Here is a 72,089-nt window from a genome sequence, read left to right as displayed (position 1 = left end):
AAAATGTAGTTTAATTCAACTACATATGCTAGTTTTGTGGCCGCTCAAGAAATAGTCAGGCACAGGAAGAGTTTTGTGGCTCCCAGTGTTTTCTTTTCTGTGGGAAATGGGTCAAAATGGCTCTTTGGGTGTTTAAGGTTGCAGACCCCTGATCTAGCTGAATGAACTTGGCTGATCTCAAACACAAACTACAGCCAAACCTGATCAAGATTTAGATGGGCGAATGACCTGGAAATCCTGGGGCTGTTGACAAAACAGGATAATTGAAAACATATCCTAGAAGTAGGCAATTGCAGACCCTTCTCTAATGTTGTCAAGGCACCTGCATGGATGTGTTCACTAGAAGCGAAGCTGAGCTCAAAGGTAACCTTCTATTTGCAATGTAACAAAAGCTGGCTGGGAACCATTTTTTTTCTTCCTCAGTGGCCAGTGCTTTTGAGAATTGAAGCTGTAGGAGCAAATGCTGCATTTACTAGGGCTGTACAGATCTTCAAATGCATTCATTCTCTGGCAGTCTTGAACAAAGCCTTTCCTTCCACTGTCTCACCAAACAGTGCAGCTCTTTTACTTCGAAGAGCAAAGTTAAGTGACCCGCTTATTGAAGATACTGGTGAGGATGTGAATCGATGTTGAAATAAATTGTCTCAATTCATAGCCCTAGTAAAGAGCACGGTTGCCTGCATGGTATGAAATCTATTGTCAAAGCACATCAAACTGCTACTCATGGGCCTAATATTTATTTGAAAGGAAAACTAGCTGTTCCTTCACCTTCACTCCCTTTAACTTTAAGTCAGGATTTCTGAAATGCTAATAAAGAGATTATAGGAGTTTCCTCTGTGAGACCTTACTGGAGTAAATGTTAATCTGAAATTCAGGATTGCCTTTTGTTTGTACAATGGTTCTATAGCAACTGAACAATGATACTTGCCAAACAAATCAATATTTATTTATTTTATTCATTAAATTTCTATGCCACCCATTTTACTGACATAGCAACTCTGGGTGGCTTACAATACAATAAAAAGTTAAAAAGTGTGTGTGTGGGGGAAATCAATTCAAATTAGAAAAAAAAACGAACAGAAAAGCTAAAAACCAAGATAATGAGTGGCCTCATTATGGGGTGAGAATCTTCTCTACCCCACAATCCAAAGTAGCAGGCCGCTATCGGGATTCCAGGCCAAGCTGCCAAGCCAAGTTTTTAGGTTCTTCCAGAAGACCAGGAGTCTAAGGTGGAAGTCACCTGTGGTGGGAGAATATGCCAGAGTGCACGAACCACAGCAGAAACAGCTTCCAGAATAATTTCAGAATAACAACTAGAATTTCAGAATAACAACTGAAATAGTTCCAAATAATTTGGGACTTCCTAGTTTCCCATCTCTGGGAATGGTTGAAATTGAGAATTATTCCCCTGGCTTTGGGAATTGAAGGATGCTGCCTTTGGTGGCAGGAGGACAGGCCAAAGTATTAAGGTAGTGATGGGCATGGAGAGATATGGTGGGAGACAGAGAGCAGGCTGTTCTCAGGGAACATGGGACGTGTCTTTCTTGGCTATTGGGGTCTGACATCAGACAGAACCTCACTCATAGTTATCTTTTGGACTGCAATAGGAACACCAAGTTCACAGAAAATGTTCCATGAGATTCATATTTTTATTGGTAACCTCTACACCCTCCCACCAAGTTGACTCCTGCATTTACTTCTCTTTTGTTCTCATGGAAGATGGCAGCTCTATTCTCCAGTAAACATAGAGGTAGGAGGGAATAACCATATAGTCAGAGAGCCATCCTTGTGGTGGGAAAACAGGGTGGAGGACAGAAGGGGAAGAAGCTCCCTCCCTGCTTCTCCATATCTGTTTTTGGAGAAGCAAGGTGCAGGGATGGGACTTTTTCTCTTCTTAATTACCTATCCATTTCTGCCCTAAGATAGGATCCACATTTAGGGAGGTGGAGGCAGGGGTGGGCTTCAAAAATTTTAGCAAGGGGTTCTCTGCCCGGTTGCTGGGTGGGCATGTCCATGGTGGGTGTGGGCTAGTCGGCCTCCTGCACCACAGTAGGCGGGTATTTTTGCCCTCCCCGGGCTCCAGAGGCTTTCACTGAGCCTCCGGGAGGGCAAAAATGGCCTCCCCAGGCCCTGAAGGCCCTCTGGAGGCCAGAAACAGGCCTGCTTCTTCCAGTAGGCCTGTTTTTCACCGTCCCTGAGCCTCCCCATGCCTTGCACATACCTGCATCCAAAACAAACCACGTGGGGATTCCTGGGAGGGGTGGGGTGGGCGGGGTGGGGCCAGCCAAGAGTGGGATTTGGAGGCTCTCCGAACTGCACAGAATCTTAGCTAGAGGTTCTCCCGAACCCCTGCGGATCCCCAACAGCCCACCCATGGGTGGAGGAGATGGGCAATGTGTAGAAAAGGGAAAGAACACATCTCCATGTTTCTTCTTCACCAGAGAAGTAGCCTTGAGTGAAGGCAACAAATTTTGACAGCTGGCCAAAGGCTCTTGGGAGAATATTTTCCAACTTTTTTCTTCATCCCTAGAATGTGGGAAAGACCCTCCACTAGGAGGAAAATACCTCTATCCCATTTCTTCTCTCAGACACAGATCAATTTTTTTCCCCTAGCACCTAAACCACTCTAAAGATCTCAATAATGCTCCAATGCCATTAAATTTTCTAGCAGCAATAGTTGAAGAAAATAGACACATTGCTAAATGGGAAGAAAAGAGGCTTCAAGTGATGAGATTCAGCCTTGAGTTTAAATCTCTACTATGTGTCTGTACAGAATATTTGTGTCCTTTTAAACAGGGGGCTTAAAAAGCTTTTGTGTAAGGACAAGGACTTTGCTCAGAATAATGTGAAGATTCTGAACCAATGAAAAGATGCAGAAAAAGGATGGATGGTAGAAGAGAAATTTATATAATGTTCATCCTCTTATAAAGCAGCTTATGCAACTTGTTAGAGAGGAATATAAGACCTGCTAGACATTTGCTATGTATATTTCAGCAAAAAAACAAACAAACCAAAACATACTTCCGTTCATAAGAAAATTGTGCTAATATTGGCCCAGTTAGATCTTCAACATCAAGAAATGCTACTTAGGTAAGAATCTATTGGCTGAAAAGCAGTGGCTTCTTCTTGCAATATTGATTTTCATTCTCCAATCTGGGATGTACAGATAGGTTAAGGTTAAATTAACTTGGCAGTTGATATATAGTTGACCAAAAGAAAATTGCATAGTGATGTTTGATACTCTTACAGTGTCATGGAAACACAGAAAGTTAGCATGCTAAAATATATATATATATAGTTCTTTCAGGTTGGTACTAACTCTTTAACAGCACCTCTCTGGGAATATTTTAACTACCTGATACAAGAACTGGAGAGTTTCTTCATGCCAATGATGGATATGTCCAATGCTTCCTTCTCGATTATTTAGCTACTCACATCTGTATCCATGCAAAGGCCTACATTCATACTGCATTTGAATGGGCAAGTCAAAGTCATCACACCAGAATGACAATAGATTATACCTAATGGTCTGTAAAGATTTTCAGTCATCCACATCATGGTTGTCCCAAAGGAGGCAACTGGACTTTCTTGTTTTTTTTCTTTTGAAGATGTTTCACTTCTCCTCCAAGAAGCTATCCTGTCAGAGCTGAAGAAGCTTCTTGGAGAAGAAGCAAAACATCTTCAAAAGAAAAAAAAACAAGAAAGTCCAGTTGCCTCCTGAAAAAGCACCTTTGGGACAACCATGACCTGGATAACAAAGAATCTCTACAGACTTTTAGCCATACAATTTGTGATGAACACCTTTGAATGGTGTGGGAGTAGGATTTCCAGAGGAAAAAAAAATGTAGACTACAAGAACCAGGAGCATTACTCAGGTGACCCTGAGGACACAGTTAAACCTCCAAGTGTTTCAACAACCTTCTAAAAGGATGCAAATTACCAGCTGTCTGCAAGGAATATAAATCCTTCCATTCAGGGGTGAAATCCAGCAGGTTCTGACAGGTTCTGGAGAACCGGTAGTGGAAATTTTGAGTAGTTTGGAGAACCGGCAAATACCACCTCTGGCTGGCCCCAGAGTGGGGTGGGAATCAGGGGTGGGTTCTACTTACCTTTACTACCGGTTCACAGCAGGGCTGCGTGCTCTTCTGCGCATGCGCAGAAGCGTTTTGGTGATGGTGGGGTCGGTGGGCAGGGCCTCCCACCGGTTTTACTACCAGTTCTATAGAACCAGTGCAAACCGGGGGCAACCTATGGTTGTTAACAAACACCGGGAACCACATAACCCTTTTGACATATCTCTCTCTCTCTCTCCCTCCCTCCCTCCCTCCCTCCCTCCCTCCCTCTCCTCCTCTCTCTCTGTATCTATATCTATATCTATATCTATATCTATATCTATATCTATATCTATATCTATATCTATATCTATATCTATCTATATATATATCGCCCTCCTCTCTGTATCTCTCTGTCTCTGCCCTGGCCGCTTCTCCATCCCCCACCATCACCCTTACCTTTTCAGGCCAGGCGAGAAGTGACTGGGAGGGGAGGGTGAGGGGTGGGGCCTGCCAGTGATGGGATCACCCAACAGGGAGCCACAGCTAAGGGCTCTGGAGCGCAGGTTGCTGACACCTGTTCTAGCCCAAGCTAAATCCTTGTTACTTTTCCTGCATATGTGAATAAGCTATTTCAGCTGGCTGATATTCTCTCCTGCAATATGTCATAATTTATGGCAGATCCCAGGAGGAGCTGGGCACAAAATGTTGGCATGCAAATACAGACAGCATTCTTGTGTCAGTGATAGAGGGCTAATTATACTGGGCCCTCTCCCAGACTTACACGTGCTAACTGTCAGCACTCATTCTATCTCAGCAGGGAGATGCTGGGCATTTGAGATTCAAAAAGCATGTAATGTTTAAATATTCTAATTGACACAAAATGTTTCCCCCCGCCCACTTTAAATGGAACAATAGAACAGGGACAATTAACAATTATCATGGTTTAAAGAGGTCACAACCAGAGATGCAATGCGGATTTGGCAGTTAGGGAATGCACCAACAGCATGCACAAGGGGAAAAATCAACAATGGAGCTATTTGAGATGTCAACCAAGCAAAGAATCCTTAAACAAAGCTGTTCACAGAGTGTTGTCCAAAAAGTCGAGATGGTGGCCATGATGCCACAACTGAAATTATTTTTTATGTGCTGTACCACCATCTGTCGACTGGCAGGAACTACAAGATGGAGTTTCTCTGCTGTAGCCCCTGCCTTATGAATATTCTTCCTCCAGAGATTAAAATGGCCCCCACCTTGTTGGCTTTTCACAAAACTTTAAAAACTTAGCTATGTACCTCGGGCTCAGAATGTATTAGGGCCCTATTACTTGACTTTATTATTATTTCACCAGACTCCAGGTTCACTCAGCCTTCCATCCTTCCAAGGTCGGTAAAACGAGAACCCAGATTGTTGGGGGTGATAGGTTGACTCTGTAAACCGCTTAGAGAGCACAGTGAAGGAGTATATAAATCTAAGTGCCGTTGCTAATGAATTAATCATCATGGCTGCTGTTTGTATTTATTTATTTTGTGTGTGTTTTTATTGTTTAATTTTTTAAAAATTGTTTTATAATTTTAGAATTGTAAGCTGCCCAGAGTCATTTGGTTGAGTTACGTGGCTATAAAAAAAATGAATGAATGAATGAATGAATGAATCAATCAATCAATCAATCAATCAGTTTTTATTTTTTGGGGGCAGGAGACTGCATCCTGTGGTCACCCTGGCAGATAAAATGTTTGGAATCATTGCCAATACTGTGACTCTTATCAGTAACCCAGACTGCCAATATCTTGTTAAACAGTCACAAATCCCAGTCAAACAGGTACAGCCTTTGCAAAAACACCTGGGAAACAGTAATTTCTTGCCACTTTTGCTTTTAACTTATAGAAATCATGCAAAAGGTTAACTGAAGTTGGCATCTCTGCGGACAAGAGTTGGGTGAAACTTGTCCATCCTTATAGTTGCAGGCAGAGAAGGAGAAGAGGGGAAAGGGGGAACATCTGTTTTTGCAGGGCTGCCGAAGTATTCAGCCTGTACCAGCAATGAAAAGAAAGAATCAAATCTGTTATTTTTTCTTGTCCCTATTTGAATGACAAGATTCCCTAGGGAAGGTCAGTTTAGTTCCAAGGAGTGTGAGCTATTTGATCAATATCTTTCCCCAGGATAATATAGCTGGTGCCTCACAAGTTGGGAATAAGCACAGCTGCCTTAAGAAGTTCCAGACAGATTCTACAAGCACTTCCTTGCATGTTCCAAAACATCTTTTCCCCTGATTCTGAATCATAGTGTGCACAGCTTCATTGTTCACAGATGAATGTATAAATGCATCCAGGGGGATGGCATTGTGCCTGTGTTTCTTGGGGCTTTGATTCATTCATCCATCCAAGGTCCCATCAAATGTTCAACCATCAAGTGATAAAGAAGCGTATGTGTGAATCCATCCATATTTCTTCCTAATTTACTGATCTATTGGACACAAAGCTGGAGGAATTCTAACATGCTGTTCTTATTTTAAGTGGCATGAAGTGTATAGACCTACAAAAGTCAGAACTGTGCAAATCATGATATTCCCTGAGACAGACTCCAGAAAATACTGTGAAGAGTCAAAAAAAAAAAATATGTGGATGGATCATCAAATAAATCAAACAGGAGTTTTTACTTGAGGAACAAATGGCCAGATTCAAATTATCCTACTTTGGGTATAGACCCAGATCTCTGGAGAAAATTCTAATCCTAGGAAAGGTGGAAGAAAAAAGGAGGATCCACAGCAAAGTAGATGGATTCTGATGGGATGGATGCAGGATCAAGATAGGAACAAATCATCCTGAAGAAAATCTATATGTCGTTAAGAGTTGACAATGACATGATGGCATGTAATTCATAATCGGGGTGTCAAACTCAAGGCCCACTGGCCGGATCTGACTGTGGGTTCCTTAGATCTGGCCCACAGGGTTGCCCTGGAAACAGCAAAGTACAGGCCCATGGTGCCTCTGCCAGCAAAACTAGAGCTTGGGGGGAGGCTGTGCGGAGCCCCTCCCAGGCCCCGTTTTTAGTCACAATGGCCTCCTGCAGCATTCTGCCAGCAAAAATGGAGCTCGAGGGGCATCACAGACAAAAATGGGATGTGTGGGGGTGTGGATGCCATCCCCCCAGGCTCCGGTTTTGCTGGCAGAGGGCTAGCAAACAAACTAAAAAGAAAACAAAAGGAGAAATGTTTCCCCTTTTGCATTTGAGCTTGCAAGACGGGACAGGAAAGGAGAAAGGGAAAGAGGAAAGGGAAAGAAAAAAGAAGAAAAGATGGGAAGAGACCAAGGAAGGAAAAATAAGGAAAGAGGGGAAGGAAGAAGATAGGAGAATGAAGAGGGAAGGAAAAAGAAGATGAAGGAAGGAAGGAAGGAAGGAAGGAAGGAAGGAAGGAAGGAAGGAAGGAAGGAAGGAAGGAAGGAAGGAAGATCATAATGAGAGTGAGGGAGGGTTTGAGGGAAGTCCTGCTTTAGCACTTGGCCACCACAGATGCCCCATGAGTGACGTCAAGGTGGCCATGCCCACCATGGCCATGTCTACCATGGCCATGGCCATGCCAGCCACACTCCCCTCCCCCCCGGCTCCCTGAGGTCAAACACAACCCTGATGCGGCCCTCAATGAAATCAAGTTTGACACCCCTGTTCTAGAACATGTTGTTCCAGTGGATATTAGCATAGTTCCAACTGTTCTGGTTCAGAGTTTAACCAAACCTGTCACCACCAGGCTTCCTAATGTTGGCATTTACGTACATCAACAAAATCAGTTAAAATTGGTTCCCTCTTTTCCATTTAATGAAGAAATAAATTAAATCCCAAACCAAATAAATAAAGCTAAAACTGAAATGTAAGGTTCAAAGTAAAAACAGGATATTGAAATACATCATGAGATGTACTTCAGTTCTTAGAAGAGCTAAGATGGGATCAATCCAAAAGCAGTAGAGTGTTGCTAATAGAAAAGTTGTTTCACAAGTACCAGAAAAAAAGTATGTGTGGTTGTAAATGAGATCTTTCAAAAAAGGAATTGAAGTGGGAGAAACAGCACAAATTGATGAAGAGAAACAATGATGATCATGAAATGTTATATATTTATTCAATTTATATCTAGCCATTAAGTCAGGAACTCCAGGCACCACAGAGAATGCCTTTCCTCACAACAACAACTATGTAGGTACTCAGAGACAGTGATTGGTTCAGAGTTACCAGAACAACTAGACACAAGAACATTTTTTCCCAAAACACCATCACTCTGCTAAACAAATAATTCCCTCAACGCTGTCAAACTATTTACTAAGTCTGCATTACTATTAATCTTCTCATCGTTCCCATCACCCATTTCCTTCCACTTATGACTGTATGACTGTAACTTTGTTGCTTGTATCCTTATGATTTATATTGATATTGTTTCCTGATTGCTTACATACTCTATTATTATCATTAAGTGTTGTACCTTATGATTCTTGATGAACGTATCTTTTCCTTTATGTATACTGAGAGCGTATGCACCAAGACAAATTCCTTGTGTGTCCAATCACACTTGGCCAATAAAAAATTCTATTCTATTCTATCTAGTGAAGATATATTTGAACCTGGCTCTCCTCATGCCTAGCCCAACATCTTAACTACTGCACTAGACTGGATCTCTTGTTGTTTTCCCATTAATATTTATAAACATAGATGAAAAAAAAAAACCCATTAAAACAATGATCAAGACAGAAGACAGAAAAATATGCCATCCTGAGCATGGAAATTCATAAATAACCTTGAAATTAACCCAAACCTACAATGAAACATATACATAAAATGAATCAAATTACATTTTAAACAACAAAAAGCAATATTCTGAAACCAAAGATACATGAGACACCTTGTAAGGGGGATGGATTGCATAGAAATTATGGTATTTTTCGGAGTATAAGTCACATTTCCCCCCCCCCCCAAAAAAGTGGGTGGAAATGTCTATGTTTCTTATACAGCGAATGTTGCTGAAGCCACGCCCACCCACTCACCCGCTGGCCCCCACCCTTCGGCCTCTGCCTCCCAGCAATTTGCTTCCTTGCAGCAAACAGCAAACAGCCTGGTCAGCTTCAGCACAGTCTGATTTAGCACAAGCAGCTGATTGGCAGTTGGAAACAGCCTCCTGGAATACTTCCAATCAGCTGTTCCTGGCTGTGGGGATCACCACTGTCCATCAGCATTATCACTGCTGATCACCGCTGCCACCTATTGCCACCTCCACATGCCCCATTTTCAGCCTCCACGCATCCCATTTTCAGCCTCCGCATGCCCCATTTTTGGCCTCCGTGCATCCCATTTTCAGCCCCTTCCAGGCAGCAAGAATACGCAGTGGTGATGGGCAGCGATGGTGCAGATGGGCGGCGGTGATCTGGAACAGTTGATAGGAGATATTCCGGGAGGCAGATCCAACTGCCAATCAGCTGCTCCATGAATAGGTTCCACTTACCTTTACTACCGGTTCAGAATGGGATTGCGCACGCACGCAAGCAAAGCTAGCATGCGCACCTTGCTTTTGCGCATGTGCAGATCGCCGATGACAACATCTGGGGCAGTGGGCGGGGCCTCCCACCAGTTTTACTACCAGTTCTTGCGAACCGGTCCAAACCAGGGGCAGCCCACCACTGAGCTGCTCATGCTAAATCAGGCTGTGCTGAAGCTGATCACGCTGTTTGCTGTTTGCTACAAGGAGGCAAATTGCTGGGAGGCAGAGGAAAAGGCAGATTTTTTTTTCCTCCCCAAAAGCTAGGTGTGTCTTATACTTTGGAGCATCTTATACTCTGAAAAATATGGTAAATAAATAAATAAATAAGTTTATGTAGTATATAGTAAATACAGGTAAGTTCAACAAACTTTGTGAGATCTTTTTTGCAGGTCTGACTTAACATGATTAAAAACATCTTGTTGGATAAATATTTGAAAGCAGACTGAGAAGGGAAATTAAATAAAAATGGGTGAGGAGTGAAACATACGGACATCAATTTTAAAATTACATCCACAGGATGTATCCTGTGGTTGACTATATTGCTAGTCGCACATTCAATTGCATTATTCATATTTCCTGCTTTACTTAAAATGTTAAACGTATCCCTTGCCACCCAAAGTCTGTTCAGTTTTGCTCTAGTCTTTCTTCTTTCAACTGATTAAAATTTATAGGAGAAAATAAAGGCCATCTAAGCATCCACAGATAGAAATGAAGGAAGAATATGTTGCCTTTTACTTCTGTATCATGTCTGAAAATGAAGGCTTACAAAACTTCTTGTGGGGTTTGTTCCGGGTATCTCAACATCTTATGTTCTGGACATAATTATGTTCATGAGAAGCAAGTAGCATTAGTCACACTCTTGTTACAAGATCTGCAAACACTATTTCCTGTCTCAGATCAAATCAGATGACTCATCTTGAAATATCTGAAGACATTGCAGCTCTGCTGGGAAGCCACTTTCAAACCTGTCTGTGAGGCCTCTGTAAAATTATTTTATTATGAACATAGGACAATTCTTTTTATGAAATCATACCTTGGATGTAACTCAGCCAGCACTGTCTAATGACAGGCAAGGAAACTTGAGAACTGGCTCCATATTTATGAGCTTTTTCACAGAAGTCTACTTTGGGTAGGAAAGGATGGCACACTAGGTTGCATTAACAGAGGGATACAATCAAAATCAAGTGAGGTACTAATACCACTCTATAAAGCCTTAGTAAGACCACACCTAGAGTACTGCATCCAGTTTTGGTCACCACAGTATAAAAAAGATGTTGAGACTCTAAAAAGAGTGCAGAGAAGAGCAACCAGGATGATTAGGAGACTAAAACATATGAAGAAAGGTTACAGGAACTGGGCATGGCTAGTCTAGTGAAGAAAAGGACCAGGAGAGACATGATAGCAGTGTTCTGATATTTGAGGGGCTGCCACAGAGAGGAGGGGGTCAAGCTATTTTCCAAAGCATCTGAAGGCCAGACAAGGAATAATGGATGGAAATTGATCAAGGAGAGATTCAACCTTGAAATAAGGAGGAACTTTCTGACAGTGAGAACAATCAATCAATGGAACAGCTTGCCTTCAGAAGTTGTGGGAGCTTCATCATTGGAGGCTTTCAAGAAGAGATTGGACTGCCATTTGTCAGAGATGGTGTAGGGTCTCCTGCATGAGTGGGGGGTTGGAGTAGATGACCTACAAGGTCCCTTCCGACTCTGTTAATCTATAATCTGTAAAACCTTCATGTTTTTAAATCATTGCCTTTTTATATTTGTGCACCATGCTGATAGAGAAGTTTGAAGGCCACCTATTGTATTGCTTTCCTTATGCTGTAGTGTTCAGTTACTTCAAAAAGTCTATTCATCCTGCATCAAATGAAGATTTTAGATTTGGATGGGAATGAGCAAGAAATAAATGTGAGAAGATATACTCCAAACAAAAGACTGGATTACAATTTCAAGAGTTGAGCTCAATACAAATTGGGGTGTGGAACATTTTCAGAAGGATCCTATTGAAACTACAATGCTTTTAACATTTCAGAAAACTCTCTACACACACTACTCAGCTGCTGGCATTGTAGTTTATAATATTACTGCATGATCAAGGTTTTCAATAGTAGTTTAAGTAAAAGGAAGGTGCCCAAGATATATGCTACAAGACTTCCTGGGTATGTTACCCAAAATGAGGTAAAAATGGTTCCTTTTTTGTTTCTTTGCTTGGATAATGACACATGAACCCATTACCCAATCACAACAAGGACATTTAAATTGACTTAAAGTGTTTTACCTATGTTAGTTAAAAAGGAATTTCTTTTAAGTGTTTCTGAGTAATGAAGGAAAATGTTTGGGAAATATTACCTGTGATGAATGAGGAAGCCCATTTTCTAAATTATATTTCCCTCTTAGATATCTATGAGTTCTAAAGTGAAAATATCCAATTGTGACAATTGCTGTAACCTGTTTCTTTTCCATTCTGGTGAGAGAGAATCTCCCTGAGGATGGGGGCTCCAGCACAAATCCAAAAGCTCAAAAGATTAAACTTCTAGTCCTGATCAATGACCCAAATGGGATCCTGCAACATTATCCTGGGACACATATATTTGCCTTCATTCGTGTTTCCTTGCCATGAATCTAATTATAGAAGCCTTTATGAAAATCTAGTTTCCTATTGCCAAGAGCTTTATTTTCCTAAAGCTATATAACCTGTGTTGTTGTAACACAAAATTTGCTTCTTTACCAGGTGCATTGTGATATCACACACAAATATCTAAGGCAAGGCTATCAAACTCGTGGCCAGTGTCATGTGTCATATGCTGGCCACGGCCACACCCAGTTTAGCAAAGGGGGAAAAAGTCCTGATACATCATGTGATGTCACCGTGACGACATGAGTTTGACACCCCTGATCTAAGGGGTGGATTTTGTGCTTTGATATTATTAGATATGTTTAATCATGCTACAAAATCATGGTTTGCTGCTCCCAAAAACAAATTTACACATTTTTTTATTCTTGAAGTCTTTAGTTAGCAAAATTACTTATTCTTTATATTGGTCTTTAAAATATGCTTTTGAGTTATGCACATAGAAACACCCAGTCTAAAAGAAATTACTGAATGGATGGTCAGACAGTAAAAGAAGAAAGGTTGTAGAGCAGGTTTGGGGAAATATTATTGAACTAAAATTCCCAGCAGCCCAATCGGCATAGCTAATATTGGCAAGATGGGTGGCACACAAATCTAATAAACAAACAGACAAATAAATAAAATAATAAGTATTTGTTAGGTTTATATCCTACCAGTCTTCCAGGAGATCAAGACAGGATGCACAATATACTTTCTTTCAATTTTTCCCATAATCCTATCGAACAGGTTACCTAAGAAAGAGATATTAATCTAAAATCATGTAATGAGTTTACATAGCTGGAAGTTTCCCTTACATCTTGATATTTCTAGACCAGGGGTGTCAAACTCGATTTCATTGAAGGCCACATCAAGATTATGTTTGATCTCGGGGAGCCGAGGTGGGCATGGCCAGGGTGGGTGTGGCTATCTCGACGTCACTTGTGTCGGGGGTGTCTGTGGTGGCTTGAGTGCTCTGCCAGCGAAAATGGGCTCCCGAGCTTTGTTTTTGACTGCCACGACCTCCTGCAACCTTCTGCCAGCAAAAACAGAGCTCAGGAGGGCCGCATGTGTTCTGCCACATTTTCACTGGCAGAAGCACCACGGGCTGGTCCGCTGTTTCCAGGGCAGCCCTGCAGGCTGTACTAAGTACTCCATGGACCAGATTCGGTCCCCGGGCATTGAGTTTGACACCCCTGTTCTAGACCAATACCATTATTACATTATGTAACTTATGTGTAATGAAAGAGGCTTAGAATTGGAGTTCAACAACAATCCAGAAATGGTGTCTTATTACTATGTTGACTTTCCATTTATATACACTGCTCAAAAAAATAAAGGGAACACAAGCAGAAGACATCCAAGATCTGAATGAATGAAATAGCCTTATTAAATTCTTTGTTCATTACATACAGTAGTTTTGTGTTCCCTTTAGTTGTTTGAGCAGTGTATAAACTACTGTATGTAAAGAACAAAGTATTTAATAAGGCTATTTCATTCATTCAGATCTCGAATGTCTTCTGCTTGTGTTCCCTTTATTTTTTTGAGCAGTATATTTTTAATCTTCTATGTAAGCCACTTTGAATTGCTTGATGATTGGGAAGCCCAAGAAACCAAATACGGGGTAACTAGTTGGCAGTTCGGCGGTTCGAATCCCTAGTATAGGTCTCCTGCATAAGCAGAGGGTTGGACTAGATGACCTCCAAGGTACCTTCCAACTCTGTTACTGTTATTATTATCTAGAGAACTAGGTAGATAGAACAGGCTAGACAGGAATAGTTAGTCATTTGTCTGGTTTGCTTTAATTTGGATATTTGCACTGAATAAGAATTTGGATTGAATGGCCCTTCCTGTGAAAGGGAAAATAAAAAAGGGGAAAATAAACTTTATCTTATTTATCTAATTATGACAGCTTCCCACATTCTTCTTACTCTCTGTCTGGCTTTATGTAAGAAACATCACTGACTTTGGTAAATCTAATTTTTAAGATTTCCTGACACAGGACAAGATTTTGTTGAAAGCATATGGCCTCCATGAAAAAGCCATCATTCATGGTAAACTGTCTTTAAAATGCTGGCTCTCAAATTTCCCTGAAAAGGGAAACTGTATATTTTTACTTCAGGTTCTGAAGGGCGAAAAAGGATCTCATCAATTTTTTATTTTCTTAAATAATTCATGAAATTTGGTGAATCAGCAGATAATTAGTTCTTTACAGCCAGGCTATCTGAGTATTTCTCCCACACAGATAGTGTTTTCTTAAGTAACTATTTTTATTAAAGATTACAATTATGCAAATAAAAACTAACACACACTATGAAAAAAAAAGAAAAAGAAAAATAGAAAGTTCAGAGAAAGAAAGGAAGGAAGGAAGGAAGGAAGGAAGGAAGGAAGGAAGGAAGGAAGGAAGGAAGGAAAAATAATATAATGAGAAAAATGTAAGAGTATAGCAAAAGAAATATATAAGAAGATGTAACACCCCCCTTGTCACAACAAGTATAAATAATTTTAACAATGTACAACCTTCTCTTAACATGTAACCAACAAGCTTTTAATCCCATGTCTCATCTCTTATCTATAAACAAATCCTTTAAACCATGCCAAGCCCATCAAGGATTCCTAGAAATAACCATGCTCATTTTAGCTTTGATCAAATAAACCTACTTTATATTTTTTTCCCGTTTACTTTAACAGTCTTGAGGTTTCACCCAGATAGTGATGACTTATATCTCTGCATTTAAGTAGAACTTCTTTTAAAAGTGTGTCTTTAAAGGAGTGTTTCTCAATCTTGGAAATTTTAGATGTATGGACTACAACTCCCATAATTCCCCAACCAGCTGACTGAGGAATTCTGGAAACTGAATTCCATACATCTTAAAGTTGAGAAGGATGAGAAGCACTGCTTTAAAAGGTTGTTATGCACAGACAATCCCTTAAAGAGACAGATTTCTTACAGGCACAATAATATCACTCTAAATTTTTGACACATATTTTAGGGTTTGTTTTCTTTTTCCTCATCCCTTCCCCATCTGATGTAAATGAGAAACATGTGTTTATTTGTTTAAAAAAAGGTCCACAAAAAGTCCACAAATCATAATCACAATCAGCAACACTAACAAAATAGATCATGTTCCAATTTTTCTTATGGTATAGCAGTGGTGAAATCCATTTTTTTTTACTACTGGTTCTGTGGGCGTGGCTTGGTGGGCAGGGTGTGGCTTGGTGGGCGTGGCTTGGTGGGTGTGGCAGGGGAAGGATACTGTAAAATCTCCATTCCCACCCTATTCCAGGGGAAGAATACTGCAAAATCCCTATTCCCTCCCCACTCCTGGGGGAAGGATATTGCAAAATCTCCATTCCCAGCCAGCCAGCCAGAGGTGGTATTTACTGGTTCTCTGAACTACTGAAAATTTCCACTACCGGTTCTCTGAACTGCTCAAAATTTCCGTTACTGGTTCTCCAGAACCTGTCAGAACCTGCTGAATTTCACTCCTGTGGTATAATATTGTTAATCTATGTATATCTGGGAAGAATACTAAAATGGACAGAAAGGAGGAATATAAATCAAATAAACTATAAAAACAAAATGATAAGAGGCACTGCCTTAATTGTATTTTAACTGACAGGTTTCTAGCCTTCTGATAGCACCAATAATAGGACATATATATACTACATGCATGCATACATGCATACATACATACAGTACATACATACAGACTTTTAGTTCTGTGCAAGAACTTGTGATACTTTATCTCAGAGGAGACCTCAAAGTAAAATCATTCCTTCGTAGGTATACTGAAAGTGTACTAGCATTGGTGCTATCAGATGGCTAGAGACCTGTGAGTTAAACTACAATTAAGGCAATGCCTCTTATTATTTTGTTTTTTATCATTTATTTGATTTATATTCCTCCTTTCTGTCCATTTTTTGTACTTTTCTTCTTCTCTCTCTCTCTGTCTGTCTCTGTCTCTGTCTCTGTCTCTGTCTGTCTCTCTGTCTCTCTGTCTCTGTCTCTGTCTCTGTCTCTCTCAGTGTCTCTCTCTCTGTCCCTCTGCCTCTCTCTGTCTGTGTGTGTGTGTGTGTGTGTGTGTGTGTGTGTGTGTCTGTCTCTCTCTGTCTCTCTGTCTCTCTCTGTCTCTCCAGTGGTGGGTTGCCCCAGGTTCGGACCAGTTCACAAGAACCAGTAGTAAAACCGTCAGGAGGCTCCGCCCACTGACCTGGACATCATCATAGGTGAAGAACGTGCATGGACGCGATGCGAATTGGTAGTAAAGATAAGTAGAACCCACCCTTGTATCTATCTATCTATCTATCTATCTATCTATCTATCTATCTATCTATCCCTGATGTTTGACCCCTTGAATCAAATTATGATGTCATGATGTTTGTCAATGATAATCTAATGATATAAGATTTCAAACCATGGAGCCACAAAGATCCTTTCCGAGACTGGCCTGAATACAGAGCTGGTAATACTGGATGTGATGCTCTATTGTTCTCATCCTTCAAAGTACATTCCTGCAATCAATACTGTATGATCTCTCTCTTGCTCAATTCACCAATGTCTCACCAGTACTCTTTTTCAGGTACCCTTTACGAAACACAATGAAAGGGTTAGAATTCTGCAGCATATTCCTGCTGTATATGGACCAGGAGGGATTGTATTGTGGAAGAATTCAGTATCACTGGAAAAGATCCAGATGCAACACAGATTGACATTATCCTTTGCTCTGAAATTGTTGGATAAATGATTATCAAAGCCAAAGCACTGCTCACTTGTGCAAAAGCAACGATGCAGACCTGAAATGGCACTGTCATGTCAAACATCTCCATATAATTATTTTCTTTAATGCAGTTGGTATACATATACATATACATATACATATACATACATACATACATACATACATACATACATACATACATATATATATATATATATATATATATATATATATATATATATAAAGAGTTGGTTTGTCCTTGGATTATAGCTTCTGTGATTTTTAGTTCTGGCTTCTGCTTCTTGTACTTGCTACCACGTTGCAAGAGCTGCATGGGTATTGTGTACATGCATCATGTTTTATATTATTGTATATAAACAAGTTTCTTCTATAAATTAATCCTGCTGAATTATTTACTTGTGTGCTGATTGGATTGCTGCAAACTCTGACAAATTTAGTGTACAGTTGTTTATTTTTATTTATTAAATTTATGCATTTCCCCAGTCTGCTTGGATTTTGGGAGTTAGTTTTTGACATCTTAATAATCCATGCTGGTTTTTATTTTTATTTTTTTTAATGTCTTACAATCTCCCAAATCTGGAATGATGAACTAGTTGTCTTTTTAAAAGCCTTGCAACATGTTTAGTCTCTTAGTGACAGATAGAGGTAGAAGTCCATTTCAGAAACAGCTGGAGAACACAGAATTTTCCTACTTCCTCGGAATGAACACCATGTACATTCTGTACCAGGAATCATTCTGTCCATTGAGAATAGCAAACCAGAATTTTTTCTATTAGGCATGATTAGAGAAAACCATAGGAAAGAAACAAAATATTTAATATTACATATAATTACGGCAGACAGATTGGCACTAGCTCAATATTGAAAAATGGATCAATTGCCAACAGATCAACTAATAATCCAAAAAATTTACAATTGTGCAGAAATGGATAAATTAACATTTGAGTTAAAAGATAAGGTAGACTCAAAATATTACACGGCATGGAATAGATGGTACGATTGGATAATTCAAAGAAAGGAGAGTAAATGTAAAATTCTGTAAAACAATAAAATTAACAAACAGGCATCCTCAATAAGATAAAAGATGTGATAAAGTGACAAAGTCACTTTCTTCATTTATTTTTTTTCTTCTGTTTTCTGTTTTGAATAAGTAATGTTGTTTGGGTTAATATAAATGTATTTTTTATGTACTTGATATGATATTTTATCTTTTTATGTTTAATAAAGTTTGTTTAAAAAAGAGAGAGAGAGAATAGCAATTCTCTTGCCTCTCTTAATGTCGAAGACTTTACTTCATTCCAAGCTGTCACTGCCACCGAATGAAGGACCTGAAATATAGATCTTATCAATACCGGTAATATCCACAGAGTTAATGAACTGACTCATTCACAAGCTCCTTAAAGATGGGTGTTCTACAATCCATCCCTTAATTACTTAAAAATCTAATCTTCTAATAATCTAAGCTTTGCATTTCTTTTCAAACTAATGTCACCCTCTCTTTTTTACCCCCCTCTTTCCACCACACTTATTATAAATGATTTCCTCTATGCTGAGCAGGCATCTACCATGACAGTGCTGGATGTGTCAGCAAAAGCAAGGTGAAAAATCCTGATTCTGCACTGCAGTATACAGAAACAGTCAAGCAGTCTTCATAAAATATGTATTCGCTGATCCCCAGTGCTACCATCCACCCCACATGCTCTAATCTTCTGCCATTGGTAATCAATTGTGTTGGTTCTATAGACAACGTCTGGGTTTGGACTCTACAGTCCTGGACTTATGCTAATACGTTGGAGACAATCAGACTTTCCATTCTTGAGAAATGTTGACCTCTACCAATTCTCAAATCTTCCGATTTCTCTGGAAGCTGAGAACTGATTTCCAGGTCCATTTAAGGAAGCTTTCATTTTTTTTTCTCTCTGTTCTATCACCCTGTCCTACAGTTATTTTAGAAATTACTACAGCTTGGGTCCATTCCATTTTATTTTACTAATGGTGGAAAGTTGACTATTTATTTATTTATTTATTTATTTATTTTTAAAATTTATATGCTGCCCTTCTCCCGTAGGACTCAGGGCGGCTCACACAATAAAAACCACAACAATAAAATACTAAAAACCAATCCAAAGTTAAAATCCCCAAAGTTAAAAGCCTCATAGTCGGTCAGGGAATTTTCTGAAAAAGCCATGTCTTCAGGCCAGCATGGAAAGTGCGGAGATCGGGAGCCATCCGGAGCTCAGTGGGTAACCCATTCCAGAGGGTCGGTGCGGCCACAGAGAACGCCCTCATCCTGGGGGTCACCAGCTGACATTGTCTGGCTGACGGCACCTGGAGGAGGGCAGCTCTATGAGAACGCACTGGGTGGTGGGAGGGCGGTAGGAGGTGGTCCTGCAAGTACCTCGGGCCCATGCCATAATCAACGTTCTTTAGCTCAGAAAGGTAAGCTTGTTGTCAGGGTTCCAAGCAGAGGTGGTATTCAGCTGGTTCGTACTGGTTCAAGTGAACTGGTAGCCGAAATCGTGGGTGGGCCTGCCCCCCCGCCCCGGCACCATGCACCCCACATTTTTGAGGCTGGATGCATGTGCGGAAGGCACACGAGTGAGCAAAGTGCATGCACAGAAGGCCAGGCGCACGCGCGAAAGGCACGCAGGGGGGCTAACCCGTGGTAAGAATATTGAAAACCCACCATTGGTTCCAATAGCAAGCAAAGCTCTGAGGCAGATGAATTCCTCAAATCCAATATATATTGGATATATATGACACAGATCTGGTGAAAACTGACTCTGAAGGTTCCCATGGTTTGCACCTAATTAAAAGTAAAAGTTTTCCCTCCACCTGAAACAATCAGTCACATGGTCCAATCAAGGCACTGTCTGGTTGCCTGACAACCTCATTCCTCCTTCCTCAGGCCAGATGTGAGAATGTCTTTGGTTTCCAAGAGAAAGTATTTTATTTTGGCTACAAAACCCCAGCTATCTCTATTACCTCCTCCCTATCCCTCAGCTCCAATATGGCAACACTGAAGATCCGAGATGGCTTACGTCAGGTCAAGATTAAAGAATAAAGGACACATTACAACTCCTATAATTCTTTTCTGGTTTAGATTTTTACCTAATGTAGGTAAATGTAGTCCAAACTGATCAATACTTATATTATGGAAAATATTGTTCTATCATATAGAAAGAGAAGGAGAACTAGATCCTAACTCATAACCTGGTTAGCATCTACCGTATTTTTCGAAGTATAAGACACACCTTCCTCCCCCAAATGGGGGTGAAAATTTGGGTGCATCTTATACACCGAATGTAGCCCCACCCACCCCTTTGGCCTTTGCCTTCCAGCAATTTACCTCCTTGCAGCAAGCAGGAAGAAGAAACAGCTCCTTTCTGCTTCAGCACAATCTAATTAGCACAAGTTGATTGGATCGGCCTCCCGACTCTCAGCTGTTTTGCTCTCAGCTGTTTTGCGCAGGCCTCTGCTGCTTGCTGCAAGGAAGTAAATTGCTAGGAGCAGATTTTTTTTTCTTGTGCTAATCAAGCTATGCTGAAAACAAAAATGAAAATAAAGCAGGCTGTTTGCTGCAATGAGGCAAAATTGCTGGGAGGTAGAGGCAGATTTCTTTTTCTTGTTTTCCTCACCAAAAAAGGTAGGTAAGTCTTATAGTCCAGTGACGGTAGTTAATTCTCAACTCATAAAAAAAATGATGAAGGTTAGAAAGGAATCATGTTGCTGGTCCTATGTATGTTCTCATGATATATCAGTCTAACATTGTTTGACTGAATGAGTAGTTATACTTCATAACTTTTCATATGCTTAAGGTACCGTAAGTTCTCTTGCACCATTGACTGATGTACAGCTAATTTTTTTAAAGTAGCAGACTCAATAGACCTCCAACATAAAGAGTCATAATGAATTGTTGGACAGAAGGCTTCATTATTTATTATTTATTAATTCATTAATAAACTAATATATCTAACACAACATTCGATTTTAACAGTGATTCACTAGATCAGGGACATCAAACTGGATTTCTTCGAGGGCTGGATCATCAGAGCCGCGGTGGCGCAGTGGTTAGAGTGCAGTATTGCAGTCTACTTCTGCTGATCACCGGCTGCCAGCAGATCGAATCTCACCAGGCTCAAGGCTTTCCATCCTTCTGAGCAGTGGTGGGTTCCTCCCGGTTCGGTCCGGTTCGGCCGAGCCGGTAGCGGTGACGATATGACATCACTGAACCAGTTCTCCCCCCCCGCTCTCCCCCACCCACCCACCCATGTTATTCTTACCTTTTATTTGGTCCCACCCCCAATCTATTGCTGCCTCCTGAGTCCCAGCTGATGACTAGAGGGAAAAAAAACTGTTTAAACTCTTGCCGCGGGGCTTCAAAGGGCCGCCCTACAGCTGATCAGTGTTAAAAGCAAACAAATGAGTCGGGTCGTAAGTGCGAGGACTGGTCGTAAGTGCGAGGACCTTCCAGAAATGACTCTGACCGGCTAGCCACGCCCACCTAGTCACATGACCTCCAAGCCACACCCACAAAATAAGCCACGCCCACAGAACCGGTAGTAAAAAAAATTAGAACCCACCCCTGCTTCCCAGGTTGGTAAAACAAGGACCCAGATTGTTGGGGTTAATATGCTGACTCTGTAAACCACTTAGGGCTGTAAAGCACTGTAAAGCGGTATATAAATCTAAGTGCTATTGCTATTATAGTTTTCCTCCGTGGGCCGGCTGGGGGAAGAGATGGGATTTACTCCTCCTGCAGCACCCTGCCAGCCAAAATGGGGTGTTGGGGGGGCTGTGTGCAGCCCCCATGCCCCATTTTCTGCCTCTTGCAGCACCCTGCTGGCCAAAACGCCCCTCCAGAGTGCTTTAGGAGGCTGTCCAGGCTGAAAATGGGGCATGGGGACCACACATGGGCCCTCCCCATGCCCCATTTTGGTTGCCAGAGGCACTGTGGGCCAGTCTTTGCTATTTCCAGGCCGGCCCCGTGGGGCAGATTTAAGCACCCCTTGGCCCTTGAATTTGACACCCCTGCACTAGATCATTGTAGGAAGTCAGAAGCAGAGCAAAAGAGCACACGATTAGCATTTTAAGGTCCATTGCTTTTAACATCAGAAGTAATATGGAACTGATTCAGTTCCATATTACTGATAGCTTTCTCTTCCATGAATAGAATTCTTCTTAAAAATGACAATGTAATTTGTAAAAAGGATTCTTACAAATAATTGTATTTTCCAGACTCAATTATGTGGTGTAATATTATTTTTAGATGTCCTGAACAGGAACCAGGAAGAATATTATCTTTCAATTTGAATTTTTACCATCAATTACCAATAAATGTTATTAATTTAGCATTTCCTAGACTAATAAAGAAGGCTAAATATAGGGGGGGGGGGGTATTTGTGAATATGCTTTCCAGTTAAAATATATGTATAATGCGCCTTTCGCTATGCCCTCAAGACGTTATTGTTCCAACAAGCTGGGCTGGCCTAAACATGAATTTTAATGGTTATTTTAGTTTTTTAATAATACCGGGGCCAAATTGCTAAATTGTGTGTTTTAGTGTTGGCTGTGCACCGCCCTGAGTCCTTTGGGAGAAGGGCAGTAGAAAACTTTAAATAATAAATAAATAAATAAATAAAACACACACACACATCCTTTCCAGCTCCAGGCAGACTATTAAAGTTGTACTTTGGGATCAAATCTTATTTATAAAATGTCCACATTTGGGGTAAGTCAGGGTATGTGTGTTTCTACTTACCTTTACTACCGGTTCGCAGCGGGGCCGCGCGCTTTTCTGCGCAAGCGCAGAAGATGATGTTTTGATGATGTCAGGGTCGGTGGGTGGAGCCGCCCACCGGTTTTACTACCGGTTCTATAGAACCGGTGTGAACCGTGGGCAACCCACCACTGGGGTAAGTATAAGTTTCTTGATAATCATGGAATGGGAACCAAGATAAGACTTATAGATACTACTTAAACATTTATTGTAGGGGGAGTAAAATTACAAATAAAGAGCCAGTTTGGTGTAATGGATAAAAGCACTTCGTTAAAAGTCAGAAGACTGAGTTCCAGAGGTGGTATTCAGCCGGTTCGGACTTGTTTGACCGAACTGGTAGTGGCGACTGCAGGTGGGGGTGGGCCCGCTCCTGTCCACCCACCCAGATGTAATGCCATCCTATTTAGCCACGTTTATGAGGCTGGGTGCATGTACGGAAGGCATGCGCATGAGCAAAGCACATGCACAGAAGCCCAGGCGCATATGCGGAAGGTGCATGTGCACAGCGAGCATGCAGAAGGCCGAGCGCATGTGTGGAAGGCGTGCACGAGCAAGTGCTACTAAGAGCAGAGCAAAGTAAAACAACTCCCTTGCAACACCTCCTCCAACAATTCCCACTAAGAAAATTACAGCAGGAATGACCTCTAAGGACTGGAGGAAGAACTTCTACCAGGACATTGGTCAAATAAAAGAAACCTCGGGCCAGGCAAAAATGTAATTTGAGAAAGTATCTCAGAGAAGACCCTCGTTCTCATGAAGATAAAGGAATGGGGTGAGGGAGCACATTTGGACTTGAAATAGTCTGTTACTATGACTTTATAATAAAAATACATTGTCTGTCTGACTTTGGTTTTCTAGTCTGCTTTATCTCAAGGGCTGACAAGGCCTTAGGCACAAACGAATCAGATGACTTTGGGCTGGTCACTCTTTTTCAACCCTAGGAAGAAGGCAATTGCAAACCATTTCTAAAACTACTGTCACATAAACTGCATGGACTTGTCTACCTATCTGCCAGGAGTCAAAACTGACTAAAAGGTGCGTATATACACATAAACACACACAATCCTGCAAAGACCTTTTTTTTCTGTGTCAACAATTTTCTTCTGGTTTGCTCTTTTTATGGCATTGTATATTATGTGGTTGCCGGCGTCCCGATATAGCCAGCTGGTGCCATCGCTGGCTATTGGGGGTGAGACATTGGCCCCCACGGAGAGGGCGCATCCTCCTGGATGCATGGCTGTCTTTAGAAGAGCATATGACGGCCGTGGCCAGGGGGGCTTTCTATCAGGTTCGCCTGATACGCCAGTTGCGCTCCTTTCTGGATCGGGACTCCTTATGCACGGTCACTCATGCCCTCGTCACTTCCCGCCTGGACTACTGCAATGCTCTCTACATGGGACTCCCCTTGAGGAGCACCCGGAGGCTCCAGCTGGTGCAGAATGCAGCCGCGCGGGTACTTATGGGAGCGACATGGCAGTCCCACGTAACACCTCTCCTGCGCGAGCTGCATTGGCTTCCGGTGGTCTTCCGGGTGCGCTTCAAGGTATTGGTTCTCATCTTCAAAGTGCTCCATGGCTTAGGGCCCAGTTATTTATGAGATCACCTTCTGCCACCGATAACCTCCCACCGGCCAACACGCTCCCACAGAGAGGGTCTCCTCAGGGTGCCGTCGGTCAGGCAATGTTGGCTGGCGAACCCCAGGGGAAGAGCCTTCTCTGTGGGGGCACCCGCCCTCTGGAATGAGCTACTCCCAGGGATACGACTGATCCCGGACCTCCGGACCTTTCACCAGCTCTGAAGACTTTTTTTATTTCAGCAAGCCGGGCTGGCTTAAAATTTTTAATTGGTTAATTTTATGGGTAAGGGGTTTTAAATTGGGGGAAGCCAATATAGATTTAATTATGTTTTAAAGTATTTTAATGTTTATATTGTATGTTTTTTAATCCTGGCTGTTCACTGCCCCGAGTCCTTCGGGAGAGGGGCGGTACAAAAATTTAATAAATGAAATGAAATGATGCTAGTATCTTTCTAATACCTTTGCTAATTAATAGAGATAATAGTTCTAACAAGCCATATCATTACTGCAACTGGTATTGATGAGGCCAAATATGTCAATGATTTATTACAAGCCAGCGTGTACAAAACATGGTGATCAGGGCCAGTAAAGCACATCAGCCTATTGTGGCGAACCTATGCCACACATGCCAAAGGTGGCATGTAGCACACTCTCTGTGGGCATGCGAGCCATCGTCCCAGTTCAGCTCTGACATGCATGTGTGCATGCCTCGCATCAGCCAGCTGGTCGTCAGGTCTCTGTCGCGCATGTGCAGGGGTGGGGCATTGTGTGGGGGCTGCATAGGCATGCGTGGGGGTGGGGCGCATGTGGAGGGGCGCGTATGAGCAGGGGTGGGGCATGTTTGTGGGGGCCACGCGCATGCATGGGGCACATGTGGGGGACATGCACATATGCATGTGGACAGGGCACATGCACAGCAGTCGTGCATGCATTGCATTTTGGAGTTCACGGGCGCACACGTACATTTGTGGGCACATGCGCATATTCACGCACACTTTGGGCACTTGGTCCAGAAAAGAGACCGCCTTCTGCCTCCAATAGCCTCCCACCGGCCAGTACGCTCGCACAGAGTGGGCCTCCTCAGGGTGCCGTCTGCCAGACAATGTCGGCTGGCGACCCCCAGGGGGAGAGCCTTCTCTGTGGCGGCGCCCACCCTCTGGAACAACCTCCCCCCAGAGATACGTACAATAACAGACCTCCGAATTTTTCGTCGGGCCCTGAAAACCTATTTATTTCAACTAGCTGGGCTGGCTTGAGTTAAATTTTAAATTGATTTTAAATTGGGTTGTTTTAATTTACGGCCAAAATATTTAATTATTTTAAACTGTTTTTAAATTTTGTATGTTCTGTTTTTTACTTTGGCTGTTCACCGCCCTGAGTCCTGTTTGGAGAAGGGCGGTATAGAAATGGAAACAAACAAACAAACAAACAAACAAACAAACAAATAAATAAATAAATGGTTAGCCATCACTGATCTATTGAGTCAAATTAGTGGTTTGTCTTCAAGATAATATCAAGCCAGAGCCCCTCAGAAAGGCAAGTGAAGAAATAAAAATGTAGTTTTCAAATGGATGAATAGCTCATGTGTTATATAGATATGACACAATGTAGGCTACTATATCTCAACCTTTACTATTTTAAGATCTGTAATTCCCCATCAGAATTCCCTATCAGGTGTGCTAGTGGGGGAATTTTGGGAGTGGAAGTCCAGACATCTTAAAGGTTGAGAAATGCTGAAATAGGCTCTGGAGATTCTCAGTCATCCAGGTTATGGTTGTCCCAAAGGTACTTTTTCAAGAGGCAACTGGACTTTCTGGTTTGTCTTTGAAGACGTTTCACTTCTCATCCAAGAAGCTTCTTCAGCTCTAAGAAACTACTTGGGTGAGAAGTGAAAGATTTTCAAAGAAAATCCAGAAAATCCAGTTGCCTCTTGAAAAAGCACCTTTGGGCTAAAATAGGCAGTGTTCTGGACAATTTTCTATCCCTCTGCAATGTTTGATTTAAAACAGTTTCAGGGAGAATACTTTAAAATGCATTGCAATAAACCATTGGAAATGCCAAGTTAATAGCCTTCTCTCCTAACCCTCTATTTTCAACCCATGATGCCAAAGAATGAAACAACCACATGTGATTTGTTCCCCCCCCCCACACACACACAATACACTATGGATAAAACTTTGATTTCAATCAAATAGCTTTGCCCTTGAATTAAATCATGCCCTCTTTCAATCTTGTATCCCCAATTCAAATTGAATCAGGAACTGATTTGCACAGGCATAGAAATAATCACTTTGGCTGAATTAATTCTAATTTTAAATCCATAGAAATATATCTTATGGTTGCCAATAAAATAAGTCAATTAGCATGGATGTATTGAACAATCTAATTTCCAATTCTATGCTTTGTTATATCTTGAATATCTAACAATATTTCTTAAAATCTTCTTATAGATGATTGTAGGATTATTATTTAACAGAAACACAATATCGCACAATACATCTGTTGGCTGATATACTGCATTTGGTTATCTCAGTATTCTTTTTGTCTTTCTTCAAATAACCTATGAATGGGTTAAAGGCAAACTGCCCCAATATACAGTACATAATTAAAAGGTAAAGGTAAAGGTTCTCCTCGCACATATGTGCTAGTCATTCCTGAATCTAGGGGTTGGTGCTCATCTCTGTTTCAAATCCGAAGAGCCAGTGCTGTCCGAAGACTTGTTCGTGGTCATGTGGCCAGCATGATTAAAAGCCGAAGGCACACGGAATGCTGTTACCTTCCCACCAAAGGTGGTCCCTATTTTTTCTACTTGCATTTTTTACGTGCTTTCAAACTGCTAGGTTGGCAGAAGCTGGGACAAGTAATGAGAGCTCACCCCATTATGCGGCACTAGGGATTCGAACCGTTGAACTGCCGACCTTTCAACTGACAAACTCAGCATCTTAGCCACTGAGCCACCATGTTTACATACTTAAGTACATTAATACCTTAAGTACATGCTTAAGGACAGCCTATTGGTGACATGTATCTGTTGTGACAATTATCCACTGATTATCTCACTCTGCCTTCTATCCTTTAATTAATTACTGAAGTCTAAGAGTTTGGCTAGGGAATTGCACCTTTTTAGATGTTTGTTGACACTATCAAAGAATGTTAAAATGCTATTTGAAAGACCTTGCTGTGCCGATATAGCAACCACATTAATTAATTTGTTGGCATGTTTTGGCCCTCAGCATCTATGGTAGTTTTATCTCTAATAATGTTGGAATAAATAAGATGATAATGTGTTTATTGATTAAGAACAAGGATAAAAAATATAATCCTAGAATTATATCTGTCTCAGCAATGCTGGCTCTAGGCCACTTCATGATGCAGCCAATTCTGAGGTTTTACTTAAACCACAGGTTCCAAGTGATAAGAGGGAGACATGATGGTTTAGATGCATTCTTTCTTTTACCTTCCCTGCTTTAACGGATAAAAGCTAAAGCTGAATTTAACATTCTGGATGTGGTTGTTATTAATTTGCACAAATGGAAAATTAAACTGTACAGTACTGCATTCTACTCAAGATGGCACAATAATGAGAAGCTATTTCATAAAAGCATCTAAATTCCATCATTCCAGAAATCAGTGGAGCAGAAAATTAAAAGTGATTATACAATAAAAGGAAAACCTATTAACAGTGAACTTGACTATTTGGAGGTTCATCAATGGAGTCAATATTAAAATAAAAGCTATCTCAGTTGCAAAAACTGCCTTCGCCATATTCTGATCTAGGTGGAATACGGACAATAATAATGTGTCAAAATGAACACAGATGTATTGTCTCAAATGTCACAAATATCACTGAAACTGTAAAATATGCTGATTGTTTTGTGATTTTTATTGTCTTGATTGAAATAAATACCTGCAACCTGTTTTCTGATTTGCATTTCAAACTCACAAAGTTAGCAGTTTTTGTGAAATAATAATGCCTGCCGGGATCGTTTGTTTCTCATTTATGATATCAAGCACGGAAAACTTTGCAATCTTTTTTTTTTTAAACTTTGCTATCTCCTAAATAAGTTCCACATTCCCTGTTCTTGGGAAAAGCTGTAACTAGATGTAATCCTGAACTTACTTTACTTAAAAGCCTTACTTTTTCCCATCTCAGTCAGATTCTTTCTCATAGAACTTGTTCTAACATTTAAAACAAAAGGAACATTTTGGGGGAAAAAAATTCAAGGGGACTGGAGGCTAAAACATATAAAGAATGGTTACTGGAACTGGGTATGGCCAGTCTAGAGAAAAAAAGGACTAGGTGCCTTCTTATATCTAAGAGGTTGCCATAAAGAAGAGAGGGTCAACCTATTATCCAAAGCACCTGAAGGCAAGTAAGAAGCAATGCATGGAAACTAATCAAGGAGAGAAGCAACCTAGAACTAAGGAGAAATTTCCTGACAATTAATCAGTGGAATGACTTGTCTCCAGAAGTTGTGGATGCTCCAACACTAGAAGTTGTTAATAAGAGATTGGACAACCATTTGTCTGAAATGGTTTAGGGTTTCCTACCTGAGCAGAGGGGTGGACTAGAAGACCTCCAGTGTTCCTCTGAACTCTGTTATTCTGTTATTCAAGGGGGGAAAGCACTATCTCTGTCCTGACAAAGGAATTACAATAAATTTGAATATAGTCTAATGAAACATAGGAAAGATTTGATTATTCTATTGGGAACTACATTTGACCATGCTATGATCATCAGATGGCAACTAAAACTAAGGCATATCTAACTTCTAATATCTCCTGTATTGACAGAGAACCTAAAGAACTTCATCCTTCAATATTTCACTCCTAAATGTCATCGCTAACACCATGCTAAAAACTCTCTTCCAGTTTCTTGAACTTGTTCATCCCTACAAAGAAGGATTCTTTAAGGTACATTCTAATTTCTTTGGGAGGCATTTGTGAGTTTAACAGATGAACAGAGTTGGAAGGGACCTTATAGGTCATCTAGTGCTCAAGCAGGAGACCCTACACAATATCTGACAAATGGCAGTCCAATCTCTTCTTGAAAGTCTCCAGTGATGAAGCTCCCACAACTTCCGAAGGCAAGTTCTGTTCCATTGGTTGATTGCTCTCACTGTCAGAAAGTTCTTCCTCATTTTTAAGTTGAATCTCTGCTTGGTCAGTTTCCATCCATTATTCCTTGTCTGACCTTCAGGTGCTTTGGAAAATAGCTTGACCCCCCTCCTCCCTGTGGCAGCCCTTCAGATATTGGAACACTGCTATCATGTCTCCCCTGGTCTTTCCCTTTTATTGTGAGGTATGCAATATGCACCCCCTCTAGTTTGGCATATTTTTGTCACTTTGTGTGTCTCTGCATCCTGATATATATAAAAAAACTTTTAGGGAGAAATTTCCTTCTGATATTTTTCTCCATGATTTAATTAATGTGTGGGAAGCAGGGTAGAAATAGATCACTGGAGGGATGAAAATACGAGGAAAAAATAGAAGACTCAATGAGCCTGGATAGCTCTGCAGACAAAGGCACTGTAATTTAACACCAGCTGTCTGCAATTAAAGTAAGTTCGAATCTTGCCAGGCTCAAGGTTGACTCAGCCTTCCATCCTTTCTAAGATAGGTAAATTGAGGACCCAGTTTGTGGGGGCAATAAGCTGACTTTGTATAAAATATACAACAGTATGAAGGCTATTGCTTAACGCACTGTAAGCTGCCCTGAGTCTCTGGAGAAGGGCGGCATATAAATCAAATTAAAAAAAAATTAACTTTGTGACATCATCATTAAGGAAAATTCTAGAAACCCACACTTACTATAATTTCACCGTAATTCTCTTCTTCCATAGGGGAAGGGTTAAGACTAATTTCTCTTCTGTGAAAATGCTTGAAGAAAAAATGCAGAATAATTTTTGGGTGACCTACTAATTGTAACTTAAATGAGAATTATCAATTCATTCCATAAATGAACAGATTATACCACTGTAGTACGTCAAGCCTGCATCGTTCATGCTATTAATTGATTATGTGCATCAAGTTGGTGTTGACTGTTAATGAGTACACTGTGCCCAAATGGTCCTTCAGATATTCCAATGGTGCACCTATTGTCACTGTATTTAAGTCCAACTATTTATTGTTGGGTGTCCTTTTTTTCTCTCTCTTTCCTTCCTTTCTTTCCTTTCCTAGTATGATTTGTTTGCTTATTTGTACCCTATGACTATCATTAAATGTTGTACCTTATGATTCTTGATGAACATATCTTGTCTTTTTATGTACACTGAGAACTTATTGTTGTGGCCTGTCAGTGGCCTGTGCAGCTAGTAGCTGATTCTGACAACGAGGAGGCTGTGTGGTGCTGCGCCAGCAGCCTGTGCAGCTGGCACTTGAGTCAGACAATGAGGAGGCTGGAGAAGATGTGGTGCCAGAGGCGGGGATTCAGCCAGGGCCTTCAGAACCTCCAGAAGCTCCCATAAGTGAAGAGGAAGAAGAGGAGAAGCCTCTTCTTGATGCACAGGTGCACAGAGCTGCCAAAAGGCAGGAGTGGCTCCTCAGGAGGAGGTCTCCTTGAGAGTAAGGTTTGGGGCTAATTGGCCACTCCCTTAGCCTATTTAAGGAAGGACGACGACTGAGGCAATTTGCAGGGAACAACTTTGTTCACTCTCCTTTGCATCTTGATCTTAGTTCTCTGCAAATTGCTTCTGGGCTTCCTGTCAACCAAGATTACGATTATTTATTCTTTGGATTCTTGTAGGCTGTTAAGAAAGTTAATTAACAGCCTTTGTTTGAAAAAGACTGATTTAATTTAGTAAACTAAGGTTTGTACGGACTTTGTGTGTGCTGCGTTCTTTGGGATACGTAGCTGGGGCAGAACACTTATGCACTGGAGGCAAATTCCTTATGTGTCCAATCACACTTGGCCAATATTCTATTCTATTCTATTCTATTCTATTCTATTCTATTCTATTCTATTCTATTCTATTCTATTCTATTCTATTTAAGGCCTAGAGTCTCTAATTCTAGGTTGCCTGGCCTTCATCTTAGGGCAGACATAGGCATCTATATTGTGATTGTCTACAGGTTTTGATTTGCTGGTACTTGCATACATTGCAGGAGTCATTAGTCTATGGTGGCAAAAAAATCAGGAGTCTGAAAAGGAACAAATTTTATTAAAAGGTATGAGCTGCATGTGATGAAGATTGTTAGTCAGAAAAGGTGCTACTGGACTTCTGATTTTTTTTTTTTGCCAGTGGTGGCAGAAAAATGTGCAAAAAAAAAAAAAGTCCCTGGATTTCTTTATAAACAGGATTGAAACAGAATTTGGGCAATATTTAGATATCTTTTAAATAGAAATCTGAACTCAGAACATTACATTTCTTAAGATTTAACTTTGTGTTTTGCTATTTAATTAAGTTAGATGGTTTTTTTTTAAAAAAAAAAACCCTTCAGGAGTAGTTCTTTTAATTAAATTTTGTCATTGCAAAGGCTAAACGTTTTGTTCATTGGAGAGTTCCTTGATAAGGAATTTTCACAAATTCCATCCGCCAGTTTCAATTCTCTTTCTCTCTGCTGTGGCCCACAGAGTAAAATATGTTCCCTTAGTGGGTGCAAAAACAAAGAGAAAGAATATTTTCCCATTAAGTATGAATGGGTTGCTGTGGACACATTAATGGGCTAACACACCCCCAATGACTAGTTAATCATTCCTTTCTTATAATCCCTGATTAGACTTCCTCTCAAAATAAAATAAAAATAACAAACTAAAAGGGCAATAGTAAACAACAATAACAAAGCAATGAATGTAAATGATCTCACTGAATGGAACATTCAAAGAAACTACCATTATATTAACAGTAACAACATCATGGAATAAATCCAAATGGCTGGGAAACTTAATTAATAAAGGAGATATAAGGTGTATCCATGGATCTTTATAAAGCAAAGATCCTTATAAAGCAGGCAATAGGCCTCACAGACAATCCTCACTCTGTCAAGAACCTAGGAGTATTCATATCTAATGATCTAAACCCCAGAGCTCACTGTAACAGCATTGCCGAAAAGGCACAAAGAATTGTCAACCTAATCTTGCGAAGCTACTTCTCTGGTAACATTGTACTGATAACTAAGGTAGCAGTACAATGGCAAAAAACCTTTGCCAGACCAATTCTCAAATACATCTCATCTGCCTGGAATCCACACTGTATATCAGACATTAATACAATTGAGCAGGTCCAGAGGTATTTCACGAGAAGAGTACTCCACTCCTCTACTCACAATAGAATACTTTATGCCACCAGGCTTGAAATTTTGGGCTTGGACAATCTGGAACTGCACTGCCTGTGATCTGACTTAGGGCATAGTACACAAAATTATCTGCTACAACGTCTTACCTGTCAACGACTTCTTCAGCTTCAACCACAATAATACATGGGCAAACAATTGATACAAACTCAAGGTAAACGGCTTCAAACTTGATTGCAGAAAATGCGACTTCAGCAACAGAGTGGTCAATGCCTGGAATGCTCTACCCGACTCCGTTGTTACAGCCTCAAACCCTCACAGCTTCGTCCTCAAACTGTCTACCGTGGACCTCACCCCATTCCTTAGAGGTCCATAAAGGGGGCATGCATAAGCACACCAGTGTGCCTACCATCCCTGTCATACTGTCCCCATTTATCTGTACTTCCTTTGTTTATGTTTATACCTATACCTGCTCTCTTGTACATGTTTGACAAATAAATCAATAAAATAATAAATAAATAAAAATAATATCCAGACTGATTTTTAGTCACTCCTCACTATGACGACAGAAGGAGGAAGTGAGCAAAGTAGTATAGAACATTTTAAATCTTTACTCTCATCTAATGGTCATCTGGAGTTTTGCTACTCAGAAATGGCAAGGTTAGAGATGAAGACAAATATTCTCTGGAAATTTTGCACCACATTTGAGTACATATATATTTTTTAATGCTCTTTCTGAATTTCTCCAAGAGAAGGACATTTATCTGACCAGCGAATTTTTATTCAAAGCTACAAGATTTCATGAGCTGCAGCTTATGCTTCTGATGAAGTGAGCTGTGGCTCACAAAAGCTTATGGCTTTCTATAAAATCCGATAGTCAGATAAGGTGCTGCCAGATTCCAGGAGAAAGAGAAATCACCCAATACCTTTTCAGTGGAAATTAGCATCAATAATGAAAACAACCCCCAGGGGTGGAAGTGATCCCCATATGAGGTTTTCTGGGCAAAAGTTCATAAAGAGAAGGGATGCACCAGAAAAGAAAGAGGCTTATGCATATCACTTAGCCACCTCATAACTAAAGAAGGTCATATCCCTCATATTCCATTCATGAAAGCCGGATTGAAATTCATATTCTCTCCCTCCCTCCCTCCCTCCCTCCCTCCCTCCCTCCCTCCCTCTCTCTCTCTCTCCCTCCCTCCCTCCCCCCCTCTCTCATTTTGAGATCAAAGATTTTTTTCCCCATCAAGTAGGAAGGAGAGTTCTCTACCCAGCACAAATATATACAGATCAGTGGTGGGTTGCTCCCAGTTCGATCTGGTTCTATAGAACCGGTACTAAAACCAGCGGGAGGCTCTGCCTGCCTGCTCTGACATCATCATGGGTGATCTCTGCATGCGCGCGTGCTCCCGTTGAGAACCGGTAGTAAAGGTAAGTAGAACCCACCCCTGACACAGATGTTGTAAATGGCAACAACCTCAAGATATTCTAAAACAGAAGCCTTTGCAAATTGGTCAGAGTTCATAGACTATCTCATAAATTCTTTCAAGTAGGACTTTTTTTTTTGTTTTAATAATGCATCTTCTTTAAAAAAAAATGAATGCAACATTCCTATATGTATCCTATTTTTTTCCCCTTCATTCAATCATGTCCAATTCTTGCCCACCAGTTTTCTTGGCATGGTTTTTCAGAAGTGGTTTGCAATTGCCTCCTTCCTAGGTCTGAGAAAAAGGGACTGGCTCAAGGTCCCTCAGCTGGCTTCAAGCCAACTCACAATCTTCTGGTTTCTGATCCAATGCATTAACCACTCATCACACTGGCTCTTGGTATTCGGTGGTAAAATGTTTGTCAGGCCTGGAAGCCATCTTTTGCATTGGGCCTTCAGGCCTGCCATATTTACTACTGTGGGATATTGGGAGGGGGATTGTATGGAGAATGGGTGATATATAGTCATAATAACATTCCTTTCTCAGAGAGTCAAGGACATCTTGCCCTGCATCTGGAAGGCTGGAACTGGGAGGCATCTCCAGTTGGGATGGTGATTTGATTAGACCATGTGATGGACATGTGGGTGTTGGGCAGGGACTTGAACTTTCCTTTGGGTGGGGAAAACCTGGAAACTTTCAGATTCGGGTTTTTCCAGATGTGCCAATATAACATCTCTAATAAAATGTAACTTCGAGGAAACTCAAGCCTCGGAGTTTTCTTTCGTTGGGGGTGTTACTTGGAACCCTGACAATGTTACTAAAAGAAATGACAAAAATGATGCCATACAATTTTTTTTTCTACCAACTCCATTAGTGTAAAGTATCAATTACCAATTTCAAGCTAAATGTGTTCTTGAAAACATCTTTGTTCTTAAAGAAATTATTTTCTAAAGGCAAAGAGAAAGGCTGTTATTTAAAAGAAAGGGTTGGCCAGGTAATGATGATGGGAAATCACTTCAATATCTCTCAATGTCTATTTTATTTGATACATTCATTTAAAGACTTTTCATATTTAAAGTCCATGCTCAAGAATCAACTGTATTAGTACAGTTGGAGTTTTTCCTTCCTGGATGTGAAAATGCATGAATTTGTCAGAAGCCAAAAATTTATAATCAAGTTGAAGAGAGTTGATCTATTACAATATTAGTAAAGTTTGGTTTTGTCTTCAGTGACACATAATACAGAAGTTTTATTTAGATGTTCAGAACTAGAGGTGCCTCTTGCACATTAAGTGTGACCATTATACAGAGAACCTCAGCCATGTAAAGAGTCTCTAGTGACTGATTAAGTTTTCCTTAAAACTTGTCTTTACCTATGAAAAATAATGTAAAGGGAAAAGAATTAGCAAATGTTTCTCTGCTGAATATGCTTTTTCTGGTTCCTATAATATCTAAAAAGGGCTTAGTCTAGCCAAAAGTTAATGTCTTTATAGGAACTCACGTTAAGAATGATGGAAAATATGTGGTCCACATTATGAAGCAAAAACCCTAATTCTCATTTCTCAGATTTATATAGAGTCATTCTATAAATAGGTAGCCATGTTAATGAATGAATGAATGAATGAATGAATGAAACAAATCGGCAAGCAAGCAAATAAAATCATTTGGGAGACTTGCCCAAATTTTGCAAAGAAATACTCTGCCAAAAAGAAAATATACTAATCAACAGATATTTGTTAAAGAGAGATAGATACCCTGTTTTCCCCAAAATAAGACATCCCCTGATAATAAGCCCAATCAGGCTTTTGAGTGCATGGCAATAAGGGCAAGCGCTTATTTCAGGGTTCAAAACAAATATAAGACAGGGTCTTATTTTCGGGAAAACACGGTAGATAGATAGATAAAATACAGTGTTTTGCATGTTATTACTTACCTGAAAAGAAACAGTTGGATGGTATGTAAGCATGTACCTAATATGCACATTTTAGGGAAAGATGTCTATGAAATCAAGATGTCAGAGAAACAGTGTGTGTCTACATGTGTGTCTTTTCAATTTCTTTTTTTTCCCCTCCCCTGTTCTTAAGGGCTAAATAAATAATGATTTTGTAGTTTGCTGGCTTGCACAATTGAAGATTCTTTCATATGTTTGCAAATCATTTCAAGGACACTTGCCAGTTGGGTGATATACATATAAACCTATACCTCGTAGACACCCTAAATTATATTTGTTTGGAAAACCAAATGTTAATGTGCCAATCTAAACTTCTTAATCAATTCTCCTCCCCCCTTCCCTATCCTTGTGGAAGAGGGAATTATAATAATAAAGATTGTAAAGATCTGCAGTCTGAACATATCCTTTTTCCTACAAGGAAAACAAAGTTCTGAATCTTTATGATGGTAACAAGCCTAGGGGGACTTATTGCAATATTTATTATTATTATTATTATTAATTTATTTGATTTATATGCCGCCCTTCTCCGGAGACTCAGGGCGGCTTACAGTGCGTTAAGCAATAGCCTTCATACTTTTGTATATTTTTACAAAGTCAGCTTTCTAAGGTAGGTAAATTGGGTCCTCAATTTACCTACCTTAGAAAGGATGGAAGGCTGAGTCAACCTTGAGCCTGGTGAGATTTGAACTTACTAATTGCAGACAGCTGGAGTTAAATTACAATGCATTAGTCTGCTGAGCTATCCAGGCTTCTGGATATGCTAAATGCATATATGCTAATATGCTAAATTTCAGCTGAAATTTAGATGATACCTAAGATCCACAGTACAGGTAATTCTTGCCTTTCAACCATAACTAAACCAGGGGTGAAATGCTCCCGGTTCGGACTGAATCACCTGATCCAGTAGCGCTGGTGGCGGGCGGTTCAGAGAACCAGTAGCAAAAATCCCTGCCCCCAACCATGCCCAGCTGAGCCACACAATCATCAGAGGCTTTTTTATTATTATTAATTTTAAAAGCATTTTTTCTATAACCTCTTCAGCCGAAAAAATGCTTTTAAAAGTAAAAAAAAAGCCTCTGATGATCGCGCAGCTCAGCTGGGATTGTCAGAGCCTTTTAAAACTATTTTTTCTACAACCTCTAAGAGGTTGTAGAAAAAATGGTTTTAAAAGTTAAAAAAAAAAAAAAGTTGGCCACACCCACCCAGTCACATTACCCCACCACCACCAAACCACGCCCACAGAACCGTAGTAACAAATTTTAGATTTCACCACTGAACTAAACCCAAATTTTCTGGTGTTAAAGAAGATATTTGTTAAGTGAGTTTTACCCCCTTTTATGATCTTTCTTGCTTCAGCTGTTAAGTGAATCACTGCAGTTGATAAGTAGTTGTTAAGTGAATCTGGCTTCCCTATTGACTTTGCTTGTCAAAAGGTCACAAAAGGGGATTGCATGACTTTGGGACACAGCAAGGGTCATAAATATGAACCAGTTTCCAAGCATTTCCAAGCATTTGAATTTTGATCACATGGTCATGAGGATGCTGCAAAGATCATAAGTTTGAAAAATGGTCATAAGTCACTTTTTTCAGTACAGTTGTAACTTTGAACGGACACTAAACAAACTGCTGTTAGTCAAGGACTATCTGTACCTGTCAATTTTTCTTTCTGTCTGAACCTTATTTATTTAGTAACCTAGATCAGACTATTTTTTACCACCCAACTGAGGCTTGGTGGAACATAGCAATTTAAATCTGAGGACCTCTGGAGATACTGTATTTTTCAGAGTATAAGACACACCTTTTTCCCCAAAAAAAGAGAGTGAAAATCTGAGTTGTTTTATACTCTGAATGTAGCCCCGCCCAGCTTCTCAAACAGAGGTTTCAGAGGCTGAAAAAAGCATCAGAAACCAAGCTTCAGAAAAGAAGCCCCCAAACAGAGCTACAGAAAAGAAGCCCCCAAACAGAGCTTCAGAGGCTTTTTTTCTGAAGCTGTTCCGGAGGCTTTCCGAGGCAGGAAAAAAAGCAAAACAAAGCAAGTCACAGAGCTCACAAGCAAGGAACCTATTGCTAAAATTCACCTCTGGGAACAGCTGATTGGGGGTATTCCGGGAGGCTAATCCACCTGCCAATCAGTTTTTTTCTTATTTTCCTCCCCAAAAACTAAGGTGCATCTTATACTCTGAAAAATATGGTATATTTAAATTTTGTGACAAACGTTTCCATAGAACCAAAGTTCAAAGTTTAAATAGATGTCATAAATTTGAAAGTCCTGTAATGATGTTACATGTTTACAGTCTTCCATAAAGACAGAAGTCAGTTTCTGCAATTAATAGTAGATTAGGAGACAAAGGGAAGAAACAAGAAAGAAACAAATATTTCTTTCATAATGTTGCTTAGCTAGAAGGGAATATCATGATGGTGTTCTACTCATCACTCCTTGCATGTAGACCTTACAAGAACCTCATATACAGTGGTACCTTGGTACTGTTGAAAGAAATGTCCTTCTGGGTTCAGTTCCAAGTGGGGAGAAAGACACTGGAAACATGGTGGCTGCTTGGAAAGATGGTTTTAATGGTGGACAGGACCACATGGTTTGAGGTCCTGGGGAAAAAAGGGGGACCACATGCCTTGGAGTCCTGGGTGAAAAAAAGGGCAGAGATGCTGAGAGTGTTTTGGTTTTATGCCCTCTATTGGGCCCCACCTTAGAGTTTCCTGTTCCTGTACAAGAAATGTATCCCATTGGCTGTCAAACTCCCAGGGGGCGGGGGGTCCTAGCTAACTTTGTAGGTTTGCTGGGTGATGTAATCTTCCCAGGTGCCATGTGGTAAGTTTCTGTTGCTAGGTGGGTCTTATTATGTCCTAGAGGCCATGTCTTTTGTGTTTCAGATGAGCTGGCTCAGGCCTTAATCGCCCATTGACAAAGGGTGTGTGTGAGAGTTTCTGCCTCCCTTTTAGGGAAAATATTCTGCCCTTTTAATATTTCCTAAAATATTTCATCTTTCCAGGAGAGGGATGGGTGCTAACTTCCTACAATACTCAAGTGCTTTGAAACTCATTGAATTTGGCATTCAGTGCATTTTGAAAATTTTGTCCCAGTACTCAACGCTAGTTTAGTACTCAATGCACACGCTAGAACTTATTTTGGCCAGCTACCTCCTTATGCACTACATTATTCCTTAGGGGAAAATTTGTTTGGTACGCGACATTTTTTTGTACTCATTGTACCTCCTGGAACCAAATAACGGTGAGGTACCACTATATATGTATGATCAAAACAAAAATAACTCTCAACAATTGATATCATCTAATAGACATCTTTCATCATTATGACACTTCCAAAATTTTCCTGTTATTTTCTTACTGTAAGAACATATTATTTTTAAAAAAAGCTGCAGAGGGATGGAAAGCTGTAACTAAAGTTCATTAGGTATTGCATTCTTATTTGCTCTAGTAAGAACCTTTCTTTTGTTTTGTCCACTCAAGTGCCAAATTACAATATTTTACCAAGAATGTGACTAATTTTCTACTTTCCTGTTTCTGCCACTTCCCACAAATCCTTTCTTTCAGGATCATTGATTACTTTTTTGCTTCCTTATTCCATTTAAGGTCTTGCTGTTGTTCTTTAAATCCAATTTTCCAATCCTTTTCACCGTATTATTTGTTTTTCACAAGACTCTTGTTTACATCTCTTATTCAGGTAAGGCAGACACTAAAGTAAAACTTTAAACTAAGGGAATGAAAGGAAGAAGGAGGGGAGGGGGAATCTGATGTAAATTAAAAGGATCTAATTACACAATGTATAGCCAAACCGATAGTCTGAGCATGAGAGATTTTCAAAGCAAAATTAATTAAAACTACAACAACCCATTACTTCAGCTTCAGCTGCAAACATACAATAGATACAGACTTATGGTAAATTGCTCCAAACTCGATTGCAGAAAATATGACTTCAGCAACAGAGTGGTCAATGCCTGGAATGCATTACCAGACTCTGTGATCTCATCTCAAAACCCCCAAAATTTTAACCTGAGACTGTCTACTGTTGACTTCACCCTATTCCTAAGAGGTCTGTAAGGGGTGTGCATAAGCGCACCTACCGTCCCTGTCCTACTGTCCCCATTTATTCATATCCATTTCCTGTATTCATAATCATGTTTATACTTATATCTTATATATACATTATATATATATATATATATATATATATTATATATTTATCTATAAATAAATAAAAAGGAAATAAAAAATAAAATAAACATTTTCGGCTTTTATCTTTTATTTAGATTAACTCAGTTTTATTTAGATTAATTTAGGACCTGCTGTGATGCAAAAAGAATCTCTAGTAATAAATAAACATGGATGAAAGTTCGGTGAGAATGGATAAAGGTCCAACCTATTTACCAGAGAATTTTACCTATTTGAAATCCTGGCAGAAGGACAGCCATCTGTATTAAAGAATTTTCAATTCAAAAGTCCATCCCTTCCAAATCCAAATTAAAAACTCTAAAGAAGGAACATCAAGAGGAGTTTTGAAGTTATCCATCACTGAAAGAACAGTGCTAACTGGATGCTAGAACACAGCCAACATCAGTCATTATTATAAGATATACTGAAAAGTTATTTAAGTTGTAATAATTTATCGTTTTATGTATTTATATTTTGATTGTGATCATGACCTAACAAGAACTCTAAAAATATAGGTAGTCTGTAAAGGGAAAAAATAGTGTTGTACACTACACCATTAAATATATGCCTTTTCTGGGGGGAACAAATTATTATAGCTTATTTCTGCTATGGATTTCACTCTAGAAATATACTGTAAGGCAATCATAATTTCACTGCTGGTTCTTACAATGTCAATGGGATTTGTTAAGAAATAAAGTACTACACTTGTGACATGGGCAGCTGTACAAGATAGATGATAGATAGATAGATAGATAGATAGATAGATAGATAGATAGATAGATAGATAGATAGATAGTCATAGACCATTTAATTAGGTCAGGAATCTGTCCCAAAGAAGATTGTTATACATAACAGACGTATTTTTATTCCTGACAGGCAATTAAGAATCTGCCAATAGAAAATAGCCAATAGGAATAATCAATTAGGAAACTGGAGTAACTTGCACATAACAGGGGCTACTGAATGGAATCATTTTCTTGATTCATATAATATTGTTGTATAATAAAGAGCAACAAAGATGATTAGGGGACTGGAGGATAAAACATATGAAGAATAGTTGCAGGAACTGGGTATGTCTAGTTTAATGAAAAGAAAGACTAGAGGTGACATGATAGCAGTGTTCTGATATCTCAGGGGCTGCCACAAAGAAGAGAGATTCAAGCTATTCTCCAAAGCACCTGAGGGCAGGACAAGAAGCAATGAATGGAAACTAATCAAGGAAAGAAACAACTTAGAACTAAGGAGAAATTTCCTGACAGAACAATTAATCAGTGGAACAACTTGCCTCTAGAAGTTGTAAATGCTCCAACACTGGAAGTTTTTAAGAAGAGGTTGGATAACCATTTGTCTGAAGTGCTGTGGTGTTTCCTGCCTAAGCAGGGGGTTGGACTAGAAGACCTCTAAGGCCCTTTCCAACTCTGTTATTCTATTCTTATTCTATATGCTAAGATATGAAACAATAACCTGTAAAAACAAAGTAGGTTTGGCCTACTCTATGCCTGTAGTAGATCTTTACCTCTTATGATTAATCATTTTTAGGAACATGTACAATCTGCAAAGGCTTCTCTGATATTCAAAAATAAATAAAAAATAAAGCTAACAAGGAATCATTTAGCACCCTTGAACTAAATCAGAACCTATTGTTCTATTATCATGAATATGCAATATTCCAGTTTCCAGTTAATGGATTAACCAAAGGCTTTTCTAAAATCTCTAGTTTGCATTACTTCTTAATGCATTTTAATGGTAATTCTTAATTGCATATTTAATCACACTTAAGTTCCAGCTCTTCAATTGTAGTTTTCCCATATCTCAGTTTATAAACATTCTTCTTTCAAGAAGTAGGTATCTCCTGAATCATCATTTTACTACTACATCTCTCTATACGATGTTCAGTGTACCTTGCAGCGACATCAGCATTTTTTATTATTGTTATTTTCTTAAATCAATCCTACTTGCTAGGAAATGTTCAATTGAAATGATAGCATTGGTTGACCAAATGGAAATCCATTAAAAAAATAAAGTAGCAGGGAGTGGATTTCAGCAGCAAGTTCAGCTCCAGAAAAGTAAGTTACTGATACAAAAGACTTTAAACAAAAAAGAATTTGCTATTTTCTTCAGGTTATCTGCTTTATGTGTTTACTATAAACCACCAACAAACTTCAGAAGTCAGCAGTAAATATATAAAATATATGTGTTGAGGTGGGGTGTGGGGAGAGGAATGAGGTAAAGAGAAGTATTTCAGGAAAATGTTTACTGATACAGTGTTTTCCCGAAAATAAGAGTCTGCCTTATATTTTTTTGAACCTTGAAATAAACACTTGGCCTTATTGCCATGCACTCAAAAGCCCGATTGGGCTTATTATCAGGGGATGTCTTATTTTGGAGGAAACAGGATAAATCTATGTGTACCAAACATTCTGGTCAAAAGGCAGAGCATTTCAGAAAACTCTAGACGCTTCTGTTCTACCTCTGGACCAGGGGTGCTATTCAGCAGGTTCTGACAGGTTCCGGAGAACCAGTAGCGGACATTTTGAGTAGTTCAGAGAACCGGCAAATACCACCTCTGGCTGGCCCCAGACTGGGGTGGGAATGGAGATTTTGCAATATCCTTCCCCCAGGAGTGGTGTGGGAATGGGGATTTTGCAGTATCCTTCCTCTATCGTGCCTACCAAGCCACCCCCACCAAGCCACACCACCCCCACCAAGCCACACCCACAGAATTGGTAGTAAAAAAAATTGAATTCCACCACTGCTCTGGACCATATCAAGCCAGATATCTGGAGGGTAGTCTTCCAATTTTCCAGAAGTATTTACCCAAAATTAGGAAGTGGTTCATGCTGTCCTGGACTGAAATATCCATAACATCAGGAACCACTTCTTCTTTTGGAAGATTTGCTTATGGAAAAATGCTAGAGCACAGATGGGACAACCAGTTCATCATTGTTCCAATGGTGATTTTTCAAGAGGCAACTGGACTTTCTTGTTTTTCTTTGAAGACTGACTGAGAATTTCCATAGACAACCAGTTTATCTATGAAATATTATCATAGGACCTTTACAAATCTTTACAAACAGGAAGATGATCTGCAACCAAGACGGTGGTCAGATCAAAGAAATTTGAATCTGAGGCAAAATTATTTGAAAACATTGATCAAAATAGTTTGACTTTTTGTAAAAAAAAACAAAAAAACAAAAACAATAAAAATCACGTGGCTATGCTTTACTCACTCAATGTTCCCACGTTAAGATGTAGTTGCAATTCCAAATTTTTACAAATTAGTAATAGTAGACTTCTTTTCACACTCACTGTTAAATCATTCCATTGTTTCCAGGACTTCAAGGTGCAATAGGTATCATTTTGCTAGAGCTGTCTGTCAGTAATTGCTTTTTGAGTTCTTCAGAGATGCTCCTTATGTCATCACTGATAGCCACTTTCTGTCAATCACTGTTTTGATTACCCTCAATTCTTCTAAAAATTAGAGTCTTCTCCAATGACTTTGCCATTGCATTACAGCATGTGTCCAAAATAGTTAAGATTTAGCTTTATTATTTGTACTTCCAATGATCAGGCTGGGTTTACTTCATCTAATATTGAATGATTTGCTCTTCTTCCAAGAAATGCTCAGTAGATTACTCCAATATCACAGTTGAAAGACATCATTTTTTTCTTTGTTCAGTCTTTCTGATAGTCCAACTTTCACAGTCGTATGTTAGAACTTGGAAAATTACAGTCTTAACGGTTACATAATTTTCCATCAGCAAAATGCCCCTGAACTTGAATATTTGGTCTGCCATATTCTCCCAAACACCATCCCTTTGAATCTTTTGAATTTAGGAAGATAAAATGTTTACTTCAACTTTTTCTTTGTCAATGTCAAATTTTGACTGAAACAGCTTTACAAAACCGATGGATAGTTAGGTACAATAGGTAGGAAGACCCATTTTTTAAACCCATGTTATTACTTACAGTGGCTAAGATGCTGAATTTGTCGAATGAAAGGTTGGCAGTTCAGTGGTTGGAATCCCTAGTGCCACGTAACGGGGTGAGCTCCCATTACTTGTCCCAGCTTCTGCCAACCTAGCAGTTCAAAAGCACATAAAAGTGCAAGTAGAAAAATAGGAACCACCTTTGGTGGGAAGGTAACAGCATTCCATGCACCTTTGGCATTTAGTCATGCTGGCCACATGACCACGGAGACGTCTTCAGACAGCGCTGGCTCTTCGGCTTTGAAACAAAGATGAGCACCATCCCCTAGAGTCGGGAACAACTAACACATATTGTGTTTCCCCGAAAATAAGACATCCCTTGATAATAAGCCCAACTGGGTTTTTGAGCGCATGCACTAAAATAAACCTCTCTCTGAAAATAAGCACACCCTGAAAATATTTAAATGCAGAGTTGGAAATCAGGTAAGATGGCAAGAGGAGCCCCATCTTGCTCCATGTGCCCCAAAATAATAAGACCTCCTCTAAAATAAGGCCAAGCGCTTATTTCAGGGTTCACAAAAATAAAAGACAGGGTCTTATTTTCGGGAAAACATGGTATGTGCGAGGGGAACCTTTACCTTTATCTTATTACTTTTGACCTGGGTTTATCAAAAACAGATCATGGCAGGCAAGAGAGAAACATGCTCCTCTCCCATCACTGTTCTCCCATAACTGTTATTTTAAGGTTTGTTGCTATCACAAACTCAGACGTAACATTGAGTCTAAAGTTTAATAACCATTGACTGATACATTGTCCATGATGTAGCCAAACTCTTTTGAAAGCTATTTAGTAAGCATTTGAAAGGTAACTGGGAGAGTCACTGCATATCACATCCATTTTGAATGGATGTCTTGATCTTTGAACTCCCAGCCTTCTATCTCATTCAGGTTTGTTGTTTCTGGGACATCAAAGAAGTTATCACTTTACTATACAGACATTTCATTGTACATGGAACATAATAGGAGGCAGACAGTGAAGGTTTCTACAGCCTTGAATGTAGGCTGGGCAGACAAAGAGTAGAAGAATGAAAATTCTGTTTTTGCAGTGAGAACGAATGAGTCATTCAGTGTCATAAGACTGTAAAAGAAATCTATGACAAACAACTATGGAAGGCATTCTCAGGCTTTAGCTTTAAATTATATCTTTTTTTCAAAGAGCCTCAATAAGGAAAGCTTTCCAGAAAGTTCAATTCCAAATCAGTCTGCATGTCTGTATATAGAGGGTCTATATAAATATATAATCTATAGACAGGTACACATGTACAAGTAAATATTCTCTGTTCGTGTGTGTATTTTTTCATGGGATTCCATTGTAGCCTAACATCCACAGATAATGAAATTGGAGATAACAAGACCTTGAATAGATATGCACATATACAAATGCCCATCTGCTATAAATACATAAAAAGCTTTACAATCAATATTAAGTGTTAGTCCCTTTTAGCAATTTAGATATGTGAAGTGGCAGATTATGGCTCTATCTGTCTGTCTGTCTGTCTGTCTGTCTGTCTGTCTGTCTATCTATCTATCTATCTATCTATCTATCTATCTATCTATCTATCCATCCATCCATCCATCCATCCATCATCTATTCCTGCAAGGTGCCAGTATTCAGTGTAGATATGGCTTCATCCTCTACAATAAGAGATTCATCTTGTTCAGTCAAATCAATCTGTCTTCTGTCAGTAAACCAATTCTTGAATAGGATGCTAAGTATGGAGAGCAGAAAATTATGGCTGCCCAGGGTGAAACATGAAGGCATTGCAGTGAACATACACTGTCACAATACAGAAAATAGCTGAAGGTAAAGGTAAAGGTTCCTCTTGCACATATGTGCTAGTCGTTCCCGACTCTAGGGGGCAGTGCTCATCTCCGTTTCAAAGCCGAAGAGCCAGTGCTGTCCGAAGACGTCTCCGTGGTCATGTGGCTGGCATGAATAAACACCAAAGGCACACGGAACACTGTTACCTTCCCACCAAAGGTGGTCCCTATTTTTCTACTTGCATTTTTTACGTGCTTTCGAACTGCTGGTTGGCAAAAGCTGGCACAAGTAATGGGAGCTCACCCCGTTCCACAGCACTAGGGATTTGAACCCCTGAACTGCCGACCTTTCCATCAATGAGCTCAGCGTCTTAGCCACCGAGCCACCGCATCCCTAGAAAATAGCTAAGTAATGTCAAATAATCTGATTTTGGGATTTTCTCGGAGATATTATGGGAACAGCTTCAATGCAGAAAACCACATTAGAACTATTAATGCTTTTCTTGGCAAAACTATTAGTAATCATTCATAATTTTTAAAAAAAAAAACCAACCTTCCAATCTTTATTGAGCTGATTGGTTCAGTGTATGTCTGTAAATGCAGGATTTTTTTTTTCTTATGCTTGATATACAACTAAACACACAACAAACATTCATATCCCAGGAATCTGATTGAAAGCTGAAACCTCACATTTGTTTGTGTAAAATCATTATGTATCTGCAACTTTGTCAATAATATGGGATTTTGCTATTTGTGTGAGTGACACAAGAAACCTCAAAAGTGTGCAAAATAGAAAATGCATCTTATTACCAAGGTTCAATAAAATGGTGATGTTTGAAGTAGCATAAGAACATACATGGTAGAAGCTGAATAGTTTGCAAAGAGAAAAGGGGTTGGATAAATTATGATGAATGGTGTTGGTATAAATTAGCTTTAGTAAGATTTTCTTTCTTTTGATTTCTTGCTTTTAACTCCTTTGGTCTCTTCTCTCCATTATTTTTCTGGGCTTTGCATACAATTGCTTTTCTTTTTAATCAGAGATAAAAGATAAATATGAAATCTTCCTTTATATTAAGGTTAAAGACAAGAAAAAGAAAGTAATGTGAAGGGGGAAAGTAATAAAAGGGCAAAAAGAAACATAAATAGAAAAGATACATAAAGAAGCAACTTCCGATCACTGCAGGTTTTTAAGAGACTAGACATGTCTGAAATGATATAGACAGTGGTGGGATTCAAGTAATTTAATAACCGGTTCTCTGCCCTAATGATTTCTTCCAGCAACCAGTTTGCCAAATTGCTCAGAAAGTTAATAACCGGTTCTCCCAAAGTGGTGCAAACTGGCTGAATCCCACCACTGGGTATAGGGTCTCCTTCTTGAGCAGAGGGCTAGACTAGAAGTTCTCCAAAGTCCCTTCCAGCTCTATTCTGATTGATTGATTGATTGAAGTTTCTTTACCACAATTACAAACTGATCTTTTTTTCCCTCATTAAAATTTACATGCATTCAGTTGCTTATCTTGGAAACTAACTAAGGAGAGAAGCAACCTACAACCAAGGAGAAAATTCCTAACGGTGAGAACAATTAACCAGTGGAACAAATTGCCTTCGGAATTTGCTTTCAGAATTTGTGGGTGCCCCATCACTGGAGGCTTTTAAGAAGAGATTTAACAGCCATTTGTCAGAAATAGTGTAGGTTTCCTGTGAGAGCAGAGGGTTGGACTAGATGACTTCCAAGGTTCCTTCCAACTCTGTTACTGCTTTTCTAGAAAAAGAACAGTAATGAAATTCTCAATTTGATCAGAACTCTCAGCTTCCCTAGAAGTTCTCTCACCTGAATATCTCAATATGTACAATTTTAGATTTATACAGAAGAAAATAATAATAATAAATAGTATGTATTGAAGGAGGCTATGGCACAATGTTTCTGAGGAACGCAACTTTGTTTATTCATGCCCCCACTTGCTAAAGTGATTTTGGGGCTCAAGCCAAGGGTGAAATGCTCCCAGATTGGACTGGATCACCCGATCTGGTAGCGATCTTGGCCAGTGGTTCGGCGATCCAGTTGCAAGGGCGGACCGTAGCTCCACTCACCTGGCCGGGTGTCATTACTTCCTGGTTTTAACCAGGAAGTAATGTGTTTTTTACTTTCTGCACATGCACAGAAGGTTTTGTACATGTGCAGAAGGTCTGTGTGCATCTGTGATGCCCGCCCGCATGCGAGTGAAGGGAGCGCGTGCACGTGGTGCATGTGCTTCTGAACCGGTAAGGAAGGTAAGTAGATTTCACCCCTGGTTCAAGCTTAATTGATGCAAATATATTGTAGGGAGATGAAACAATATCCTGTTGAAAGACAGACTGGGTTACAAACTTCAGCCATACTAATCAGTTTGTATGTAAGAGGATAGCAGATTGTAGGACATGGATAGAAGAGAATACAGTATTTGTAGTTCAGGGTTGAATTCTGGGATCCTTGGTGCTCTCTGAACTTGGTTGTTTTCTTGTAGACGACTGCAAACAACCTAAGAGAATACCAAGAGAACACTAAGGACACCACATTTTTAAGATAGTTGGAACCAGGAAGTTTTTTGTGGTTTGCCCATGGATAAGTAGATAATAAGCAGAATTTGGGACATCCAATGAGAGAAGGAAAAACAAAACAAAACATTCTGAGCACCTCTCACCATGGTCACTTATGGGAAATCTGAAGAGCCACACAATCATTATAAGCTTTCTATCTTCTTCCATTCTCCAACTTTTCCCAAAAGAACCTCTTACAACCATCTAGGTAGGTCTCCTTAATGGTCTGGAATTGGATTTAACCAATGTGACCAAAATAATGGGCAAAGGCCTGATCAGGTTTTATACTGAGGTGGACTTGCAGTTACAATCACAAAGAGGATGATGAACGTTCGAAGACAGGGGTGTCAAACTCATGTCATCACTGCGGCGTCACATGACATATCGGGACTTATTTTCCCCTTTGCTAAACCGGGCATTGGTGTGGCCAGCACATGACACATCCGGCCAGCGGCCGGGAGTTTGACAGCCCTGTTCTAGGAGCTGAATTGCATTACATTTCACAGTCTAGAAGAGACTGATTTGTTGCATCTAAATCAGGCAAATCTCAATATATCAGCACCTGTCCTCTGAATTAGAAAGAAGTGTGACTTCACAAAGCCAAGGTTTGGGTTGAGTTGACCCAATCAAAATCAAAATCAATAAACAAATAGCTATTGATTCCTTCCTTCCTTCCTTCCTTCCTTCCTTCCTTCCTTCCTTCCTTCCTTCCTTCCTTCCTCCCTCCCTCCCTCCCTCCCTCCCTCCCTCCAATTCTATCCATGCAAACTAAATATTCAGCAGTCCTTCATATTCTCTCCGTGCCTCTGCTCTATTATTTTATAACTTGTCTTAATACTGAGTGGCTTATTAACTCTTTTCTTTTGTTATTTTTCTTCCTTTTTTTCTTTCTCACTTCTACTCTTTTACTTTAGCACTTTTTACTGAAAAGATCTAGCTTGTATCTTGGTCCCTGAACAACAGAAGGGCATGAATGGTGTGCATACACAGTACATGCATATATTCAGAGATGTTCCAGTTATGGAATACAGTTGTTGTCCCACAACCTTTCCTTTTTCTGTTTTAGATGCTACGAGTTTATTTTTTTGAGACCATCCTATGAATAGTGCTTACATAACAGGATCACTGGATCTATCCATTTACCTATCCATACTAAGTATTTACCTTAGCAGGCTGGGCACAAATATCTGCAACTGTGATCTAGCTCTATCGAAAAATATGGAATTGCTCTGCTTCTGAACTTTTCTCCTTTTGTAAGTTATTTCATTCAACATTTCTTACAATTAGTTCTTAAAGTTCTTACAGTCTGCCTGCAATTGCCAGCTGCCTGCAATTTGGCAGTTTAAATCCCACCAGGCTAAAGGTTGACTCAGCCTTCCATCCTTCCAAGATGGGTAAAATGAGGACCCAGATTGTTGGGGGCAATAGGCTGACTCTGTAAAGCACTTAGAGAGGGCTGTGAAGCACTGTGAAGTGGTATATAAGTCTAAGTGCTATTGCTATTGCATCTCAGTAGGTGAGACTATATAGAGGGCATTTCTCTGGGTTAAGAAGTTAAGTTGGATCAGGTTTTCTGAGTTATAGGCTGAACTGGAAAGCTGAAAACTAATTCCACAAGGCAATGGCAAGCTACTTCCATACTGCGCTAAGAAAATTGCATAGATCTGCTCAGGCAAGTCATAGGAGTTAACGAAGACTTATGGGCATCATTATCTTGATCACAATTTGCAACAGAAGGTATATTATGATTATAGTCTACAACATCTGGGAAAATGCAATTCACAGTATCACAATATGTATAGGTATTGCTATACTTGGCAAAGTGAAAAGGGGAGATTTGAAGTTTTAATGTGGCTTTTATAAATTTAGGGTCAATGACACCAGATGTACAAAACCTACAGACTTTTGATGCTCAATGCCTCAATTATTTGTATGCATTTTATATGCATAATAGTTTCATTGAATTCCTCCCCAACACCCGTTTTCAAAGGGAGCACAGTGAAAATGATAACAAGGTGTGTGTTTTTTTTTCTTCAAATTACTCCTTGACAAATTCTTCAGTTGATGGCTGTATTAATTACACAAAGGACTCCACTTAAAAGTGGCAGTTATAACTCTTGATTCCAGGAGAGTGGGGGGAAAAAGATTTTTTGTTTAATTAATTGCTAACAACACGTCATCACATTCTCCAAAAATTACAAAACAAGGTTATTGTTCACTGTGGGACCTGGCCAGTTTCAAATTAAAAATAAAAGCACCAATAAAAAGCTGTCAATGTCATTGCCCCCTTACCTAATTGCTACTGTTTGCTTGTTTTTTAGTACAGACTCAGATTATTACAAAGCACACTTGCCAAACTAATTTAGGGAACATATATTACATAGAGCAGGTAATTTTAACAGCATCACCCTAATTACTCTCTTTCATTATTTCCATAACAAACAATATAATTGTTATGGGCTTAGGTTCCTGATGAGTGGCCTGCAGGCAAATCTTGCACTCCAGTTTCAGCTTAACTTTCCCACTTGTCTCTATCTCCCTGTCTTTCCTCCTTCTTTCCCTCCTCCTCCTCCTCCCCCCTCCTACTTCCTTTTCTCAGGCTCATTAAGATGCAAAAAGATGCTGAGAGTAACAAAATTTACATTTCTTTCCCCTGAAGCACCATCTATCAGGCCATGTCCTTGGAGAACCAGGAGTAATTGCTAGGCATGCTAACAAACAAATCGTAGCAAGTCACATTCCAATCTTTATTAATTTCATATATGGAGAATATATTGGATATCCAGAAAAGAAATAACTTTTCTTATAAGATGGGGAAACAAACAGGGGATGTCATGTTCATCTTTCTACAGAGTAGCCTCTTCTCCCAAGTGTATACTTGAGTATAGTATTACCAGCAGAATTACAGTATTACCAGGGTCTCCTGCTTGAGCATGGGGTTGGACTAGAAGACCACCAAGGTCCCTTCCAACCCTATTATTCAGATGAAGAGATAATAACGTTGAATGGAAGCTCTTTGCTAGGGTAGTAGAAGAAGAATTCCAGATGTTCTAGCAGAATGGCTAAAATGGGACAAAGTCAGGAATGAAAGTGAGACAGTCTAAGATACAATACATATGTGATATATCAGGCTCCACATTTATTTTTAGCCATGTTCCCTTTCATGGTATACTTCTGTTTTGGACTTCTTTAAAAGGAAGATCTTTTCCCCATCTTTCCCACCTCTATTGTTGGAACTTTTTTTAAAAAAAAAACCTTCTATTTTATTTATTAGTTCTGTCTTCTCCAACAAAAAGGTATGTCATAGAAAATTGTGAGTGACAGAATTGAAGGAGCAAGACTGACATTTGAGAGAGGCTGAAACACAGAAGACATGTCTTCATGTTGAATGTGCTTAAATCTCCTAGACCAAACCAGACGAAGGACATCTTTTTAACTGGTACCGTATAACGGTCTGGTGAAAAATGTCAAAAGTCTGGGAGAATTGGTAAAATGCCAGATAATTGGAGAAGGCCAATGTTGCCTCTACCTTCAAAAGAGGCGGGGGGGGGGGAGAAGATGATTCAGCAAACTAAAGATCAACCCAGACATCTGGAAAGTTTCTAGACTGGATAATGCATCTGAAAGCACCCTGAACAAAAAGACAATTATGAGAAGCCAGCATGAATCTTCTCTTATTTTTAATTAGATAGGTTTTTCACTAGACTGTGGAAATACTATAGACATAATATATCTTCATTTCAGGAGAGCTTTTAGTAAAATGGTATCCTGATTAGCAAGCTTGTTAAGTGAAGGTTGGATTATATTAATATGATTCAAAAATCATATTCAAATACAGCCTATCAAAGTAAGGTGTTTATAAAATCAGCTATGGATCCTCTAGTCTTCAATATTTATGTTAATTCTGTTGTAAGAAGAAATGGAAGAGTCTCCTGTAAATAGCAATAGCACTTAGACTTACATACCACTTCACAGTTTTTTTTTCAGCTGTCTCTAAATGGTTTACAGAGTCAGCATATTGCCCCCAACAATCTGGGTCCTCATTTTACCCACCTTGGAAGGATGGAAGGCTGAGTCAATCTTGAGGCGGTGAGACCCGAACTGCCAAACTGCTGGCAGCCAGTGAGCAATGTCTGTCCTAAATGATTTTAAATATGCTAAGATTATATTTTGTTTCTTGCATTCTTGCAATCCTTTTACATTAAGACTAACTAACTTCATCCATAAATTTTATTTTGGTCCACTTATTGTTCTCCGAATACCAATTAATGTTATGAACGGTTCCATTGAATAAATATCTAATAATTAACTTTTCTATGGTTAACCATTTAAGATACTTTCTAGTGTTGCTCACAGATGTGTTGTGGTCTGCCAGCAGCCTGCAGAGCTGACAGCAGAGTCGGACAGTGAGGAGGCTGGGGAGGAACATGGGCCAATCCTGGAGTCTGGGGAAGGCTCAGATGAGGGCTCTGCATCGGAGGCAGAGATGGGGCCAGGGCCATCTGGGAGTTATGTGCGGACTCTGGAGCCTCCAGAATCAGACATCAGAAGGCAAGAACAGTTAAAACAAAAGGGATGACTCGGGAGTAAGGCTTGGATATGATTGGCCTCTCCCCATAAGACATAAAGGAAGAACAAAGGGACATGGGCCTCTGCAGGAAGCAACATTGTAGATGGTGTCGGTTTGTACTTTGAAGCTTCATTTTTGACTCCGCTGTTTCTGTGTGGCTTTGCCAAGGTAATTGCCAATTAGGTCTTTGGCAGTGTGTCAAAGAAGATAAAGGTGGGTGTTTACCAGCCTTATCCGAAGGACTGTGGCAGACTTCTGTTGGACTATTTATAAACTCTTGGTGATTCAGCACACGCTGTGAGTGAAAGGAATCCATAGCCATTAAAATTTTTAAAAAGGGGTTTTGGGACTAATTGTGTGCTTTTTACTATATCAGGAAGCCTAGGTCAGAACAGAATCTTCATAAAGACTCGATTTAACATTCAAATGACTTTCTATTACATACATACACACGCATATATAGAAAGAAAACATAATTATGTGTGTAAATTTTTTTAAAAAAGTGACATTAATAAAGATATTTTTAAAAAAGGCTAAAAGAAAAATACACATATGAGAATAAAAACAAGAAAAATGAATTTCATGACTTCCCAAAGGAGATGGTATGGTGATTTCACCTCTCTTCATATACTCTTCATATACAATAGTGCCAGAAATGATAAGGTGAATAAAATGTGTTGTGTGTTAAAAATAGCTTTATCTTGAATATAACCAGAACCTACTCAGAATAGTATAGTAGAGGAATAACTCTTTTTAAATTGGAGGTTTTTTAAACAACAGAGCTGTAGGCAAACTCAGACTTTTCCCACAGCAGATTCCATAAAAAGCAAAACAGTCACATTTGTTCATCAGCAGATTGTAAAGATAGACTAAAGGCCTCTGCAATTTGCAGGATTATCTGTGAATATGATCTTGATAATTAATACAAAATAGAGCTGGAACATGACTGAAGTTGTACTGAACTGAAGAGGATTCAAACTTTGATAAACATCCTTCTTTTTCTTGCAACCTCTTTGGTGAAATCAGGATAAATTGATGTCTTGCTTTAACTAGAACTCAAAGGAGACTTCACTGATTCCTGGAGTAATAGACATGAAATCTCATCTCCTGTAGTAGTAGTATAATAATAGTTCTGGTCTTCCTTCTTGTTAAAGGAATTTTAATCACATGGTGAATCTCAACTGGAAGAGCAAGAAAAGAAAGATTTCTGGGAAAAAAATACCTCCATAAATTCAATCAGGTTTGATTGATTTAGAGGATCATCAATATTAATCACGTTTAAGTCCTCCCCCCAAAATAAACTCTCCCCTGAAAATAAACCCTCTCCCAAAACATAAGCCCGCCCCCAAAAATAAGCCCTCCCTGAAAATATTTAAATGCATGTGCAGTCGGTCCCCACCATTTCCTCTAGTTAGAGAGACAGAGCTGGAAATCAGGTAAGATGGCAAGGGGAGCCCCATCTTGCTCCATGCACCCCAAAATAAGAAGATCTCACCAAAAATAAGGTCAAGAGTTTCGGGGTTCAAAAAAATATAAGACAAGGTCTTATTTTCAGGGAAACACGGTATATTTTTCAGTGCAGTTGTGACTCTAAGTAATTCATTTATCCAAAATATTATGACTGACTTGAGTAATTGCCTCATAGGTAGCCAATTGTTCCTTATAGCAACCTTTTTTATTTCCTTGCACCAGTTTTAAATTATATTTGAGCTCTGCCAGATCTTGTTGGATTGGCTTTAAGACTTGTACCTGGTTCAGGATCTCTTTTAACAGAGCAGTAGAAGAATCTTCTTCAATCAATCAATCAAAATCACTTGAGACTTTCAAGAAGAGATTGGACTGCCATTTGTCAGAAATGGTGTAGAGTCTCCTGCTTGGGTGGGGAGTTGGACTAGATGACCTACAAGGTCCCTTCCAACTCTGTTAATCTATTAAGGGAATCCTGGCTGCATTCTAACATGTCCCAGTTCCTGAAGGGAACTGAGTTGGGTGTACATTGAACCTAAACACATTGTAGGGGGTCTCTGCACATCTGTTATCTGTTAAGGGAAAATAGAGCTGGAAGGGGGCTTGGAGGTCTTTTAGTCAAACAGAAGACATTATATCATTCCAGACAAGTGGCTATTCACTCTCTTCTTAAAAGCCCCCAGTGATACAGCACCCACAACTTCTGAAGGCAAGTTCCACTGGTTAATTGTCCTCACTGATTCTCCTTAATTCCAGGTTGCTTCTCTCTTTGATTAGTTTCCATCCATTGTTTCTTGTCCTGCCCTGTGGTGCTTTGGAAAATAAGTTGATCTCTTCTTTGTGGCAGCCCTTCAAATAGTGGAATACTGCCATCATGTCACCCCTAGTCCTTCTTTTCTCTAAACTGGCCATACCCAGTTCCTGCAACCATTCTTCATATGTTTTAGTCTCCAGACCTGTAATTTATGCCTGGCTCAACAGATATTTGTGCAATTGACATTAAACCATGTTAACATAGACTTAGTTGCCATTCCAATAGCTCATTAAATACAATTTATTTATTTATATTTCCTATTTCTTAATATACCCCCCCATCTCCCTCAGAGAGAGGCTCAAGAAAATTGAACATTAAAATCAGAACAATTTAAAAAATTTAAAATTATAAAACAACATTGTAAAAATTTCAAAAAACAAAGAAAGATGAAGAAATCCAAGATGGAAGATTAACGGTTGTTAATACAGGCAGGCTGATGGTGATTCTCATGGCCTCTGTGCCTCCCACTCAAGGCTACATATCCAGATTTTGATTTTTTTCCCCAGAAAGCCAAAAAATTGGGGGCTTTTTTTTCCACCTCTAAGGGCAAGATGTTCCACATTACCTTTAATAATTTATGCTAAGTATTAACTGACATGGTGATAATTTTTGTATATCTTGTATTTTCTGTGGTGATAATTTTTGTATATCTTGTTTTTTTCTACGTGTTTCACTTTTCTTCTTTCTTTCTTTCTTTCTTTCTTTCTTTCTTTCTTTCTTTCTTTCTTTCTTTCTTTTAATTTGATTTATATGCCGCCCTTCTCCGGAGACTCAGGGCGGCTTACAATGCGTTAAGCAATAGCCTTCAAACTTTTGTATATTTATACAAAGTCAGCTTATTGCCCCCACAATCTGGGTCCTCATTTTACCTGCCTTAGAAAGGATGGAAGGCTGAGTCAACCTTGAGCCTGGCGAGATTCGAACTTACAGTAATTGCAGACAGCTGAATGTTAATAACAGGCTATTAGTCTGCTGCGCCACCAGGCTCCTATACTGTATTTTATACTGTAACTGCTATTCTAATAGCAAATCCTTCATAAAAGTTATTGCATTACATTCTTGATTCAATTATCTTTCCATTGATACATAATTTTATGGTACTACTCCAAAGAAAAAGTAGTGTTATTAGCCAGTTTTAGAAAATACTCTTTTCCCAAAAGGTTTCCACAATTTTGGTCACTACTGTATGTAGAAGGAAAGGCCTAAGCCATACTTTAGAGGGGAGTTACTATATCTATACTTATTTTACTTCTGGCAAACTTCAGAAATCTGATATGAGTTTTTGTGTACTTTCTTCCTTGGGGCTCTAAATTGAACAGATGGCTTTAGAGATTTCCTTGTAATCTCTTCCAGATCTCTTCCTTGGGCACTACTGTGCAAGACCTTTATGTAGAAAACAAACTTTTCTCTATCACAATGGTATTGTTGGTTTTGGATTAGACTTTTTACCTTGGTGAACCATAACTGAACTAGAAAATCATAATGCAGGATTGCTATGTAAGGTTCTTCACACTGCTTGAGTTATACTGAGGAGTTATACACACTTCACCATCATGTTTGAAAAAAAAGGAAAAGTCTCCAAAGAAAATATGGAGGCTACTGATTTTTGGTTTTTTTTAACCAAATTTCTGATTTTATCAAGTACACCGCTGAACTTCTATGTATATATTTGACACATACATTGCTCACCTGAACTGAGACTTATATTATGTGTTGCATTAACATCAGGATTTATTGTAGGATTCAATAAAAATGAAAGTAGATAAATGAGGTATTCTCCAGTTGAAGGAATGTTATTCTCCATCTCTTGCATGATCCTATTCAAACAACATTTCTGGATAATTTCTCTTGCCTAACAATGATAACAGTAAGTGATGGAAGTGGCCTTGTTATAACAACCAATGCAATAAAGTTTTTTTTTTCTGAACACAATACTCCTATTAAAAGTAAAATTGTTCAGGTTAAAACTACTTATTACAATGCTCTGGCAGACAGGAACCTTGGCTTTAGCAGTTTAAGAGAACTGTTATATGTTGCTGCTAAAATAAGATCATGGTTAGCCTACATTATGAAACCTTTCTTTCTTTTCTTTTACATATAAGAAAGCCTTGGGGAAAAATGATGAAAGAAAACACAGTACTGGCTGAGTGGTGTGTCATGAGAAATAACACAGAAAGTTTTAATTTAATAACCTTCATGACTTTTTGTTGGCGCTCTTGCTTTTGTTGTATTCATCATGGCCTGCAGACAGTAGAACCAGAGAGTAGACTCAGCCTTGATAGCTAACAATGAGGTTAATCTTGAGGAGAGTCCCAATCTTGACTAATTCCCAAGAAACCGAATCCAACACTGCCAGTATAGAACAGCTGGACCCTGACTAGGATGGACCTGGAAACCCCCCAAATATAACCAGGAAGGATTAGAGGTGACATGATAGCAGTCTTCCAATATCTCAGGGGCTGCCACAAAGAAGAGGAAGTCAAGCTATTCTCCAAAGCACCTGAGGGCAGGACAAGAAGCAATGGGTGGAAACTAATCAAGGAGAGAAGCAACTTAGAACTAAGGAGAAATTTCCTGACAGTAAGAACAATTAGTCAGTGGAACAACTTGCCTCCAGAAGTTGTGAATGCTCCAACACTGGAAGTTTTTAAGAAGAGGTTGGATAACCATTTGTCTGAAGTAGTGTAGGGTTTCCTGCCTAAGCAGGGCGTTGGACTAGTAGACCTCCAAGGACCCTTTCAACTCTGTTATTCCATTCTATTCTTGATTGAGTTAATATTATTATTATTATTATTATTATTATTATTATTATTATTATTATTTTGTCATTGTACATGTAAACATAGTATACCCATACAACAAAATTCACTTAACCACCCAAAGACCAGGTCCAACACACATAACAATTCCCAAACACACTCTCACCCACCATATAAGCCTTTGAGAACAATCGGAATGGAGTGGAGTGGAGTGGAGTGGAATTTAATGGAATGGAATAAGAATGGAATGGAATGGAATGGAATGGAATGGAACAGAATGGAAGAGAAGAGAAGGGAAGGGAAGGGAAGGGAACAGAACAGAACAGAACAGAACAGAACAGAACAGAACAGAACAGAACAAACAGAGTTAGGAGGGACCTTGGAGGTCTTCTAGTCCAACCCCCTGCTCAGGCAGGAAGCCCTATACCATGGCAGACAAATGGTCCAATCTCTTCTGTGTGGAATGGCAAGTCAAAATACTGAAAGATGCTGAGGTATACATTTGCAAGACAGTATTTTCTGGGAATAAAGATCAATTCTGATTCTGGATGGGCTTGTGTTTTGGATAGAGATGATGAAAGCCAACTGTATGAAGAAAAAGATCCATATCCTCTGTGGTTTCTGGAATAAAGTTCATCACACGGTAACCCATTGCTATGAACAGCATCTTCACTGTATATACTACAGTTCGATGCTGAATCCATTGCCTCAAACTTGTGACTATTTACTTGGATCCAACTTAGGCCCTGCTGTCATGATTCATGATGCAAAAAGCACAACTTAGTACTCAAATCAGATATAGATATAGAGATGCAAATATGTAAAAATGGCATTTGTATCATGACCTCAGGTGGGCATGGTGGCTCAGTGGCTAAGACACTGAGTTTATCAATCGAAAGGTTGACAGTTCAGCAGTTCGAATCCCTAGTGCTGCGTAACGGGGTGAGCTCCCATTACTTGTCCCAGCTTCTGCCAATCTAGCAGTTCGAAAGCACATAAAAATGCAAGTAGAAAAATAGGGACCACCTTTGGTGGGAAGGTAACAGCGTTCTGTGCAGCTTTGGCATTTAGTCATGGCAGCCACATGACCACAGAAACGTCTTTGGACAGCGCTGGCTCTTTGGCTTCGAAACGGAGATGAGCACCGCCCTCTAGAGTTGGGAACGGCTAGCACATATGTGCGAGGGGAACCTTTATCTTTATCATGACCTCAGATTGTGCATACATGCCTCTAGTCTTGATTGGCTCTTCTCATTTGAAACCCTCTTGCTACTTTGGTTGACTTCTGGACTTTGACTTTGCTTCATACCCTGTGGCTGTTGTTAAACTTTGTCTCTGCTTTAGTTTTTGACCATTTTTTAAGTTGGCTGAAAGAAAGTGCAAGCTTAGCACGTTCTATCTCTCAAGCACAGGTACTCTTCTGTAGGGATAGGCCATTATGATGCAAATTAAAGCCAAGGGTGTCTTTGTGGAAGCCAGATATGAAGTTAGCAAGAATATGCCAATTCTGCTTTTTCCTTATCTTACATGCACAATACATAGGTCTGAGGCATAGGTCACTTGTCTGGGAATAAGTGTTATTGAATGAGGTAGCTTCATTAACCTAGTGACATGCATCCTCTTGGGTTGCAAATGGCTTTTGATGACTCATCATCAGTCTGTGTGCTGAATGATTGAATTAACTCCCCCCCTTTTTTTTCTTCTTCTTCTTTCCATCCAAGTGATTAATGCTGTTTTGCGATCTTTGGCTAGCCTGTATGTGCAAGGACCCTTTGATAATGAAGTCAATTTCCTTGTTAGCATGTGAACATTCCATTTCACTAAACCCAAGTATGGCATGTTTTCACAAAGAGATCCGTGACTTTTGTTTCCTTGATTGGAAATGTTGTTTAAGATGTAGTCATTGTAAATTAGAACCGACAATAAAGATATCAAAGAGGTGGATCACTCCTGCCTCTTAGGATCAACCATCAGCAGTGAAGGAACACAGTCAGGAAAGAAGTCCCAGAGTACCATTTGGTAGGAGCAGCCACAATGGCCTTAGGAAAAAATATTCAAATGTTGTCATGTGCCTATGCCTACAAAATTTATATTCTGCAAGTATAATCATGGTCTTTCTAATGACACTCTATGGAAGCAAAACTTGAACTTTAAAGAAGTAGGATTGGAAGAATTATTGATGATTTTCAACTTTGGTGTTCAAAAAGAATCCAGAGAATAGAATGGAATGGAATGGAATGGAATGGAATGGGATAGAATAGAATAGAATAGAATAGAATAGAATAGAATAGAATAGAATAGAATAGAATAGAGCAGAGCAGAGCAGAGCAGAGCAGAGCAGAGCAGAGCAGAGCAGAGCAGAGCAGAGGCAGAGCAGAACAGAACAGAACAGAACAGAACAGAACAGAACAGAACAGAACAGAATGGAATTCTTTATTGGCCAAGTGTGATTGGGGACACAAGGAATTTGTCTTTGTCTTTGGTGCATATGCTCTCAGTGTACATAAAAAGACAAGGTACATTCATCAATAATCATAAGGTACAACACTTAATGATAGTCATAGGGTACAAATAAGCAATCAAATCATACTAGGAAACAATCAATATCAATTGTCAGGATACAAGCAACAAAGTTACAGTCATGCAGTTATAAATGGACAGTCAATACTGTGAACAGTCAAGAAAACAAGTGAATGGCTCATTAACAAATTAACCCAGAGTTATCACAAATAACTAGGCTCAAATTATCCTGCTTTGGACACATTATGCAAAGATCTGGTTTTCTGGAAAAGGCTTTGTTGCTGGGAAAGGTAAAAGGAAAGAGAAGGGGAGGATGACCAGTAGTAAGGTGGGTAGATTCAATTCGAGTAGCGATGAGTGTTAATGGGAGACTTGAAAAAGCAAGTTAAGGATAGATCTTTATCCCAAAGGTGCTTTTTTCAAATATTCTAAACTGAAGAAGCTTCTTGGATGAGAAGCAAAATGTCTTCAAAGAAAAACCAGAAAGTCCAGCTGCCTTTTGAAAAAAAAGCACCTTTGGGACAACTATGACCTGATTGACTGAGAATATCCATAGACAGATAGATCCTTATGGGGAAAATATGAGTTGACAATGACTTGATGGCACATCATCACAGTCATATAGTGAGCACAATTAACCAGTGGAAACTCCAAAGTTGTAGGTGCTTGATCACTGGAGGTTTCTAAAAAGAGACTGGACAACCACTTGTCTGAAATGCTATAGGGTCTGTTGCATGAGCAAAAAGTTGGACTAGAAGACCGCCAAGGTCCCTTCCAGATCTATTCTGAATTCTGAATATTGTAGATGCATAAACTCAAGGAGTGTGAAATCCCAGTAGTTTTGCAACTTTAGATTCCTTAAACTGAGTATAAGTGTTTGGGGAAATTTCTGTTTCCATCTATTATTCTATGCATGACACAAAGTCACAACAATAAAACATAGGAAGAGAGAGAAATAATTTGAAGTGTTGTTCTCGGAACAGAACCTGTTGGTTGGTATTTGGTCTGTTTTTCTTGCTAGGATCGTAAGATCTTTGGTAGTGCCTAAAGACTTTGATGTTCTTAAGCTGTGATGCACCTAATATTTATAGTTCAGACTTCAGTATTGCTTTGATTGGGACATTTGTTTTTTAAAGCCAATGTCATTTGGCTCGGATTGACTGGTGAATCATGGATTTATTATTTGCCTGTGTATTCTTATGGAGCTGATAAAAACAGTTGGGGCAGTTGTAAGTTCCAGGTACTTTAAAACAGCCTTCCAGCCCTGTTTTATGTGCCAGTTATGGTCATTCATTTTCCAGCACATCAAGAAAGTGAAAAGCTTTTCTTCAAAGCACAGAAGTTATTGGTTGTCTAGAGGGAAATAATAAGTTCTATTTTCCCATATATATATATGTGTGTGTGTGTGTGTGCACGTGCTTTCTTCTTTTAATATATATATGCACATGCACACACTATTTCTATGTATAAATTAAGACATATCCTAAACAAACTCATTTACAAGTAGGGACATTATATATCCTGGCTCAAAAACAGAACTCCCGGTGGTCTATCAAACATGAAACAATTCAGGGGTGAAATGCTCCCGGTTCAGACTGGATCACCCGATCTGGTAGCGATGGCGGCGAGTGGTTCGGAGAACCGGTAGCAAAAATCCCTGCCCCCCCTCCCCCCCATGTCCAACTGAGCCGTGCAATCATCAGAGGCTTTTTTAATTATTTTTAAAAAGCATTTTTTCTACAACCTCTTCAGCCAAAAAAATGCTTTTAAAAGTAAAAAAAAAAAAAAGCCACTGATGATCGTGTGGCTCAACTGGGATCGTCAGAGGCTTTTAAAAGCATTTTTTTGAGGTTGTAGAAAAAATGGTTTTAAAAGTTAAAAAAAAAAGACTCTGATGATGAGCACAGCCCCTTAGAGTTGGGAATGACTAGCACATATATGCAAGGGGAATCTTCACCTTTACTTTAACAAGTATTAGCATCCTTGCTCTATGGTAAAATTAGAAATAAAGTTCTCCCCACCACACACACACACAAACACACACGCCATCACAAAGTCCTTTCAGTGATTTCCAAGCAATAGAACGTTTCCTAGTCATTCCAGTTCTGGTACAGGAGAAATCCCGTATCATGACTTTAGACTTCACAGTTCAGGCAGTTCTACCCATTTTGAATGTGTTATCCAGTTGGATATTACTGCATGATTCAGTGTTTTTGTGAGCTAAAATGTGGACAAGGTGCTTGGTAAGGTACAATCAACTATTTAATTCCTCAATACTTTTTTTTTCTTTTGAGGCAGATTGTATCTAATAGTGAGAGAAGGACTTGGTGGAACCAGGAAGTCAGAAAATCTACTATTAATAGGAAGCAGTTAACCATCTCTTTAATTGCAAAAATCTGACAGATTTTTAAGATCTGCAAAGAACATTTTGTTTGAAAACAACCCTGTGGCAGGGGTGAAATCCAGCAGGTTCTGACAGGTTCTGGCAAACCGGTAGTGGAAATTTTGAGTAGTTTGGAGAACCGGTAGCAGAAATTTTGAGTAGTTCGAAGAACCGGAAAATACTACCTCTGGCTGGCCCTAGAGTGGTGTGGGAATGGAGATTTTGCAGTATCCTTCCCCTGGAGTGGGGTGGGAATGGAGATTTTGCAGTATCCTTCCCCTGCCATGCCCACCAAGCCATACCCACCAAGCCACACCACACTACACCCACCAAGCCATGCCCACAGAATCGGTAGTAAAAAACTTTGGATTTCACCACTGCCCTGTGGGCAGAGGTTCATCTATTTAGCACATTCCTCCATCATTCCTTGATCATGAATTGACCCCATTTTCTCACCATTTTGAAAATCTGTAAAGATGTAGCTTTGTCTTCTCATTTTTCCTTGCTAATTGCTTGATACCAATGTCTCATTAAGTTGCTACACCAAGTATAGTCTAACATGTTAGCACTTGGAGGAAAAACCACAAAAGGAATGCCAAGTCTGCAGAAGAAAGCACTGGCAAACCACTTGGGGCTACTACCAAGAAAGCAACATAGATGTGTCCATGTAATTATTAGGCAACCTGCTTGACTGAAGACGTTTTAGTACTAACAATATTTCATGTGCATTTCAAAAACGTCAACTGAGCAGAAAATGTGGGGATATAAACAAAGCATAACATTTTTCTCTTACTGTGGGGAAATGTCGTTGAGTTAAAAAACCTTAGCAACATTACATGGCGAGCACACATCCTCTTATTGTGTTAGCTATTCAAATAATGGTTCCTTTCTTGTCCTGGTATTCAGATATGTGACAATGTTCTGCAGGTAAGTAGATAAACTTAGATAATAGGGCTATGCATACTTTGAAAATGGTTTTGAGGAAGCGTTTCAGATCTCATGCGTCCACAGCATTTTCTGCTATTCATTGAAGCACTCACGCCTCTGGAAAAAATATGTTGCTTTTTTAAATTCTTTAATTATACCAGTCTCTCTCTCTCTCACTTCAGCTTCCATGGAGGGGGCTGCATTAATGAACAGTAGTGCACTGCAGGGTCCAAAATATTTCTTTCTAATAATTTGTGAAGCATATATTTAGACCTTTCCAGGAGATGGCATATCAATTTGGTATCAACTCTTAATCATCTAAATTTCTCTCCAGGATGATCGGTCCTCAACCTAGCTCTTCAGGTCTTCCAGTGGTACATCTTAAGCCAGGTGTCACAGTTCCAAACCAAGCCAGCAAAGGAAGAGGCCACACTGTGAGTAGAATGGGTCTTTTTCCTGGAATCTCAGCTTGGCACATGGTGAATAATTGAGTAAAAGGGTTTCTAGCCAGCATTCCTGGCTTCTGCTAGCCAGCTGGCTATATGGACTTAGCACGCTCCACCCTCCTGTTCCTGGCTGGCTCCAGCAAGTACTCTTCAGCAGTGGGGAAATGTAAAATTTGTTACTACTGGTTCTGTGGGCGTGGCTTGGTGGGTGGAGGGTAATGTGACTAGGTGGGCATGGCCAGCTTTTTTTTTTTAACTTTTAAAAGCATTTTTTCTACAACCTCTTCAGCCGAAAAAATGCTTTTAAAAGGCTCTGACGATCCCAGCTGAGCCGTGCGATCATCAGAGGCTTTTTATTTTACTTTTAAAAGCATTTTTTCGGCTGAAGAAAAAACAAAACAAAAACAACAACCTCTGATGATCGCGCAGCTCAGCTGGGCGGGGGGAGGGGCAGGGATTTTTGTTACCTGTTCTCCGAACCACCCGCCGCCATCGCTACCGGATCGGGCGATCCGGTCTGAACCGAGAGCATTTCAGCCCTGCTCTTCAGGACTGGATGGCTTCTGAACCCACCACAGCTGGCTTGCCTTCCTGGCTCTTATCCCAGCATGAGTCCCATCATCCGACACCCATCTGTGGCCCCATGCATCCCCCTCTCCCTATGCGTGTGTGTCAACTCCGAAACAGCGCATTGTGGCCACTTTGAATGGCGCGCTGTCTCAGATATTGACACCAGGGGTATTTCATGGGAATAGGACTAGTGTTTTTAAAAAAAAACAGTGAAGAAGCAATATGATGTAAGTCTTATTCCTTTTGTATCAATGTGAACCTTAAAAACCCAAAATGAGCCATGGTGGCGCAGTGGTAAGAATGCAGTATTGCAGGGTAACTCTGCTTACTTTCAGGAGTTTGAACCTGACTGACTCAAGGTTGACTCAACCTACCATCCTTCCGAGGTTGGTAAAAGGATTCTTGGGGGCAATATGCTGACTCTGTAAACCTCTTAGAGAGTGCTGTAAAGCACTATGAAACAGATATAAATCTAAGTGCTATTGCTATTGCTAAAAAGGTTTTCTTTTCTTTTCTTTTTTTTCTTCAATGCAATCCGACTTTGGCCATCTTATCCTTTTTGAGATACACACACTCCAAAAATACCACTGTCTTAAACCTTTCATTAAAAACCATTTATAGAAGCCTCTGCTCTGCTGAGAGGAACATTTAATCAGATTAAAATTGCATTTTACCTTAGCAATTTTATGTCTTTAGAAGTTAAATCCTAGAGGTTCGAAGAGCAGGAGGATCCCATTGCTTATTCTGACACCTCTTTCAAAGCTGTCAAATCAGGTGGCATTTATTGACTCTTGATGCTAATTTTGCTTCTGTGAACCAGAATTGATACACATTGACTGGGAGGCTGATGCAACAAATATTGCGGCAAGAATGTGATTATCTCATTTGTAAAGGTCAAGCTAGATAAATAGTTGTGGCAGAAAGGAAAATTTGATCATATTTTATGTATACTGGGAAAGGCCTCATAAAAGCTGCTTTTAGGGGAATAAAACATTAACAGAGGGTTGTTGGAGTTTTTTTACTATTAAACAACTACCATTGTTTACTCTTGTTAAACTCAAATCCAGATTATCACTTCTTAAAGGAAAAGTAGATGTATATTTTCCTTAGCTGAGGTTGGGGGTGGGAGTGAGTGTTGGCAATAGGAGATTTAATTCTCAAGTGAACAGAACCAGCAGTCTGCATATTCAATCTAGGGAATTATGTTGTCTCCTTGGAACAAAAATCAAGATGTAACAGAATCTTACTAAAATAATCAAGTCCACAGATTACAACCCCTTTCTCTTTTGAAATAGGGGTCAAGCTATTTTCCAAAGCACCAGAAGGCAAGACAAGAAACAATGGATGGAAACTAATCAAGGAGAGAACCAATCTAGAACTAAGGAGAAACTTCCTAACCAGCGGAACAGCTTGCCTTCAGAAGTTGTGGGTGCTTCAACACTGGAGACTTTTAAGAAGAAGACTGGACAACCACTTGTCTGAAATGGTATAGGGTCTTCTGCTTGAGCAAAGGGTTGGACTAGAAGATCTCAAAGATCCCTTCCAACTTGATTATTTTATATTCTCTAAATATTTTTTTTAACAATTGTGTATATAGCTAAGTGTAAATAGAAGAATGTGCTCTTTCTGTGTAAATCTGTGTATATATTTGGTGGGGGGGGAACCTTCAATGAGTAAAAATTAATCTACAATACCGTGAATTTTCAAAGAAAAATTCCCTGAGCTTCCTGGAGTTTTCAAATGTTTAATTTGGTTTTCAGCATTAAGGAGGAAGTTGGGCTCAGTGCCGTTGTCCACCTCTAAGATCTAGTCCCAAAGAATTTTCAGCAATGTACAATGCCTGTTGTCATTCATTATTACTTAAAATGGGAGATTTTGTCATGTTTCACTTCAGATCTGCTTTTTTGCAATTGGTCCAAAAAGGACTTCAAATCTTGCTTGTCAATGGTATAATGTGAAATGTCACCTCAGCCAAGCAGCCATTATATATATATATATATAATCTTGCAAATCTTCTGGAAATCCTGTGAAGGCCATAATGAATAAAATTACTACTATCTGACAGATGTAAAAGGTCATCCAGTTCGTTTAATTTAAGTTCCCCTTCCTCCTTTCTTTCTTTCTTTCTTTCTTTCTTTCTTTCTTTCTTTCTCTTCCAATGCCTCATAATACATGGATGGTAGAGACCATCAAACTCAGTATAGATCTGGTTCTTTGGCACTGTGTAGATCAGTGAAGAACGTAAACATAGTCAGATCACTTGTTCTTCCATCCTTTGGATAATCATAAAGAGGGATATTGTCAGACCAGAAAAGAAAAGAAAAAGTCATCTGATTGACCCTGTAAAATTAGCTCATATATATTGGAATAATATATTAATTTAAAAAGGCAAGAAAAATAGCAATATTTTTTTCTGCTGTAATACATTTGTTAGTCTTTAAGGTGCCAGGAGTTTGTTTATGCCTTTGTTGTAAATAAAATCAATATGAAGTTTCTTTAAAAAAAAACAATTTTCCTTGTAAATGTAAAGAAGTCAAATTAATCCTTAGATAGCTTGGGAGGAAAGGAAGAGGAGTGTTCAAGTACACAATTACTCTCTCTGAGATTTAAGCACAGATTTAACTACTAAACCACATCTCTAAGATAGTAAGAATACATGCATCTAAATTCCTGTATGTGAATGTTTTCAAAGGACTCAATCTTTTTGAGTTCAAATTTTGTTAATAAAATATTTTAATTAACATATTTTTCGGACTATAAGATGGACCGATGTATAAGACACACCAAGATTTTGAAGAGGCAAGCAAGAAAAAAATTTTTTGCCTTCCTGAGCCCACAGGAGCACTCTGCAGGACTCCCAAAGCCTCTGCGTGCCCCGTTTTTGCAAAAAATGACCCCGTTTTTTGCAAAAATGGGATCCGTGGGGCAGGGCTTTGAGAGGCCAAAAATGGCTGTATTCGGTGTATAAGACACACCAACATTTCCACTGTCTTTTGGTGGGGAGGGGGAAGTGTGCCTTATACTCCAAAAAGTATGGTGCTAATGTAGAAAAAAGGATGCAGACTTGGCAAACCTTGTATTCTTTTATATGCACATTTCATCATTATAAAATATTCCAGTAAAAAATGGCAAAACAGTGAAAAAATATTGATGGGAAAGGTGTTTCAAGTAAAACTGACATCTTGATGGAAACTAGGTATTTCTTGTCATGAGGCCACATATGTGGACATGAATTGGCCAGGTCAAACTATTAGCTTTTTTCTTTTTCTTCTGAAAACATAACTGAATTATAGAGAGGAGAAAAAATGCTTCAGACATCTGATGAGGTTCATTACACTATTATTCTAAATGAAGAATATAGCCAAGCCTCTTCACTGAGATGACAGGTAATGAAAAAAATCAACTACATCTAACAAGCAGTAATTGTTTTGTGTGTCTTGTCTGCTTACTAGCAGATTAAATTTAGAAGATACTTGAGGTTCCACCCATTTTTTTAACCGCTGAGTGTACATTTCCCAAATCATGTCAAGAAAGTAATGTAGCAATAAGTGAGCCTCATTTAGAAAGAGTAGTGTTTAAAGTTTTGAGTTTAGGCAAAGGAGAAACAGGTTCCAGTTACAACTGGGTGACTTTGAGCCAGCCTATCCGACTTACCTCTTAGAGAGAGACGTTGATGTGAAAAAAAATTGGGAGAAATGCCATTGGAGCCCTGCCCTTTAATGTAGGGCATTTGTCTTCCATGATATGATAGCAACTTTTTGTTGCTTCCTGGCTATTTTTCCTTAGATTTATAATATTAGTGCCACATGTAGGGCAGAATATGAAAGGATATGACAGCCAGATAAAATGGTTTAGAGTGTTTGCCTTAGACCAGGGGTGGGCAAACGTGGCCCTTTTACAACCTGTGGACTTCAACTCCCAGAATTCCTGAGACAGCTTGGCTTGGCTGTCTCAGGAATTCTGGGAGTTGAAGTCCACAGCTTGTAAAAGGGCCATATTTGCCCATCCCTGCCTTAGACCCTTCCTTTCTTGGATAAGTAGATAATAAGCAGAATTTGGGCAGAGTTGACTTGATGTTTCTTTGTCAGCCAATGAGAGAAGGAAAAACAAACAAACAAACAAAAAATATTCTGAGCACCTCTCATCATGGTCACTTGTGGGAAATCTGAAGAGCCAAACAGTCATTTTAAGCTTTCTATCTTCTTCCATTCTTCAACTTTTCCCAAAAGAACATCTTTCAACCATCTAGGTAGGTCTCCTTAATGGTCTGGAATTGGATTTAATCAGTGTGACCAAAATAATGGGCAAAGGCTTGGTCAGGTTTTATACTGAGGTGGACTTGCAGTTACAACCACAAAGAGGATGATGAACCTTCTAGGACAGGGGTGTCAAACTCATGTTGTCACAGCAGCATCACGTGACATATCGGGACTTTTCCCTCCCTTTGCTAAACCAGGTGTGGGCGTGGCCAGAACATGACACATCCGGCCCATGGGCGGGGAGTTTGACAGCCCTGTTCTAGGAGCTGTATTCAGTCCCACTAGTGCATTGTCTCTTTAAGCTCAGGAGAATAGGACTCCTGCATTCCTGAGCATTGCATTGCACAGCCTAGAAGAGACTGATTTGTTGCATCTAAATCAGGCAAATCTTAATATATTAACACCTGTCCTTTGAATTGGAAAGATTTCACAAAGCCAAGGAGTGGGCTGAGTTGACCCAATCAAAATCAAAATCACTAAATAAATAGCTATTGACTCCCTTCCTTCCTTCCTTCCTTCCTTCCTTCCTTCCTTCCTTCCTTCCTTCCTTCCTTCCTTCCTTCCTTCTTTCCTTCCTTCCTTAATTGTGACAATAGGCATCCATCAGAACAGGGGTGGGCAACTGTGGCCCTTTTACGACCTGTGGACTTCAACTCCCAGAATTCCTGAGACAGCCAAGCTGGCTCAGGAATTCTGGGAGTTGAAGTCCACAGGTCATAAAGGGGCCATATTTGCCCACCCCTGCATCAGAAGATACTACTAGTATTCCGAGGACAGTGTTTGTATCCTAAACAGTTTCTCCCCTCCCCCGCTTTTTCCCCTTATGTATAAGGGAAAGTGATTCATGTTTCACAAAGTTCTGCCAGTTATTACCATGTGTTAAACTGTGATTTGCAAACACAAGCTGTTTCTAAGCAAGAACAAAATGGCAAAACCAGATGGTTTTAAGGTTCAGTGTAGTTTTCTGGAAGGCAAGCATGTGGGGTTTTTTCCCTCTCCCACCTGGCAAGTCCCATATGTAAACAACATGCTTCTTATGCCCTCCTCCCCCCCCCTCTTTTTTTTTTTTTTTTTGAAATGACATGTATGATAGAACTCAATATCTAAGCTAAAAAAGGGCATATTTCTCTGAGAGAAATTAAAAGGAAAATAAATAAATAAAATGGAGCTCTGACAGGCCTCTGAAATTATAGCTGTCAGTTCTTTCATATTGGTCTACGTCAATATCAAGTTCTTCCCAAAAGCCTAGAATGTTGTAATCTTTTTTTTTAATTAAATAAATTTTTATTTGTTTAAAAGTACAAACAAAACAGAACCAGTGACAACAAAACATACAGAACAAAACATGTAAACAAAGATTTCAAATATACATTTTGTCAAATATATATTGTCAAATAAACAACAGTAATGTATGTTCTTATTTGTTTTTTGACTCTTCCTTGTTTGATCTTACTCATATATCTATCTTTATGATTCATTGTTAATTTATGTTAGTGATTTATGTTCCTGTTTCTGTAATTCCAATTACTCCCTAATCTTTTTTCCTTTTTCTATTTTTCAACCAGGTATACCACTTTTCCCATACTAGTGTTGAAAGAAATGTCCATCTGGGTTCAGTTCCAAGTGGGGAAAAAGACACTGGATTCATGGAAGTTGCTTGGAAAGAAGGTTTATTGATGAACAGGATCACACGCCTTGGAGATCTTAGGGGAAGAAAAAAAAAAGAGATTCTGAGAGTGCCTGGGTTTTATGCCCTCTCTGGGCTTTTGAATTTGAGCTTGTATTCTGATTAGTTGTCAGACTCCTATGGGGCCATGCAGGGCACTGGTGGGCTGCTACCGGTTAGCCCCAGTTCGGGCAAAAGTGGTGTAAAAATACAGAAGTGGTGGCAGTGGGTGCAGTGGTGGGATTCAGCCAGTTCGCACCACTTCGGGAGAACCGATTGTTAATTTTCTGAGCAGTTTGGCAAACTGGTTTTTGGAAGAAATCATTAGGGCAGAGAACCGGTTGTTAAATTACTTGAATCCCACTACTGGGTGGGAGGCTCCACCCACCCACCCAGATGACATCAAAAATGCTCTGCGCATGCACAGAAGCGCTCCCAATAGCGAACTGGTAGCGCCGGGATTTGAAATCTACTACTGATGCATGGGTAACTTTGTAGGTTGTGTTTTGAGTCCCAAGCTTGATTGAGCCTTGCTGGGTGATGTAATCTTCCCAGGTGCCATGTGGTGAGTTCTGTTGCTAGATGGGTAGAGGGCTAATCTTACCTTTCTTGGATCTTGGGTGAGGGCATTTGCCTATGAATAGACCTAGCTAGCTCTTTATCTCTTAAGTGGGAACTGGTGTGGGCTATTGAGGTGGGTGGGAGCTATTAAGAGTGAGTCTGATTCCTGCCTTAAAAAAAAACATGTTTCTCCATTTCTCATTCAGGGAAATGTAATATTCGGCCTTTTTAATATTTCCTAGAATATTTCATTTTTCTAGGAGAGGGGTGGGTGCTAAGTTCCTACAGTAGTATATGTGTGGATCCAAGCAGTGTGGCCTTTTGTAATTGACAGATGGAAATGTTGTTAATGTATAAATTTGCTGTCCAAGATTTTTTGGTAAGGTACCACTAAAGTAGGCATGTTGTATAAATGCAGTTAATAACATGGTCAGTATATCCACACCAGTGGGGAGGGAATGGAGATTTTGCAGTATCCTTCCCCTGGAATGGGGTGGGAATGAAGATTTTGCAGTACCCTTTCCCCTGCCACACCCACCAAGCCACACCCACCAAGCCACACCACACCCATCAAGCCACACCCACAGAACCAGTAGTAAAAAAAATTGGATTTCACCACTGATCCACGCCTGATCCCTTTTCTATTTGATGTGAATAAAGAAGCAAGAAAAATTACAAGAGTTTATATGTGCTCCAGAAACAATTCACTAATTAATGTATTGTTTTTTTTATGTACATAATATTCTATC

This window comes from Pantherophis guttatus, chromosome 3, assembly GCF_059756535.1.
Source record: "Pantherophis guttatus breed Tessera chromosome 3, ASM5975653v1, whole genome shotgun sequence".
Classification (NCBI taxonomy): domain Eukaryota; kingdom Metazoa; phylum Chordata; class Lepidosauria; order Squamata; family Colubridae; genus Pantherophis; species Pantherophis guttatus.
The sequence above is the reverse complement of the archived record's forward strand: the minus strand, read 5'-3'. Positions refer to the sequence as shown.